A 58,163-nucleotide genomic window follows, 5' to 3' on the forward strand; every position below is an offset into this window, starting at 1 on the left:
GCTGCCACAGCCCTAGCGGTGGAATATGGAGTATACGTATTCTTTCCATCATTCGGCCATAGCCACAGTCCAAACTACAGCAGCAGAGGCAAATAAGCCCGACTGTTGCATATGCACTAAAAGCCCATGCTTTGCCAGAAATCAACTCTCCTAGGCATCAGTCCCACTGAATTCTCAGTGGTACAAGGATGGGCATCTACGTTACGAATTTTCCCTGAAGAAAGGAAGCATACCGCCCTTCTGCCAAGAAGGGTTTGTCGCTGGATCTGTTCCATAGATCTGTTCCTATGCCTAAAGGCTATTGGTATTCCCCCACAGATTCTTCCAAAACCTTACTATATACCACATCCAGTGAGTGTGGAAGGGAGATGCTGCAGAAGCCCTTACAGAAATCCTATTGCAATAAGCCATCACGCTGTAGAGTTCTTCCTGGAGGGAGTTTATCAGGCCCTGCAGACTCCGAGACAATGTGGATATTCGCAGACAGAGTAACTTGGTATTTGGCAGGAAGCCATAATGTTAAAAGTTTGGTTGTCGCTACAGGCCGATAGGCTCAGAGTCATCTACCCTGCGTCTGAACCTTACAGCATTACCTATCAACCAAATCCGGCACAGGCTAACCCTTTAACAGGAAATAATTTACATGATTCAGATTTATTTGAAGATTCTACTACCCTATTTGCACAACGACCAGGGCAATATTAGATAGGTGGAGAAAGGGCATTCGAGGATTTACCCTCAACCTGAGCTGAAAAGTGTATTCTAAGTGCATTAACACCCCTTGCACAGGTTAGAACCAGTATCTCTTCTGCCTCTGTAGCTCCTGGCTACTGCTATCTAGGGGAAAAAGTGTTACAGCCCTCTGATAGAATGTGGCACCGAGTTCCACCGATCTGTAACAGCTTTTATCCCACGGTTAGGGGGTGCAGAACTAGAAAGAGCTACTGCAAATGCATCAAGAGAATTAGAAAAAGCCACTAATGAAAGCGCAGGTAGTATTACAGCCCTACAGGAAGAAAGCAAATTATTATCACCAGTGGTAACATAGACTCGATTAGCCCTAGACCACCTTTTAGAAGTCCAGGACAGAGTATGTGCATTATTGCCTAACAGCTGCTGGAGTTTTATGTAAATCAAGACCAGAAAACGGAAACTGACAGAAACAAGATAAAGACTCATTTAAAAATATTACATGAAGTAAGGCAGGGATCTCCCCTAAATCTATTTGGGTGGCTAACCTCTTGGCTCCCAGGCTTAGGTGGAGGACTGTGAACTAAAAGGATTTGGGTTGTGTATCCACTCTCCTGTTTTGCTTTGTAATTATACATGTGTGTTTACACTGTTGTGTTACCTTATGAACTCGACTTACGACTTAATGAATAGTGTAGTGTGTCCCTGATGGTCAAAAGAAAAGGAGGGACTGTTAGGGAAATCTCATTGCCTAACTATTGTACAAAATAGTCTTTAGAGTATGAAATTGTATGACCTTTCTTAAGATGTATCTAGTCGACATTGTGTACTGCACAGCCATGGTTCCGTCAGCATGACTGAAGGACCCCAGCTCATTGCGTGGAGGAGAAGGAGAGCCCCCACCCTGAAGAAGAAAGGGTATCCCTGGACTGCCCAGATGACGCCAGCATCCCAGCCCCTCCGACACCTCTGGGAAACCCTCCCATGATGTGGCATCAGAGATAAGGAACTGCAGCGAGACCGACTTCAGGGATGTCTCGATTGAGGAAGAAGCAGGTGGATGATGATGCGATAGATTTAGAGTTGCTTTGCAAAACAACAGTATATGGGTGTGTTCAGTAGCCATTGGTCAAATCATGTTGTACCTGAATCCTTGAAATAGCATAAGAACCAGGTGTAAAACCACATTCGGGGTGCCCCAATTTGACTGGGACACCTCATGTGCCTGAACTGAGAATGCCTCTTGCAATTCTAAACTTTGTGTCCTAGCCTCTCTCCTCGGACGGCACGGGCCAGTTGCAAACTTTTCGTGACAACATCCCTCTCTCCATTCTGACAATTATCCTCCAAGGCCAAGAATTGCCCCTGGGGTTGGCCCAGAAGCCCACCGTTCAGCAGTGGACCCTTTACCTCCATCATCGCGCTGTCCTCCCAGGAAATGATTGTTCACAAAGGGCTCCCACTGAAACCATACCTCAAATAGGACTGCCGCAAGAATATCAGAGCGATGCACCATCCTCTCCTATGCAAGATGCTCCCTCTTTCGACCCCAGTCATACTTTCAGAGTGTGGTTTACAGACAGAAGTGCCCACTTGAAAAATGGTCTTTGGTTCGGTAAAGCCACAGCCATTTCTGCGGATGGAAAAGCAGAGTTAACTGAGGAAATAAAAGGTTCCGCCCAATGAGCTGAGTCCCCGGCCATCACCCGAGCCTTTGAAGCTGGAGCCAGCACAGGTTATACTGACTCCGACGCTGTATGGGCCGGAGCCACCCAGTGCCTTGGGAATGGGCAAGAGCTGCTGCACTCCCTTCAGAGAAGATGCAGGCAGGGATACATCTCTGCTTGTGCCTTGCCTGGGAGAACCAGGATAACAGCAGTGGCCTGGAGCCTAACCTGGTATTTGGGCCCTGCGTTGCTGCTGTCCAAGTACTTAAGAAAGGCGATTAACAATTGAACTTGTGACCGGTAACCCCTGCTCCTGACTCCTGGTAATATGGTTAGCATAACGAAGGCCATTTCATGAGGCAAACGGCCATGCTCTGTGACCGTGCTGGTCACCTAGCAGTCCCCCTTCCCCTCCTCAACAGGCCCTGAAGGTCCTGTGCACCAGGCAGACTTCTTCTCCCCCTCCCTATCTGCCTCAAGGTTCCTGGGCGCCAGGCTGACTTCTTCCTTCCTTACGGGCCTTGAAGGTCCCAGGCACCCGGCCAACCAGGTTGTGATGACCCCGTCACAACCCAGGGAGGCGCAGCAGCACACAGAGCACCATCTAGAAAATCAAGCAGCACTTCTTCCCTCTTCTCCTCCAAGGGCTAATTTGTGGAGGAAATGACAAATGCCCCCTTCCCCTCCTGTGGGGCAGAGGTTTTCTGCCTTGATACAACACATAAAATTCTACGGGAATGGCGTGAACCTCACCGAGTTGCCTGGCTCTTCCACCTGCCCTACACACCCAAAACTAACAGCGCTTAAATAACAATGCTTTAATAATGGGCAGGTACCCACCAGATGCCCAGTGGCATGAGCTCATTCTCCTGCTCTCTCCAACCCACAAACCCTTTAAAACCCCCAATGGCAGCCTGTCGTTTTTCCCACGCTGACATGAGAAAAGGGCCTATGGCAACCCATTTCTAAACGGGGAATCCCTTTCTCTATCACTGAGTCCCAGGCACCCAACCAACCAGCTTGTGATCATCCCGTGACAGAGAATTAAGAGGAGGACAAACAGGAGGAGGAGAAAAAGAAGGAAGACAAACAGGATGAAGCAGAGGACGGCAGAAGGAGGACGAACGGGATGAAGAGGGTGAGGAACATAGAAAGACAATGAGAACAAGGAGGAAGAAGAGAAAGAAAAGAAGGAAGAGGAAGCACATGAGGAGGAGGAAGAGGAGGGGAAAGAAGAGGTGGAGGAGGAACACAAGGAACACTCAGAAGAGGAACAGGTGGCACAACAGGTCACACAAGAGCAGGAGGAAGAATAGGAAGAGAAAAGGATGAGCCGGAGGAGGAACCAAAGACAGAAGAACATGCTATAGAAAAGGAGGAGGGGACAAACATGATAAGGAAGTTAAAAAAGGAGGAGAAAAAGGAGGAGGAGGAGGAGGAGGAGGAGGAGGAGGAGGTAGAGGGGCAGCAGGAGGAGAAGGAGGAGGGAAAAGGAGAAGGAGAATGAAGAGGAACGGGAATATGAGGAGGAGGAAGACGAAAAAAAAGAAGGGGAGGATGACATACGGGGTGAAAAGGAACAGAACAAAGAGGAGGCGGTGGAGGAGGAGGGGGAGAAAGACAAGAAGGAGGAGGAGAAACAAGAAGAGGATGAGCAAGAGGATGAATAGGAGAATAAAGACGACTAACAGGAGAAGAAGGATTAGGATGAAGTTGTGGAGGAGGAGTGGGAGGAAGGGGGAGGAAGGGGAGGAGGATGAGGACAACTACAGCAAGAACAAGCAGTAGGAGAGACAGAAGGAGGACAGGAAGGCTAAAAGAATGCCAATGAAGAGGAGTAGGAACAGGAGGTGGAGGAAGATGATCAGGAAGAGGAAGAGGGGGAGGAGAAGAGGAAGCATTGCGAGCTAAACGCTCCAAGGCGCACACACAGCAATGTACAAGGGCATGCAGTGAAAGGACAAGGGGTAATGGCTTTAAGCTGAAAGAGGGTAGATTTAGATTAGCTATTAGGAAGAAATTCTTTACCATGAGGGTGGTGAGACACTGAACCAGGTTTCCCAGAGAAGTTGTGGATGCCCCAACCCTCGACATGTTCAAGGCCAGGTTGGACGGGGCTTTGAGCAACCTGGTCTAGGGGAAGGTGTCTCTGCCCATGGCAGGGGGTTGGAGCTAGATGATCTCAAGGTCCCTTCCAACCTAAAGCATTCTATGATTCTCTGATTCTATGAAATGACAAATAAACATACCTGGGAACAAGTCCCCATGGTCACCTTTTTTCTCCTTTTTCCCTTCCAGGTGACGCTGGTCAAGCCCAGGCACCTGCAGCCACTCGCTCTACACAAGTCCCCTGATGCTGGATAGCCGATGCACGTTTAATAAAACAAGGTACCCCCCGAGGTTTTGTCTGTTCACCTTGAGCTGGGGAGAAGGTGTGTATGTGCGTGAGGACAATCTGCGTTATCCCTTTAATTTTTATACCTCAGCAAAAACACTGCAAGATTTGGACTGCAGGAGAGCACTGAAATCAAAGGGTGAGTGACCAAGAAGGCTCCAACCACACATTTCCACCCGACTGCCTTAAACAAAACAGAGCTTGGATCCTGATTGCTCACTGCGGCCTGGAATAGTCCCATGCCTCATGTGAAAACTCCTGCGTGCGTGGCTGAGGACAGACACAATCCACACAGAGAGCGATCGGAGCTCAACCCTGCACTTTCTTTGGTCCTATGGCTGGCAACAAAAAGGGGTTTTAGCTAGTGTGTATGTCTGCTGCCGTCTTTCGTGATCCAACACATGAACTGCAAGACAAGAAAAGTGCAAGCAAATCCATTCAGCCAAACCTCTGAATAGTTACGCTGACCTTTACTTAGCTATATATTTTCTCTTCCTTTGATATGTAACTAAACACATTCCCTCCTACCCACAGTCTTTCCTCCCAGCCTCACAGCTCTCCTACAGAAGAAACATGAGCTATAGAAGCTACAAAAGAAAAAAAAACCCTGATTTGGTGAACACCAAAACACCCGTGACTTCCTCAAACCCTTCATTGCCCCATCTGAGAGTCAAGGGACAGGATCTCCTGATAGCTCTTTCACAGGCACTGCCCTGAAACCCCTCCACACTGCTTCTCTACTAGTGCACAAGGAAGACTTTCATTTTTAAGTGTATGTTGACAGATTCTCAAATTACACAAGTACTTTTGAACAAGGACAAGCCCTGTGCCTCGCATCTGGCAACCAACAGGGATGGGGACCCAGCAGCACAGACCAGTGCCATGCACAAAGCACCACCCTACGCACAGGGAAAGCACGACAAGCCAGGTGCCCACGAATGCCGAAAAAGGGCTCCTCACATCACTCCTCTGTATGACCCGGTTAGTTCTTTTAGTCACACACAGAAATCGGAAGGGATTTCTTCTTCTTTTGCTGAGGTACCCTTTTAAGTAGATATTGCCAAAGAATGCAAAGAACACCCCAAGAAGTGAAAGTGGGTACTTACATCCTCACTAGATGCGTATCACTGAAATGTTTCTCACATTCTCTTCTCTACTCTAGAGGGTCCCCACTTAAGATGCATTCCAGTTAGGTTACCGTGAAGCATACACCACTGCCAGACCTTTCTCTAGGCTGAAGGCTGACAGCAGGGTACAAGGACAGTCCTTTCCGGACATCTCCCTCCTCGGTAGAATTACTAGAGACTTCCTGTAAGGACAGAAACACAAAGAGCTACAATAAGCTTTTTAAATCAAACACAACAAATAAAAAGCAAGCAAAAAAAAAAAAAAATTGACAGAAAAACCTCTGAGGCACTCATGAGGAATAAAAGGTCTCCTGTTAAGTCCACTTCCCCTCACTAAACAGACAAGTGGCTTAAAGAGATGCCTGCAAAGAAACTGGGGATGGGACATAACCATGATAACTCTAGTACAAGTGACTAACGTGGAAAAAGCAGCACTGACCCTTCTCCTGCTCCCCCTACGAGCTCCTCACCGGCCCCGTGAAGAAGAGGCCAAACCACGGATGATTGAACCAGACCTCAGAAGAAGTTGCCCCCCCCAAATTCAAAATGATCAAGAAATCCATTTGAAATACGGATTCACATCCGCTATCGTGGATGATGAACCTTGCCCTAAGCACACGTGGTGCCTTCAGAGGGGAGCTAAGGACTGCATGAAGTCACCGCCACGAGCAGATGTTCAAACCCAAAGCACCCAGAACATGCAGACAAACCTCCACCATCTTTTCAGCAACGTTTCAAGTCATGCGATACTCGGTCCAGGACTTCACAAAATGTCTCTAAACTTAACAATAGCAGCCTCTTTGCAGCTTTCTTACTCAAAAGCAAAAACCAAAGAGCCACGGACCCTTGGGGATACTCTTGTCCTTCCGTGTGGCTGGTGTCTTCCCATGGCTCTTCCTCACGGCAGGAGAAATGACCATGCATTTGGAAGTCCACATAAATTCAGAAGTACACGTAGCCCTCTGGCAGTCATTCCCTATGGGCCAGAAGTCCTCTCACCCCTCCCCAGAACTGCCTGTTAGTCGTCTGGCAGTCATTCTCCATGGACCGCAAGTCCTCCATACCTACCTACCTACCTGCCTACCTACCTACCTACCAACTCGCAAGAAATGAGTCAAACTGCACCAGAAGTGACACTGCCCGACCTGCAGTAGATATATTAGACCAGAAATGATGGTTTCAAGACAGAAAACACAGCACAATCCACCAGAACAGCAAAAACACAACCAGAAGAAACACGGTACACAAACCAAAGGCCCCTATCCAAACCCTACATGTCAAACAAGCTGAAAAAAGGACTCGCCGCAAAAAAAGACCGTGCAGAATAACCCAACCCCAGGAACCCAGGGCCAACAAACCCAGATTCTGTCCGTAATTATAACACGCTTTAATCCTAACTCACTTAAAATCTGGAACCGCATAATCCTGTCACCCCATAACCATGGCACATTGTAGCCAAAGCCACCAGGACATCCCCAGCGTCCATCTTCTCCCCCTGAAAAATGCTCCCGGGAAGAAAGGTTGAGGCACTCAGAAGCTTTGAACTGGCCAGCCATGGCCACAGCCACCAGGCAGATGACCCTGTCCTCCCTGTGAGACCCCTCAGGGCAGCTGTACCCAGCTCCAGGCGGCTGGATACGGCCTCTGCTCTATGGGGAGGCGCTTCCCAGGAGCAGGATCTCTCACGAGGGCACTGGGAAACCCTCCTCAGGCCTGGAAGCCTGCAAAACATCTCTGCGCTGCTCCATCTCTCACCAAAACCATGGGTGGAGAGAAGGCTGCTTTGCTGGCCTCCAAGAGAACCAGCTCACCTGGGCTGCTCGGCGGCCACCGGGCGACTTTGCTGTCAGGCGGGTCTCAGCGTTACTCTGCAGCTGGCTCTCACCTCCCTGCAGGACGCTCTCCAGCACACGGTACATCTCCACTTGCTCACCCTGGGGACAAAGATTCGAAGGGAGGGATGGGATAGGGGTTGCTTTGTCCCCATTCCCAGGGTGCCACAAGAGAGACCTGCCACGCTGAAATCAGCTGTGTGTCGTGGACACCACGTACGAGCTGCAGACGTGGGTCAGGACAGCTGTGGGGAGGGGGCAAGACATTCTGTGGTGCCCCCGGCAATAGCAGAAAGCAGAGCTGGAGACAATGGGGGGCAGCCCAGGGCAGCCGGCAGCCGGCGGTGGAGCCCGGCAGGGTGCAGCGCCCCCAGAAATGCCCAGCTCCTTGAGCTTTGGCACCGCACCGGGGCTGCAGCACGCGGCCGGCATCAGCTGGGGATTTGCTGGGGAAACGCAGGAAGGGCTGACCTTGACGCCCCACACACGTACTCGGCCCCAGGATTTGATCACCTGTCTCTCTGCCCACCGCCACCACAGGATCCAGAAAGCAGCACCGCTGGCCCTGCTGCCATCCTGGGCCATCTCTTGACGTTGACTCTTTAACCAGCAGGCCTAAGAAGAGGGAAAAGTGCCCAGAATTAAGCTGGTAGTGCTCGAGGTAGTGCAGGCAGGATGATTTTTGGAGCTGCCTGGTGCTGCCGTGCCAGTATTCTTCCTTCCTCCACTCCCTGCCCTCCTTGTCCCTCTGTCATTCTCCTCCCCTATGGCCATCTCCCATCCCTCTGTCTGTCTCCAGTTCCTCTCCTGCCACCCCACCGCCCTGCCCCACCCCTCTCCGCTGCTCTGTCCACCTCTTCTCCTCCTCTCGACTCCACCGGGGCTCAGGGGCCTGGGCCTGGGCCTGGGCCTGGGCTGGGGCAGCCCCGGGGCAGGCGGCCATGGGCCCTGCGGAGGGGCGGGGCTGGGCAAGGGGACGGTGTCCCTGAGAGGCAGCCAGCAGGAAGGGGTGCCCCGGGGCATGCTGGGAGCCGTAGTCCTGGAGCATGGGGTGGCCAGGCGGCCATGTTCCTTCCCAGCCCATGCTGGGAGCTGCCACTTCCCCACACTTGGCTTCCCCGCAGCCGTGTTCTCTCGGGAGGCACAGCCTCTGCTCCAGCTGTGGCCCGGCTGAGGTGAGGGCTGGGGGCGCCCAGGGCTGGTGGTGGGGAGCTTCAAACCGCCCGGTGCGATAGGGTCCCGGTCAGCTGGAGCCAGGCCCCGCAGGTCAGCCTCGGGAGTGACCGGAGAGCTGGGGAGGGGAAGGAGACGGAGACAGACCCCTCCGGCCACAGTCACCAGGCACCCTGACTCCCAGAACCCCCGGGAGTGGCCCCAGCATGTTTAGTGACTACAAGAATAGGAGCACTGTGGTCCTCTGTTAACTCTTACAGGGCTTTCACTGCAACTGCCCTCTTGCGGGACTGGGAATAGTCAGCTGCCTTGGAAAATTACCAGCCAGATTATTCTTGCTCGAGCCTTCTCTCCCCTGCTAGAAAAGACTTCATTTTGAAATACGTCCTTGCATCAGCAAGATCCAGGAAGTCGGGATCGTTTCCTGATGAATCCAGGCTGCTGCCGTTCAGTGGCAGAGCTGAACACTTCTCCCCACAAGCGCTCGGCCAGTGGTTTTGCAGGGGTGTGTGTTTCCGCGTGTGTTTCTGAGCAGGCATGTGCATGAAACATCAGTGTTTCTCTGTGCTGTAGCTGGGACTGGTGACAGCCGGGTGGGTGGGAACATGTGCCATCAGGGAAGACACTTCCTGCAGCTGCCCTGCCATGTACTGCAGGAGAAAAGAGCTCTTCTGGTCGTGTCCTGCCATCGAGAGCTGCTGAGTGCCTGGGAAGGTGTTGGGTTCCTCCTGCCTGCGGTCGGCACTGGTCCGTACTGGGTAGCCTCCCACAGCAGCCAGTGCTGTACGCCCCTACCAGTTGTCAGGCAAACATCTGCAGCTGGAATGTGTGGCACGTTCCTCTGATTCGTCCATTCTCCACCTCGCGCAGCAGCGCATTTAAGACACTGAACTGTGCTCTTTTTTTGCTGTTAACGTTCAAAAATCTTGCTTTGGGCTGGTCAGCAAGGGTTTTGGAAAACATCGCTGTTGCATTTTGAGAATAAAATAGGTTCCCATGCTTCCCCGTACCTCCCAAACTGTGTAGGATCCAGACCTTTTCCCCCTACCCCACCATGTGTAGCCTGGCTTTGTTCGTTTTGCTGCCTCATACCGAGAATATAGCAAACAGCTGAGAAGCGTGCTGTGTGCTCCAGGCCAAAGAAAGTTTGAAAGGGTCCCAGTTTATTTTATGCAGCCATGCAGCATGGTACATTTTGGCAGGAGCACTGGGATGATGTATCAGCAGTTAGTGAAAATGAGGTGAGACTGGTAGGGGTTTATTTTCAGTGCCCGGTTTGGGAAAGAATATACTCCAATATTCTGAGATACGGAACTATTAGAACAAAGTGAGTGCAAGGTAAGGAGCATTATGCCGCATTTATTCCTAAATGTATGTTTTCATTTCATTCGAACGAGAAAGTAAACCAAGCTTGTAGCTGCAAAAGAATTCAAATAGCTGTCTTTGTTTCCCAGAGTGAGTGTACAAGCGCTGGGGAGCAGTTTGCAGGATTAGAACTTCAGCCTGCTCTGGGTGATAAACCCTCAGGAAAGGAAAGAGAAACCCCACTTTTTTAAATACAGCTCTACTTATCCTAATCTTTCTTCTTGTTAGCTTGTGTTGGCGGTCAGACTCTAAGCACGCGATGGAACCGTTAAGAAATGAAGATATTTAAGGATTATTTCCCATAGGAAATCCTCTTACAAGCATGCACTCTATGGCCCTGTGGATAGTACCATGTCATGACTGGTAATTTTCCTTTTCTTTTCTGGTACAAGGATGTATTTATGAAGGCAAATCCAGGGTACAAGTGGTGCCCCCCCAGCAAACCAACCTGTGAAAACCCAGACATCCGCTGTTACAAAGAGGAAAAAGCTGTAGGCCTTTGCTTCAGATTCCGCAAAAGATTTACCAAGCCCGAGGAAAGTGACAAAAAGTGAAGAAAAGCCACAGCGTGCGTTTGAGATGGCAGGTGAGATTTCCATCCACATTCCTCAAACATAGCAGCCTCATTTTGTTTGAGGACGCAGCGTTGGAATCGAACTGCAAGAGCCCTTTTTTTTTTACTGCACATGGTATACTGTAGTGCAAATACCTTTCACGTCCCAAATTAAATTGCCAAGACTCAAATGAAACCTCTGCATAACAGCCCAGAATTTTCCTTAGTGCGTGATTGCTTTCAAGAGTCGAGTCCAGATAGGTGGCATTTCATAAGCCATATGCCACCTGGGGTCCAGGCTTATCTGCTGTTAGAGATTTTCATTTTCTAGTGAAAAAGGGAAATGCTGATTGTGTGCATGCTTTTTCTCTTTCCTAGATTGTTGTGCTATGTTTAGTAATGTGCTGTTTACAAAAATAATTTATGGGTGTCTATGAAGTTGGAGTTGTTAAGGTTCTTGTGGATGAATGTACCAGTGGAGCTAACTTTGTATTTAAATCAAGGGAAGCGTAATGTAAATTCACTTAAAATGTGCTCTTATACCTTGGAGGGGCAGATTCTGACCTTTTAAACATTAAAAAAAAAAAAATCAAATCGGGGAAGAAGTGGAGGTGGAACGTCTGAACTGGTGAAAGGCAAATAATCTCTCACTGATGTCCACAAATAGCAGAACTGATGCAGTCATGACCTTGAAATACAGAGACATTAATGTTAAATACCGGCAGCTTAAGAACCTAACAGTCAAGGTAGAAAATAATTTTTCCCCCACCACCCTTTTTCTTTTTTTTTTTTTCTTTTTTGCATTTTAAAGTTTCTACTTGTATAAATACTGATGTATTTGAAAGGTTGCCATATCCTATGTAGCTGATGAAGTGTGGCAGATAGGACTTTTCTGCATAGAGAGATGGTAAGCTGGAGAGTGGAAAATGGTTTTATGGAACAAGTGTAAAAGTATAAAATAGGATAAAAAGGCTTGTAAAGCTTTCTGACATTTTAGTGGTATAAAAATCCCTGAATTTACTAAAATCAGAAGAGTAGCTTGATTACAGATTTGAAATGGTAATACTATACTGGCTATCGAGTCCGCACGTTGATTCACAGACACACACGCACGGACACAAAGGTACAGCTGTATGTACAAAGGTACCTGTTAAAAATTCCCCTCAAGTTCCGTGAAATACTCACTTCATACGTCTCAGCATTTCTCAGCTGGTGAGGGTTGAGCCTCGAGGAGGAGAGGGTTTCAGGCCAGGTCCCATCGCCAGCTTTCAGCGGCGGTGCTCCGAACTTTGCAAGCTAGCGAGTGTGTGATTCCAACACTGTTTCCGATGCCATGAGTACCTTAGATGGGCTGTAGGAAATCACCATAGAAGTTGGCAGTCACCATCACTCGTGGTAATACTAGTGTCTCCCACTGTATGTTGAGGACGCGTTTTTCTGTGCAGCTCAGTGAGAAACCTGAAGAAATGCTGCTGCCAGCTTGTACTGTGTGATGGAGCACGGGAGAGAGAGGTGCAGGCTGACCAGGCGCAGCGCAGCTCCTGCTATGTCTTTTAGGCCAGTTTCAACAACTGTAGAGCTGCCTAGACTCGGGAGCAAGCTTTTGTGCATACGGTCTGCCTTTCTGCAGTCCCTTAATTGCCCCAGTAATGTTGCTTTCAATTGAGAGGGCAGACCGGGATGCTCTTCCCTGAGGAGTAACATGCTCCGGTGCCTCCCGTAAACATGTCCCGAGTCTCCTGTGTTGAGATGCACCTGAGAATTGCAGTGTTTCCTCAAGACATATTTGGAAGGAGTCAGGCCCTGTCTGTCTCAAGACCCGGTCCAATTTCTAATTGAAATTGTGTCAGTTGCTCCTGCTTGTGTCTGAAGTCAGTTAGTGAGTTTGGTCAGATTTGCATACTCAAACCTGCCCATGAGATCCTGAATTCCTAAGCTGCTGCTTTGAGGGCCATTAGTTAATGCAAATGGCCTGAAAGCTGTAGTCAGTAAGAATAAGACAATGTTGAGTTGTGCAAATTGCCTTCTAAAGGTGAGCAAATGGATGCCATTTTCTCCTGAAAGTGCTGAAGAAGGGCAGTTTTCACTTGGGGCTGCTCTGCTCCGCTCCGCTCCGCTCCGAAAAGTGACTGGATGGGAAGAGCTGCGCAAGTGCTGCAGCCCTGCTGCCTCTGTGTCTGTGTATATGTGTGTCTGTGTGTGTGTCTGTGTGTGTGTGTGTCTGTGTCTGTGTGTGTCTGTGTGTCTGTGTGTGTCTGTGTGTGTGTTCAGAACTGCCTTTCTCCACCTCGTTGCTTCTCAGTCTGTTGAGCTGCAACTCATCTGTGAATGAACGCGTGCTCTTTCATTCGAGCCCATGTTGCCACATGGCTGAACGGGGTTTCATCTTGTGTCTCTGTGCAGAGTAAAGCTGGGCAAGTGTTAAACCAGGGTGAACTGGAAGGACATGAAAATTCATGAGCAAGCGATGGAAGATGGAAGATGGAAGAAGCCTGGGATCTCTCCAGCCCATGCCAAGGGAATCACAGCACCTTCCGCTTCTTGAGGTATCTTTTCCTTCTTGGGATCTATATCCTGTAACAACAAGGCTGCCGCCTCCACATATTTAGCTTCTGGAATTAAAATCTCTATTTCACCTCCCTTAAATTTAATTTCTGCTTCTAGTTTTTCAAGTAAAACCCTCCCCAGTAACAGTTTTGGAGAATCTGGCAAGTATAAAAATGGGTGGGTGACCCATTGTTTTCCTAATTTCGTTTGTAGGGGTTTAAAGAGTGGCCGAGTTTCAGGAATCCCAGTTGCGCCAATAACATTTCTGGGTTTAATACTTAATTCTCTCTCTGGTGTATTTAAAACAGAGTAAGTAGCCCCCGTGTCCACCAAAAATTGAGTTTTCTCGTTCGCTAGCTTTGCTTTAACCCGAGGTTCCTCTGGGAGAGATTCCTGCGGTTCCCTTCAGTCTTCACTGATTGAGAATAGAGGGTTCGGAGGGGAATTTTGTTTCCGGAAAGGGCGCTCCCGTTTCCAATGCCCCTGCTTTTTTTCAGTTGGCACACTGATTCCTTCCCAAACGGGGTCTAGCCTGCAAAACGTCCCCGGGAGATTCTCCTCGTCCTTGTCCCCTTCTTTGGTATAATCCTTTTTCTTTACCCCGAGCATTTTCTTCTAACAGTGCTATTAATCTGCTGTTTGTTCTTTCCTTCTGACTATCCCTGTTTCTGTATGCAACCCAAGCCACGTCTAATAATTTTCCCAAATGACAGGCATCATTTCCTTGTCATTTTTGTAATTTTCTTCTTACGTCATCCGCGGACTGCCCTATAAACAGGGGAGCTAACTGATTTCTACCTTCCTCTGACTCAGGATCAATAGTAGTATATTTACGGGCGGCTTCCTTTAGTTTATGCATCAAATCAGTGGGGGATTCTTTCCGATCCTGTTTAATTTCGTATAATTTAGACCAACTGATAGCTTTTGGTGATGCCTTTTGAATACTAAACAAGATCCATTTCCGAGACTTTGTCAGAAGCTGTCTATGCCCATCCATGTTTGGATCCCAGTTCGGGTCTGTGGAGGGGAGGTGATTTTCCACCATTCCCTGCAGATTCCCGGAAGCAACTTGTGCTTCTACCTGGGCCCTATCCGCTTTGCGAATCATTTCCCTTTCAGTACTATCAAACAATACTTGCATAATGGCCTCAATATCTTTCCAATCAGGATCCTGTGTCTTAATCGTAATTTCAAAGGCGTTAGCCACCTTATCTGGATCGTCTCTGTAATTCCCAGCTGCCAGCTTCCAATTATTAAGGTCAGTGATCAAAAAGGGAACTCTTTTAAAAGACTTACCTCTTTTTAAAGACTTGGATTTTTTTTCTTGAGTCAAGGTGCTTAATAAATCACTCAGGACAATTACCCGTGGAGTGAATTAACTTTGGTTCTTCATGAACTTCTTTTATGAACACAAAACTGGGTTTGAATCATTGGGAGTAAAGGAGAAGAAGATATTGCAGAACTGCCAGGGGGATCTCTGACTTTAGAATCCCACCGGTAACCCTGGAAGGGAGAGCTGAATTTGCCTGCCTCTTTCCCATATGTCAATCAGACTAATATTTAAAAAGCCTATGAATTCATCGCTGTACTTGTGCACAGTTTCACAGCAATGTGTAGACATTTGAAAGTAGTGCAGCCTCACCTCTTCCCTCATTTATCCCATTCCTTTGCCTTGTGGAGTCCTTTGCAAAGAGGAAAGCATGGTCTGAAAATGAATGGGCTACCAGTTTTTTTTCAAGTGTAACTCAAAACATAGTTCTTAGCTGTTTTTCATCATGTCTCTTATGAATCAAAAAACCCCCCCACAAACTTCCTTTGTGTCGGAATAGTGGCATCAGCAATCTCATCACCCCAACATTCTCAGGTGGTCGTATTAAAAGCAAAATCTTCAGTCCTTTGCGGCTATCTTCCAGGCACGTAGGGGCTCTTAAAGAGAGGTAGTTGCCTTTTAGTGTCCGATGGCCTCCTGGTCAGCCAACTCCTTACCCACATCAGCTTCATCAGCAACAGCCTTCCTCTTCACTAAATGCCTGCAGAATTCATTTAAAAAGTCATCAGCGACCTTTACTCACAGTCCTGAAGAGTAAAGCTGATCCCCACAGGCAGCAGTGCCACGAACTGCATCGCACTGACCCACCAGCACTTCATTTGTTGCAGCTTTTTCAACGTCTGGGCTGATTTGGCTCTTTCTCCAAGGAAACTGCCAAAATGGAAGCTCAGTTAATGCCAGCTGTGGTTATTTTCTTCCCTAGGAGGCAGACACGCATTTTGAAAGTGGCTGGACAGACACCACCAGCCTCATGCTCAGAGCCCACCCACAGAGCCCGTCCTGCTGGAGGGCTGGATCTGCTGGTCGTGACTGCGTGGAGCTTGACTCCAGCAAGCTACCGATGGCTGAAAGCCTCCTTAACATATCTCTCAGGCTCCACCCTTCATGCTTTGATGCCATCAGATGTATGAAACAGCAAAGTTCATGGTCAGGTCTTTTAAATTTAGATTGCAGAAAACCATCATTCAAGATATGTAGGCTTCCTGCCTACTTCAGCTTGGGAAGGGAAAAAAATAAAGACACGTTCTCTGCTCTAGCCCGGGCAGACACTGTTCTTGTAGGCTCCCAAGACGATTGTGGTCTCTCACTTGCTCATAGTCCCGCGGCTGCCGGCACATGACAGGACACCAGGAGGAAAGGTTGTGGCCACGTGGCAGGAAACAGTGACCCACATGCTTCAGCAAAACCTGTGAGTGGCTGCTTGCAGTGGCACTGCATTCAGGAGCTGGCAGGTTGGGTCACTCCGGCCTCCATTCTGCAGGGCCGTTCCCCTCGGTAGCAAAACCTGCGAGTGGCTGGAGAAGCTGGGAGGGAGCAGCCGGGGCTGTGATGGAAGGTGGCTGTGGGGTCAGCAGGGATAGGGCTTTGGAGACAAAAGGACTGGCTACGACATTGCTAGACGGAGCCCACGGGATGGGGTGCAACCTGCAGCGGGTCCATGGGGACAGCATCGCTTGGGATGGGGACAGGGGTGCACGGGGCAGTGGGGCCACCAGAGATGGGAGCATGGGGAGTGCGGGAGACCGGGGCCGTGGGGCTACAGGGAGGGAGAAGGGCTCTGGCTGGGCAGCTGTGGTGTGAGAGGAGGGGTGTGGGGGCCATAGGGGCTGTGGGACACTAGAGTAGGCGGGCAGCTGTGGGGTCATGGGGATCTGCAGGGAGGAAGGGAGGGGGTTTGGGATGGGTCTAGGGGGCTGTGGGTGCTAAGATTTGCCGGCCTGCGTGTAAATGTATCCCCGGCTGCTGGAGCTGGAGTAGTTTCCGACACGCTTACAGGGGTTGGCCCGCACGTAGCTAAATGTTTGCCGAAAAGGTGGAGTAAAAAAACTACCATGGCCTGAGAAGACGGTGGTTCCAGCTGATTACACAGCATCATAAATACTGCGGGGACAGAGGGCGGGAGGGCAGGTGAGGCTGGCACGCAAGGCCCTGGCTTGCATCAGGCAGGCTGGCAGTGCCCAGTGCCTAGCAGATGAGACTGGGCCTGGCCTCCAGGGGCTGCAGGGACTGGCACGCAGGGCAAGCCCCTGTCCCTGCACCCCAACAAAGACGCCCGAGCACATGGAGGTGGAGATAGAAAAGGCTTTATTGGGGGGGGCTGTCAAAAGGGCAGCAGCCCCTCACTGACCGTGGGGAGGATCTTTGCCAGTACATATGCCAGGTGGGTGTAGGTCTCCTCACACAGCACACGCAACAACAGGTGGTAGAAGAGCTCAGGGTCATATGAGGAGATGCAGAACTGGCCCTTGACAGTTCTTCTGTCAAGCTGAAAGCCTGGAGAGGCATCAGCTCAGGTTTGGCCCTTTTGTCCTGGGCTTTCGCTGTACTGGTCAAGTCTGCAGGCAGCAGACGTCTGCCATGCTCCTGCAGAGGCTCACTGCTGAGGAGGGCTGCAGACTCCTCCAGGGCATCCGTGCCTGATAAGATCATGGAGCACATCCTCCTGGAAGACTTATGAAGACATATTGAAGACAGGGAGGTGCTTACAGACAGCCAACATGGCTTCACCAGGGGCAAATTGGGCAGACAGGAGCCAAAATGGACTGAGAGCAGCCGTGCGGAGAAAGACTTGGGAATCCTGGTGGACGAAACCTTGGACTTGAGCCGGCCATGTGCACTTGCAGCCCACAAAGCCAATCGTAACCTGGGCTGCATCCAAAGAAGCGTGGCCAGCAGGTGGAGGGAGGGGATTCTCCGACCTCCGCTCCACTCTCGTGAGACCCCACCTGCAGTACTGCATCCAGCTCTGGGGTCCCCAGTACAAGAAAGACATGGTCCTGTTAGAGCGGATCCAGAGGAGGGCCACAAAAATCATCCAAGGTCTGGAAGACCTCTGCTGTGAAGAAAGGCTGAGAGAGTTGGGGTTGTTCAGCCTGGAGAAGAGAAGGCTCTGGGCAGATTTTCCTGTGTCTTTTCAATATCTAAAGGGGGCTTGGAAGAAAGATGGAGGGAGACTTTTTACCAAGGCCTGTAGTGACAGGACAAGGGGCAATGGTTTTGAACTGAAAGAGCGTAGGTTTAGCTTGGACATAGGGAAGCAATGTTTTACGATGAGGGTGGTGAGAGACTGGAACAGGTTGCCCAGAGGAGTTTTGGCTGCCCCATCACTGGAAGTGTTCAAGGCCAGGTTGGATGGGGCTTTGAGCAACCTGATCTAGTGAAAGATGTCTCTGCCCATGTCAGGAGGGTTGGACTAGATGATCTTTAAAGGTCCCTTCCAAGGCAAACCATTCTATGGTTCGATGACCTGGAGCAGCCCCTACCCAGCTGCTTGCCAGGAGTAGCACACTCCCTTGGTGCCCAGACAGCCATGGGCTAAGGAACATCCCTGGGCAGCCAGGAAGGCAGAGGAGGTGGCGCAGGGCTCATCTGATAAAAGGTGATTGAAATATGGCTTGAGTTGGAAACGTCTGAGAAAGTTCTTACTGCCATGAGTACAATACCGCACTGTTCATCCCAAGTCATCAGTAATTCTTGATTTAAAAATTAGAGCTCTGAAGACAGATGGCATAGCTGACCTGGTTCCATTCACCTTCACTCACATCATGTGGAGCTAACTCACTCATGCCTCTGCGTGCAGTATTTTGTGAAGGCAGTTAGCGCTTGCCAATAAATCTCTCAAGCATGAAAGCAGAGGAGTTTCCTTTGAACCACAGAAGGGCGAGAAATGTATCCTCACCTTGTTGTAAATATTCTGATTCTTTTTAAATCAAAATATGATTATATAGAAAAGGTTAAATATAATTAATAGATAAATAAGATAGGATTGTTAAGTTAGAAACAATAACCATAGGAACCTCACCAGGGAGTCGCCGTTCCATACTGAGGAACTAACAGTAACGAGATGGAACGATGAAGAATTGAATAGAAAAGTTTTGTTTGAGTCTTGTAACAGTGTGACCTGATATGCACCAGTGATGCTGCTTGAAAAGTCCCCCTTTACCCTCCCATCTTGATATGAATATGAAGAATGCCAATCGATAGATACTAATAGAAATAAACATTGATTATTCATAGGCCTGGAAATTGACAGAAACTTATAAGCTAGAAAAGTGATTATTAAAAGATTAAGATTTTATATATATATATATATATTTTCTGTATAAGGGTAACTAGGTATGAGCTATCCCTGATTTAATCATAAACTAGCTATGAACAATGTAGCATTGTGAAGAGGTAGAATTTGCTTGTCAAGAGAATGATCAAGTTGTAGGCCTGGTCAGTAAACCGGGGAAAACTTAAGAAGATTCCAAGAATAGGATTTTGCAACCAACCTGAGCATGCGCAAAGATTGGGTTCAACTAAAGGACACCATGAGGAAGACTATGGACGACCACCAGAGGACCTTAGATGACCACCTGTGTACCTGAAGGCGCATGCGTCACGAGCATTTACATATATTAATGAGTTCTCGGAAATTGTATGAATATGTTAATTGTTTCTTAGAAAATATGATGAATATGTATATTTTGATTGTATATAACTTTGGTAGCGGAGAAGCTAGGCACGCACACTAGGTGGAGCGATCCCCTGTGCGTCCAGCGCTGCAATAAAGAAGTGCCTGCTCACCTACATACATTGTGTAGATGAGTTTTTATATTACAGATTTGTAACAACCTCAGCGTTTTGTTTTCGATTAGGTTTCAAATCCCTGAATTATAAATCAATGTGTTTTGACAGGTTTTAACTGTGATTTTTATCAGTGGCAGGAACAGAGGCGATCATCTCCCTATCTGCTTACAGGAACCTGCATGGGTAAATAACCGGAATACTTCACAGAGTAGCGATCTTCAAATGGTTAATTAAGCCATCATAACAGCTATCTCTATATGTTAGTTTAAATATATATAAATGGCATCCGAATGTCAGGTATACTAATTCTGTTTATTGATATTTCTAAGTACTTGAGTTTGGGGGTTTGCTATCCGAGGCAGTGGCAGGTTTTAAAGACTGCTGTTTTATTCCCTGTGAAACAAATATAACAGCCTTTCTCCTGAGTACTGTAGGGGCACTCCGTTCTTCACGAAGAATAGTTGTTGCCTAAGTAATGTATCTGTAGCTTCTTAGTCTTGGAAAGAACTAGGGAGTGCCCAGCAAGAGGGATCCAGGTCAGGTGAGATGATCCCCACCAGGACTTGGATGTGCCTCATTTTCATGTTAAGAATCATGAAATAATTGCATACACGAGAGTCATCAATGCTATATTTAGACAACGAAAGCCTTGATGCTTGTACATTGTTCAATGGTACTTTTACTCCGCTTTGAACTATGCTCTGTCCATTTGCCATTCTGCTCCTTGGCCCTCAGGAGTGACTCATGGTAGAGGTTTAAGCAAGTCAGGAGAATGCTCATGCCGTTAGAAGACGGAAGCATATGTGAATACGGTAATGCCTGCACCGTGTTTAGCATTTCATTTAAAAGCATGTAAACCAGGATATCCTTAGAGGAGAATTTCCCCCTTTTTTGTCCATTTCCTGTTTCTGTGGTCCTTCTGAAGCAGTGAATTACCAGGAACTAAATGTATGCTTCATGACATGTCCTTTACTTGTCCCTGTGGTGATACCTGCAGAAGGTCTTTACCCTGAGGAAGGAACAAAGAGCAGCATAGAAGCAGAACTATTCCCTGGAGGTTAAAAAGATGTCAAAATCCAATGGCTTGGTTTTAGAAAGGAAACCCACTAAAAGCATACGAAAGAAATGGCCGAGACCATGAAAGCCTCTGTATCTGCTGAGTCTCAGGGAAGGGAAGAAATTCTATTCCAGTATTCGTCAACTGAGCCATGACCCAGTCAGGAATAACCGCCTTTGCCCACTGATGCAGGTTAATGGGCTGAAAACCCCTCACAGCAAATAAAGCTGAGAGTTGATTTGCAACAATAGCTGTGTATTGGACCTGCATAGGTGTTTAAATGCAGGCTGGTTTTAAGTTAAATAGCAAAGTGAAAGTCCTGGCCGCCTCTGGGGCTTCCTGAGGAGCCCTGACATTGGCAAGCAGTACCTCTTAGCTGCCTTGCGAGACGGCACTGACTTTGTGGGTTTGGGGAGATCACTTCTGAGTAGACACCGCCGACCCCCTCAGTTGCCCTCAGACTCCCCCGACCCCCTCAGTTCCCAGCCAGGCACCACCGATTACCTCAGCTCTCCCACATACACCCTTGCTCCCCGCGGTTCCCCTCACCAACAGCCCTGACGCCCTCACTTCCCCCGCAGACACTCCCATCCCCTCCCTTCTCCCAGACTCCTCCGACCCCCTCAGGCACCCAGGTACCCGCTCCATTGCTGCCCCTCCAGAGACCCTGGCCCTGGCCTGCTCCCCGGCTCAGGGGAAGACAGCGATGACTCTTCTGGCAGTAATGCAGGAAATGAACCTTTCAGGAACGTGTAAAGACAATGAGGCCACTCAGAACTTTTGCAAGGTGTATTTGCTATCGGTGGCGGTGAGTTTGTGTTTCTTGATGGAAATACATGAAGTCTTGTAGCTTCTGGGATTGTGTGACTGTGTTGGGGCGGTGCTTAGGGCACTGTGGATGAATCCAAAGCCAATACTTAACAGCCTGGGTTTTTTTCAAGCAAATCATGATGCAAGCGACACTCTCCCATTCTGATAATTTTGATGTTAAAAGAAGTCTTTGACAGAAAGAATGAGCAAGCACAAGGCCCAGAAATTGCAGACTGACCGGGAAAAGGAATGCTTAAACCAGCCTTTGAAGAAGATGTTAAAGCAGGGTAATGTTCACCATTTTGTTACTAATAATGAAGCAAAATCCTCTGCCAGGGAGTGTCTTAACGGGATGCTCAAAACCAAGATGTGGAGCTATTTTACAGCCCAGAACACCTTTTGCTACATTGACGTGCTGTCAGAGTTTATAAAGAGCTTGTCATGCTTTAACCCCAGTGGGCAACTAAGCACCACACAGCCATTCACTCACTCCCCCCACAACGGGATGGGGGAAGAGAGTTGGAAGGGTAAAAGTGAGAAAACTCATGGGTTGAGATAAAAGCAGTTTAATAATGGAAATAAATAAATACAGAAGTTGTAATGAAAAGGAAAATAACAGAGAGAAACAGACCCCAGGAAAGCCAAGTGATGCAAATGAAAACAATTGCTCAGCACCAAAAGACCGATGCCCAGCCAGTCCCCGAGCAGTGGCCCCCCTGCCACCCTCCCCCCTGGTTTTATTGCTGAGCATTATGTCATGTGGTGTGGAATATCCCTTTGGTCAGTTGGGGTCAGCTTTCCTGGCTGTGTCCCTTCCCAATTTCTTGCGCACCCCCAGCCTACTCGCTGGTGGGGTGGTGTGAGAAACAGAAAAAGCCTTGACTCCGTGTAAGCACTGCTCAGTGCTTACTCAGGAAAACATCCCTGTGTTATCAACACTGTTTCCCGCACAAATCCAAAACATAGCCCCATACTAGCTACTACAAAGAAATTTAACTCTATCCCAGTCAAAGCCAGCACAGAGCTGTAACTAGAGTTACCCCAGAGCTGTCAGAGCCAGGCCTGTGGACGTGAACACTTCAGACTCGGCAAGGGTTTGGAAAACTGGAGATGGGGGTGTGTTTGAAATGAAAGGATCTGCGCCTCTGCTCCAAAAGGGAGGCCACGTCAGGGTGTCTAGAACCAACGAGAGATTTGACAAAGGTTATGAACACACGTTCGCAAGGGAAATTTTCATAGTAGCGGAAAATGAGAGAAGGGGACAGATGCCTGCGTATCGCTTAAGAGACGATGGTTGGGAAGCAAGGGGGGGGACATTTTTCTCTAAAGAACTTCAAAAAGTGGATCCTGACAAGGACAAGAGCTGCAAAATTGAGAAGACCATTAGAGCAAAAGGGAAAGGAGGAAAGAAACAGTTGCTGGTGAAGTGGCATGTCTGGCCCCAGAAATTTAGGGTAGGAGCTTCCCAGGTATAGGACATCTCGTGACTGGCAGTGGAGTGGGGGAAGAAGAAGGGTGGCAGACAGGATTTCTACATGATGCTCCCCAGCAATGCCAGAAGCTGCCTGCAAAACACCGGCTCACACTTTCCCCTACAGCTGGTGAGGCCCCGTGGAGCTCTGTGGGAAGTGGAAGGTGAGGCTGGTAGAAACACCATAGCCAAACAGCAGGACACCATCTTTGAAATAGCACCGCAGGGCAAGCTGGGAATGGGGAAGATTGCATAGATCCGAACAATACCCTTCTGTACCTGTGCTGCAAGATTGTAAAAGCTGCCAGTCAAACCTTGGAGCTGGTGAGGCTGTGGGTCTCATGAATTACCCACTGGCCTCTATTTTCAGCCAGCTGGATGTTATGCTGGGGGACAGACTGAGAAGCCAGAGCAAAAACTGCTGCCCCTCCTGCACCTTCATTGAGCTGCCTGTCAATCACAGCCCTGATGCGCTGTCCACGCACTTCTCCACAAAGACCCAGCTGGGCAGCAGGAAGATTAGGGGACTGAGGCATCGCTCAGCTCTGACAGCCCAGAGTAGGAGGACTGAAGTATTCGGACCTCTCCGCAGCCATCTGTTCTTTCAAGACAAGATTTTGGTGAATGGTGTGGATGTAAAAAACTTGGGCTGACGTGCAGCAAAGACAGCTTTTTTTTGATGAGCTCTCTGGCAGTTTGTCATAATTTATTCATTTATTCATAAATTAAATAATGCGATTGCTATTCCATCCCTGGGATAAGGACGTTCCCCATTATTGTAATTACTAGCTATAATCCAGTCTTTGCTTCTTTTTCTTTTTCAACTCTGCTATTCCCGGTTGCTCATGACATTTTATCTTTTTTCTTTCCAAAACCATTTGTTTCAACTCATTTTATTTCTCTTGCTCTCTTCTTCCTCGTTCCATCCTCTCACATACCAGTTTCACTACAACATAGTATCAGCTGAACATAACCACCAAAGTTCGTAATCCAAACAATCCCCCAACAAAATATACTTTAATGCTGTGTTAAGTTACATCCACCCCTATTTTCTGTTGCAATTTGACTTTCCCCTTCATTTCGCCCTTTTGTGAGTGGTTATGACTCACATCCATTCCTCACTGCAAGTTGTCAAATTCCTCAATATGCATGGGACCAAGGATCCCAGGAAGATAATCTGAGTTCCCAGTTGGCCATGTTGCAGTTAGGGTAGGTAACCTGAAAGAAAAGACAAATCCAGCTTCATTCCCTTTGGCTATTAGATATTTTGGATATCCACTGCTCGGAAACGAGATGTTCATTACCCTGGTGGTCAAAGCACCTTCCACATGGCACTTCGAAGGAGTGTTTGTAATAAGCAAGGAAAACTTCCTTTTTGCAGGTGGTTAACCTGGACAGTTTGTCCTACAGATAATTGATGATTATCTTTTTTGCCCAAAGTGAAAGTTACACAGGGGCTGCTATCAAAAGCTTTCCAGATCGGACTGCCAGTCATGGTCCGTCAATTGTTTCAGGCAGTGACTGCGTTGTTAAGGTGACGTGGCCACCCGTGAAATGAGGAGGTACTAGTCGAGGCTTTGGACTGACCGGTCCAAGTGCAAAGTGGTACTTGAGTCTTACGAAGTCCATTGCTGTGTTCAATAATACCATTAGACTGGGGATGGTATGGAATGTGGAAAATGCATCAAATTCCTTGGGCTTCAGACAACCTGTGTATATTTTTATTTTTGCAAGTCGGATGGGGGTGGTGCACACTGAATGGGTGAGGGCAGCATATCAGGGGGTGGCATGGCACCCCGTTGCCATTGGATATTGTACTCTGTCAAGCTCCCTGTAAGCCCCGTTCCCACCACGATCCAGGCCTGACATCACAGAATCACAGAATCGCAGAATCACTAAGGTTGGAAAAGACCTGTAAGACCATCAAGTCCAACCATCAACCCAAGACCACCATGCCCACTAAACCATGTCCCACAGTGCCTCATCCACACGTTCCTTGAACGTCTCCAGGGATGGTGACTCCACCATCTCCCTGGGCAGCCTGTTCCAGTGCTTCACCACTCTCAGTAAAGCAATTTTTCCTAATATCCAGCCTAAACCTCCCCTGGCGCAACTTGAGGCCATTTCCTCTTGTCCTGTCGCTGTCACTTGGGAGAAGAGACCAACACCCCCCTCACCACAACCCCCTTTCAGGTAACTGGAGAGAGCTATAAGGTCTCCCCTCAGCCTCCTCTTCTCCAGACTGAACAACTCCAGTTCCCTCAGCCACTCCTCATCAGGCTTGTGCTCCAGATCCCTCACCAGCTTCGCCGCCCTTCTCTGGACACGCTCCAGCACCTCAATGTCCTTCTTGTAGTGAGGGGCCCAAAACTGGACACAGCATTCGAGGTGCGGCCTCACCAGAGCCAAGTACAGGGGCACGATCACCTCCCTACTCCTGCTGGCCACACTATTTCTGATACAGGCCAGGATGCCGTTGGCCTTCTTGGCCACCTGGGCACACTGCCGGCTCATATTCAGCTGTGCCGGCTCATATTCACATTTTATGTACATTGTCATCTCCTGAATTGTACTGGAGTGTGCCATTCCCTGGGTAAGGGGAGCAGGCTCCCTCATTATTTTGAGGACAGGCAACGGGGTCTGAATTTCAAAGGTTGTGTCTGATGCCATGGGTTCAGTATCTAATAGGGCTGTGTAAGTAGCCAGTAGTGATTTTTCCAAGAGTATATACCATGACCGGGAACCTTGCCACCCCTTTGACCCAAACCCTGCGGGAGTTATTTGGGCATTAGTGGACCACAGTCTCCATTGGCTCAGCACTTGCCTAGCCACCGAAAGGTCCCAACACACTCTCGATCTCTCTCGCCAGAGTCCATCACCGAAATTCAAAATGTCCAGCGACTGCTCCAACACAGAAGGTGCCAGCTCTGCAAGCGGTTTCTGGCCTTCACCTTCCCTTGGCAGACCAGTCTGTCACCTAAATTGAAAATGTTTATAATGTTCCCAACATTCTCTCGCACTCTCTCCAGACCCCATCAACTTCAAACCCCAACAAATTCAAAAAGTCCAGCGACTGTCCTGTCACGGATGGTGCCAGGACAGAAAGCTGTTGCTGGCCCTCACCTTCCCTGGGTAGCCCTTTCACAGCCAACCAACACTGCGGTTCAGCGCTTGCTTTGCCTCCTAACAGTCACAAGGTGCTCTCTCTCTCTCTCTCTCTCAATCTTACAAGAGCCCAGCCCTGAAACTGAAAATGTCCAGCAACTGCTCCCACGTAGAAGGTGCCAGCACTGAAAGCTGTTGCTGGCCCTCACCTTCCTCTGGTAACCTCTTAAATGAACCACCAACTCTTGGGCTCTGTGCTTGCCTGGACTCTTAAAGGTCCCAATATCCTCTCGCTCTCCTGCTCACTCTCTCCAGAGCCCATCACTGAAATTGCAAAAGTCCAGCCATTGCTCCTACTCTAAAGGTGCCAGCACTGAAAGCTGTTGCTGGCCCTCAGCTTTGTTGCGTTTAAGGGAATGTACTTTCAAAATTTGTCTGTCAGAGTCCCAGGACTTTCACTGAGCAGATCCACAAATATTGAAATCAGTTACTTTATTGAGAGCGACAGAAACAGATTCAAAATTGCCGTTGACAAATTCACTAACTACAATAGTGCTCCTAGTTAAGGTTAATATTGCTAGAAAACTTGATAGTGATACAACAACCCGGGGATAACTTTCACCCAGAGGGTGAGAGGCGTAGCGTGTACCCAGAGAGGCGTCCCTGCCTGGGGTGGAGGAAGAGAATGCAGTCCGTCGACTGGTCCGTCAGGTATCGAGGTTCTTCTCTCCCACTTTAACAATCATTTTCTCTGTCTTTTGTCCCCAAAACTACAAGGTTCCCACCCCACCCCCCCCGCATATGTGACGTGTAGCATGATGTGGGTGGAGAGACGAGTGCTATAGTCATACATACGTTTAGCATGACCTCTATAATCTTCACTAGCATATGCAGGGGGGCGAGTTGTAATGTGCATTTCACCGGTAATGAGGCAAAAGTCAGTTATCGGACACGAAGCCTTTTGAAGAAACAAAGAACCATTCATGTTTTTGTTATCTTGCTATCTTTGCTGACCACAAGCAGGGCTGTCCTGGCTCCACAGGGCCCCCTCCTTATCTGCACCCTCTGTTAGCCAGGGTGCAACAACACACAAGGCTAAACAACAATTACTATGACCCATGCAGTTTTCTACAGCCCAGCTGCAGGTCACTTGAGCGTGTTTACAATCCTCCTCGCCAATCTTCCGTTATTTTCCCATGCTGCCCATGCTAACTTTTAGCAAATTGAGCTCAGGAAACCAGCTGGCATGGAGCTCTAGATGTTTTCTCTCAAAGCCATTTTTGTGACTGTGGTGTAAGCATGCCAAAAGGCCCACATCTTCATATCGTATTCTGCTGCTTGCAAAAATAGCCCTGTAGTTCTGTGTGTGCTACTGTCATGCAGAAAGCTAACCACGTAAATACCTGTTTGCAGGACTGCACAGTAGCTGCAGAACCTCATTTCATTTCTAGCCAGCGTTCTCCTGAAAATGAGCTGAGCGTTACCTGGGACAGCTCTTGAACACAGGACTGGGAGGAAACAGAAGGGATATGAAATGAATTAAAGGTATTATTAAAGACAAATGCAGGGAATTAAACTAGTTTAGCCCTGTCCCTTTGCACAGCAGAACCAAGGCCTGGTTTGGAGCATCCGTATGGCTATACCTTGTCAGTGGAAGCAATGGGGTGCTGTTCCTCTTGAAGGAGGTGCAGGAGGACCCCTATCAGCACCCAGCTGAGCTATATGGTTGTTGAAGCATGGACTCCGTTCTCCTCTGGAGTTCAGTGCAACGGGTCGCGTGGGTGAAGCCTTTGTATGATTTCCTCCAAGTTAGATTTTACGTCAGCTTCAATAATAACCCATAAAGAAGTCAATGAAAGGATTTCTCCTGCCAACGTCCGCTAAGACTGCTGGAGAAGAAAAAAGAAGCTCTTCCCTTCAACACCCACCCTCCACTCCCAACTCCCCCCTCCCCCCCCCAAAAAAAAAAAAGAAAATTCTCATTCACTCTTCACCCTTAATCCTTCCTTCTTCAAAGCTGTACGGCAGCCATGTTACGATGAAGTGATAAAGAGCTTACTTTGGAGCTAGAGGAGGAAAAAACCATAGAGGACTCTCAAGTCTCATTCCAAGGATTGAGAAACCTTAAAACATGGAGAGGGAACATCCTTGCTGCGCCCTGAGTTTGTCAGCCACCTTCTGCTCTTTCTTAGTCAAACACGCCAATATGCTATACTCCTGCAACTAAACTGTTGCATATTTTCGGAGGTTTATGTCTTGAATAACTATTGTTTCTTTTGATTTTTACCTTCCCAGCTTTTTTCTGATCTTTACCTTCTGGAGCTCTTTGATGCATTCAATACGAGAGAGAAAGCAAATGTAAAAGGGGGCTGTCTACTGTATTGACCAATCAAGTTCATTTCCAGTGACCTGACATGCCTTGTAATAGACAACACATCTAACTCAAAACATAACAAATCAGGTTTCTTTCTATTGTATGTTGTTTTATTGTTTGAAATCATGTCTGAGTATTTTTATTACATGTAAAAACCAAAGTGACTTGTATTACTAAGATTAAAGGCATTCTAAACTCAGTCAAACTAGAATTAAACGGCACTGTCAAAGTACTATCTAATACAGCAAATCCCCAGATGAGAATTAACAAATAGTGTTGGACTACAACTAAACCATTCCATTAATCCATAATCAACGCTTATGGATTCCCAAATAAGAAATCTGGAGAGAAAGCTGCCCTTTTAATTATACATGGTCTCAGTCAGCGCAGTAAGCTTATCTGAACATCTTGCTGTTAGCCCAGCTGAGCTACTTGAAAGTCACAGTTGCAGTCCTTGGTGCTTCTACTTAATTGGACTGTTACGGGGCAGATGTTTTTGTGTGATTTCTCTTGCTCTCTTTACAAAAAATAAGTTTTACAGCAGAGCGCTGCTCTGGAAAGGCTGGCAGCTCTAGCTAAACACTGAGAAAAACTAATTGATGCTGTGTGCTTTTTTCCAACATGAAGAGCATGCACAAGTTCAAAAATGTTTTGCAAGAGATAATATGAAGATGAATTAAGAACAGAAACGCATTAAGGTTGGCTGCTCCTCCTTCACTTTTTTCACAGCAGGTTCCATTGGAGGGGATTTGTCACCATCGGTGTTCACCTTCTCCTGGGAGGCTTTTGCTGGTTTTCTTATATTGTCTGTCTTAGGAGGAACAGCCACCTCTACTTTCCGCTTTGTCTTGTCAGTTTTTGCTTCTGGCCTATCATTCTCTTTTTTCTCCTTTTCAGGTGCTGCTTTGAAAGCCATAGAACCTGCTTCCATAGGCTCACCTCGCACAGGGGTGGTATCATCTCTGCTTGGGAGCATGAACAGAGAGTCCATTTTCACGTCTTCTGCTGTAAGTGGCTCTCTTGGTTTTCTCATTCCTTCTAACCACTCAGCATTGGGAAATCCTCCATTCTCATCCCCTTTTCTTCTCTTCCGGTGCTTTTTGTCTTTATTTCCTTTGTCACCTCCCAGTCGATGTTCCACCTCCTTCTCTTTTGATTTTGTAGGATCTTTGATGCCATGCCTCTCTCTTCCAGAAGTTTTTCCAGGGTAACTTCCAGCTGTATTACACTTTTGGTGGCTCTGCCCACCAGGATAATCCTGCCTCCGTCCCTGAGCATATGGTGAATTCTCTCGTCTGGTCCCAGGTGGACCAAACCTGTCTGGAGAAAAGTAGCCTCTTCTTGCATACGGCGGCGATCGTGAGTAGGAGCGAGAAGGGGAACGACTAAATGACCGAGAGTAGGAGCGAGAGCGGGAAGAACCGGATCTTGACTTGGAGTAGGTATACAAACTTGTAGAGGAAGATGAAGCACTACAGGGAGACTTGGGCCTTAAAAACACACACAGACAAAAAAGATAAGTTAATTCAAAACAGTCACTCTCCCCATTTTTTTTCCTCCCAAATTTGGTTTGTTTTCTTTTTTCCTCTCCACATGCTTACGTCAAAGGTTCTTTCAGCTGCTGGCATAACGCTACTGCAAATTGCAGAACTTGCAAAAGTTTCTGCTTACAAGACAGAGCAGCTGCTGCTTTGTTAATGTAAAATCATACAGGAAGGGTAAGTCTATTTCCACTCACTTCTATCACATGATCACTCTCCCACAGCTATTGATTGATTTACGGTGGTGTAGCCGGGCCTCTACTGGCACGTGAACGCGCACATTTTTCACTACTCCGCAGCTACATGCAGTGCAAATCATTTTTGTTGCAGTAAGATGCAACTTGACACTGCAATAATAGATACCACAGACTCCTCTCTCTCCAACTGAGAGAAAGCAGCTTGGCTATTTGAGATGACTAAATAGAAGAAATTCAAAATTGCCATAAAACGACAGCGTTGACTCTTCCAGTACTTTGCTCAATCAGTATCAACTAAGTTGTTAAAAAAAAGAATGTTGGAGGTTGACTTCTATTGGGAAATCAAGTTCTTCATCCCTGTTCAGCTAGTAATCAAAAGGCTGGCTTTCCACCTGACCCTTTAATTGTATTTCATTTTCATATGTAATTATGGTTTCCTCAAAAAGCGTTGATTTTTCAGAATCCTCTTTTCGGTCATGTACTGGAGTTCTATTTTCAATCATCTTACCGCAAGCACAGATCCCCTTTGTTAAAGCCAATTCAAATGAAGCCATTTAAAAATGAATTACCACTTGTACTCTCCACAACGACCTGTGCATACGTTTTGCATTATAAACCAGCTGTTGTGTAAGCTATGTTTTACGGCCTCATTTAACAGGTTACAAGTCGTAATATATTGAATTTCTGTGGAATACTTACAGTTCCCAGCCCGGTCTGCCACCTGCTGAGCGAATTGTACTGGCACTCATTGGGCGACCTTTTGGAGTGGGGAGAGGGAAAAGAAAAAAAATCCCACTCAGTTTCTCTGAAGATCATCTTTTTAAAGAAATTCTACAGTTATAGTTACTTACCGGTGGTGGGTATTGATTGTCCTTGGGGGCCCAGAAGGCTTGGTAATGCTGGTTGTCTTGGTACAGGAACCTGATAGCCCTTGTGAATCAATGCAAACAGTCGGAAAATAAGCTCTACTAAAATACAAGAATCACTGCATATCTTGAAATAAAACTCACGTTCTCTTCCAACAAACTGCTGGCTGACAGAGAGGAAGATTTAGAAAGTTCAGCGGCACTCACCAGAGCAGAAGGAGGTGTAACAGTCAGGAGCGGTGGTGGAGGTGGTGGCGGCTGCTGTGGCTCCTGAATCTGCTGACGGAGCCTCTTTGTGTAGCCAGTTCCATTTTTGAAGTTGTTCACAGCCTAGAGGCAGAAAAACATTGACAAAAAGGTAATAGGAAACTTCAGTAGAGGGACGAACAAAGGCCTGCACAGAGTAAAATTGCTTGTGTCTTCCTGTAAATGCTATCAAGCCTAAAAGAAATGGACGTACAGATATATGAACACATCACATTAAACCCTGATACTAATGATTGGTAACTCGGAGTATCTGTATTTAAAGTACTTCAGTGTTAGCTCCAAACTTGAAAGTGAGGCAATCATGTTAAACAAAAGTGGGACCTGAACTTGCCAGATTGTCTCTTCCCTTTCAGCTTTTAAGCTCTTTTTCTTCCCTTTCAGCTTTTTACAAGTAGCCTTTTCTTACAAACAGTTTCTGTGAAAGGCATCGTGTTACCTTGCGTAGGAACAGGTTGGCAATTAAAGTGTCAGGAGAAACATCGGTTTGATGACACGCTGGGCAGGTATGCTCCTCAGAGTCCAGTAATGCTGTTCTAATACCTGTGAATCATTAGAATCATCAGAATAGTTTTAGCCAAACTAAGGCAATTTGGGGGGTTCTAGCCAAGTATAAAAACACGTATATGATTAATGGGTGAATATGGTCTTGAATTGAGAGCATGAAGCTCTCCATGTTCAGTAATGTAAATAACTTCTAGTATGCAGCAAATCACTCCAGAGTTTTGAAATTTCACTGTTGTAACATTTGAAGTCGTAGAGTAGGCTGTGTCTTGATGTTTCGACTAGTCTTTGTTCCGCTACCTAGTACAATGAGAAGTCACCAACCTCAAGGCTCCTGAATAAAACACATCTCAAAAAAGCATTAGGAGGTTTGAGTTCTGAAGGTCTTAAGCAACTGTCCCGTGGAGAAGAATGTGGATTAAATGCCTAACTAAATGCCCTTTGTGGCAGACCACAGTGAGTCACCAGAGTTGGCTATCTAATTTTGTATGAGAGAAAGGGCTGTCGACAAACTAAATGCATTCGATATCTAATACTGTAACCACCTGCACAATTACGCACTCTTCTCATACTCGTCCTTCCACATGTAAAGAGGATTTACCTGGATATGTAAAAAGGGAAAAAAGGTTTCTGCCTTTTTTTTTCCCTTTATGCAAGAGGAGTCCTTTCCTATTCAGGGGATACTCAAGTATTAAGTAGAACTGGCAACAAAGTAATGGCGTTATCTCCTACTTCTGCTTTCAGAAGATCAGACGTGATGTTTTGAAATAACAAACATGGGAGTAACACTTACATTCGTCACAAAAACTGTTTCCACAGCAGGGAATAACAGCTGCATCAGTCATTAGCTCTTTACAAATGGGACATGACAACTCATCTGGAATGGGATCATCGGAGGAGGAGGAGGAGGGCTCCTCTGGTGAAAAGGGAGGCTTTTCCTTCTTTCCTCTAGCATAAGCTTCCCTAGAGGGCAGGTGGGGAAGGAAAAAGAAACCAGTCAGAGATGGGTAAAGGAAAACTCTTCCAAGCTTTTATCAAAGGGCAGATAATAGATGGAACTCTGCTCACTCCACATTTGGCTTCTAAAAAGTTGGCATTTAGTTTAAACTACTTTCCTATAGCCACAATACTGGAAGAGGGAGGGGGGAACACTTTTCCTTCTGCAGAACTCTCCCATTCATTGGGATCAACTAAGAGATGAGCTCAGACTAGAAAAATCATTTTTTGACAGCTAGAAATCAGGTGAAGTGAATCCCACCACTCCTTTGCCAGAGGCTACATGTAAATGGCAGGCTCAGGATGAAGTTAGTCTCCGAATAATTACGTTTTATAAATGGAAGAAGTCTACGGTGCAGCTTCTACAAAAGGAGATCCACGACAGAAAAGCAGAAGTGCGACCAAGTGCATTTTCAAACAGCCACTCTTGTCAGCACACAGTAGTATTTTCTTAGTTTAGAGCAACAGGAAAACCTCAGTCTGTTTCACACATGGCATTTGACAAGAGTCAGAGGGGGAGGAAATCTCAGTCCAGCAGCTCTGTGTTAAATTTTGCAAGAAGCCTTTGAAACATAAAAGAGAAGCAAAACGAGCTTTCCAAGAGAATGACTCCTCTGTGAACACGACTGAAATGTTTTGCAGAAATACAGATTCTTAGCACACCACAAGTTGAACCAACTTCCAGGGGCACGAACAGTAGGACCACCCTATGTGAGTACTAGAAAGTATCACCGATTTTAAGGTTAAGACACAATGACAATGCTTCCTCCCCCCTAACTACAGAGGCTGGCCAACTTGGTTGCATTGCCACTCAGGCATTTACGCATGGTTTCGCTCGTTCACTTTTTGGTCAGTCCAACTAATGCCATACTTACGCATTAATAGTTGGTATTGCGTATTTCCCAGTGCTTGTCAGCATAGCACCCTTTGTGTTGGGATCTTGCACCTCCATCATGAAACTCCTTGGAATTCCTGTGCTCTTTTTAAGTCTGGGAGCAGACTCAAAATTTTTGTTCTGTTAAGAAAAGCCATGCAGACATATCTCATCTGATGACCCGCACTTAAAATGACATTTCAGTGATTATTTTACGCAGCAAAGCCTTTCATCCTCTCCTTTTGCCTAGCGTAAGGGTTGCTCAGCTGAAATACTGATTTTCCTAAAGGAGTATCGTCAGCATGTTCCAAAGGCTGGAGCAGTGTTTTGAACTCAGTCGACATTCTTTGGCTTAACTTCAGGTTCCTTCAGGGTGAAATATCCCTCAGCTCAACCAGAGACTCATGCAGTTAACACACGCAAATATTCAATAGATGGGGTCAACAGAAACATCTTGGTTTTATACAAAATACAGAAAATGATGAACTGTCATTAAAACCACAGTTAAAACCACAAAAATTCCCTGTAATATTGAAATACATAAAAATATGCATGAAAGTTCACAGAGAAAGATCTATGGACATATTTAATGTCTATGACCTAGAAAAAAGAAAATTTCACATTTGTAATTCCAGGTCTCCCTTGAATTTTGAAGGGCTTTGCAACATTGCCATATAAAGTGCATTTCACCCCAAGAGAAACAACTCTTCATATGCGTGTTCATGTATTTGTTACCTAACTGCCAAGGTAAAAAAAAAAACAAAACTAAGACCAGAAGTCCCCCACAATCTTACCCCATTTGTCGGGCAGTCCTTTATATAGTGGCCAGGGTTTCCACAACGAAAGCAAGTATATGACGGTGGAGGTGGACCCAAGGGTTTCTTCATGTAACTAAACGTTTTTGGGGAGAAAAAGAAGAAGATATGCATGTGTCTCTTGTGTTAAAACAAACATCTCTACCATTTTCCCATCAGCTTCAAAGAACAGATTTGACATTATCAGCACTTACCTGGTTGGTTCATATCCACAGCAAGACTGCATCATCATAGCTTTTATTTTGTCTTCTTCGGAAGCATTGGCTTCAGCCAGATTGGTGGTCTGTTTAAGAGGTAATTATTGGATGCACACATTAGAACCACATTTAAGCCCACACAGCCAAAGACAGCACCACTCACCCAGTCCTGTAAAGAGCAGCACAACGCTCGCTGAGGTCGCATGAAAACAGCTGCTTAGGCTCTGTTTGGACCTTACCTAAAGACCTGTCTAATCGATCCCATTTTCTTCCAAGTGGACTGAAGCTATGTGTAGAAAAAATTAGACTATCCACTGCCTTTAAACTGATTTTTAAGCTCCAGACTATTTGAAGGAGAAGATGTCCACTGTACATTTAATTGAGAAAGATGTACGCAAATATCACTAGTTACATTTTGCAGCATTAAAAGGACACACAACTGAAGAGCCGGAGAGGTTGTTTCTCCTTGCTGAAAGCCAGCTTCAGACACAGAAGCCTTAGAAGGAATCAAACTTTTTATAACCCCTCAGCAAGACAAAAGATTCTTCTCTAACTTCTCTATGTTAAATGATTAAACTACAGTAAGCAGAACCTGCAGTTTTTTCCAGCTGACTGTGTCCTTTTAACGTACAAATTGTAATCCAAACCTTATGCAGAACTAGATCTTCCAATTATTGATGGCAGCTGATTGTTTTTAAGTAGTATTTGTTCAAATGTTTTTATCACACACTAGTCCAGGTACAAGCAGGCTCTAAGGGAGTGACTGTAAATGATGTGGACTTTCAAGCACCTATCATTCCGACCAACCACTCATGTTTTTCTTCTTCTATGCATGCATTCACAAAAGCAACCAACTACTTTCAACATTTTATTAAATGGGTGTTTCATACAGACAGTAACATTGACCAGATCGACATCTCTGAACGCGCTTCCATTAACGTTTATAAAAACTTTACAGATACTTGACTAGTTTGTGTGAACCCAAACGGTTTACAAAACACATCCAAACCCCACAAAACGTTCCCAGGAATAGAGCAAAAGTCAAAGATGGCATTTAATACATAGTAAGAGTCAAAAAGAAAAGTTTTTACAACACATTGCCTCCATGCTAAGCCAGTCTGCACAAAAGAGGTTAGAGGAAGTAACAGTCTGGAGCTGCTTTATGCTATGTCCCTGCATTTTTCTGATATACTTAAATTTTCTCGAAAGCTTACATGTGTACACCACTTGGACAGTTTTCCACATTTTAGAGTAAAACTTCACAGGAGTTTACGGAAACAAGGACACGTTTAGGGACAGCACTAATGGAGACCAATTTCTTTTGCTGGCTACCTTCCCAAGGAATTTTCTTGTTTGTGTTTGGTTTGTTGGTTTTTTTTGCCAAATGGACCCAACTTAATTTCTGCAGTGAGAGATGGAAGAAGGTAGCAGTGGGAAGAGCTTTCTCCTTCTCGGAAATGAACTCCAGCCTTTCTTTTCAGAACAAAGAACTAGCTCCTCTGCATTAGGCCCTGCCTTCTCTCATCTTTGTAACTTTAAAGACTAGTCATTTCATTGGCTAGCACTGTGCCTTTTCACAAAGTGCCACCACTAGTGCTTTCCCAGAGAAAGTTACACATTGTTGAGCAAAAAATGCAGGCAGTTCCATGGCAAAACATGGCATTACAACAGTTTCAGAAGGTCACATCTGCTAATATGCCACACGTACCCCTTGGTCTAGTCCTATAAACAGTTAGGTATATTTACACAATTGACACAGCCTGCGTTCAAAGTAAGTCTATTGTGTTGTCCACTCTCTAGCTACTCTGATTTATGAAATCGTGCAGCATTCAAAGAATGGATCTATAACTATAATGACTAGAAATTGAAAAATAGCCATGCAATTGTCCACGTTCCGGAAACGCCTCTAATTTGGCTGCTGCAAACCCCCTGAAATGTCCGTAACTCAGAGCCAACTAAACTCTTCTGTGAAAATTGGGTGAGTTTCCAGTGCAAAATTAACGAAAGGCATGAAAAATGGTAAACAGCTTCTGAAGTGCTGCTTCTTTGTGTCTTGAAGACGAGTAATACTGCAACATTACGTTGAGGCTGCTAAGGTACTCCCCTTCTATCTTCCCAAACTGGCGACTACTCTTCACAGGATAGTATCAAAATACACACACACTTTAAAGTTAAAAGAAATACTTTAAATTCTTAAAAACTACATTCAAGCTTTGCTCACATTACAACAGTTATCCAGCTACAGATCACAGTATAAGATTTAAAAAGACGAAGCAAACCCTTTTTTTTTTAAAGTATTTGACAAGACTCTCGAGATACCTTAATAAGCTGGGCCAGAGGAATCGGTGCGGAAGAGTCATCAATCTGTTCAGAAAAAATTAAACACACGTTCAAGTTCTACAATCAAAACATAGCAATAGTTAACCTCTACTGTAGCCTGAAAGTCTGCACTATATCCTCTGAGTGTCACGGAAAGAGGCATTTCCAACCTAGTGTAATTTGTATTTGTTCCAAACAAAGTCCAAACCTATGACAGCTTAAGAGTGCCTATGTGGTTAATGAGGAGAAACAACAATAACCAAACCTGCTGGAGATCAACTTACTGCTCCAGAGTATCTCAGAGAGGGACCCTTGTCAAATGCTTACAACTGCTGAGAAGTCAAAGGGCTAAGGAAGCTGCCAATTTTCAGCAAAAAAAAGGATTTGAAAAAAAATTTAAGTTTATTTGAGAAGGAAGCATCACTACAGGAAACTTATTTTCAGGGTAGTTTGTAAATTAATCAGTGAACGTCTCCTCATTTAGAAATGCACATGGTTATGCTTTTTATGAACACAGTCTAGTTGCCGGTGAAAATGAAGCACAGGCAGATCAGCCCTGAAACACGAACTCTGCCCCTCCTGTCAGTAAGTTTAGAAACGCCAAACTCACCATACCCCACAAAACCCCAATAAAAATGCCAACCCAAAACATCAGCCATAGCAGTAACCCACCACTTTGTCTAGAAAAAAAAGAAACTGCTCAAAGTATTGAAATAAAGGTGTTTACCATGACAGAGTAGCCTATAAAAACTGATTTCTTGTATTTTATTAGACCACAGGCCATACTCTCCAAATTGGTTATGGAACTGTAAGAATTTAATATTATTCTCCTTGCTACCAGTCCAAAAGCAATTTCTAAGGATGATGAAAACATGGACTCAGAGTACAATCCTCTAATTTTTTTCTCCATTGCAGCCACACTCCTCCCTCCCTGCTGCCTACTGGAACAGCTTGCAGGAATGAAGTCCTCAGGCCACGGGGTAGTAATGGACTGCAGTGTCTAGTGAGAACTAATACCAAAGGGCAGTTTTGCCACAAGTGAAAAGGGTAACTCTTCTCTTGTTCCTTTTCCAGCATATTGAATTACATTCTGCCACCAACAGCACTTCAGCTTACACTAGTAAAACATTATCAGAAAGACACGGGAATCACTGCTTACGATGTCTGAAGTTGTTCAAAAACATGGAAAAAATTTCACCATGTAAACTGAAGAGCTCCGCACGCCACTCTTCTTTACTTGTGGGAAAACAGGCCTATGTTCTCTCCTGGCAGGCACAACCACTGTCACGTGGTGCTTTTTCAGCAGCAAACAAGAAATGAGGAAAGCTCTCGACTGGAGTCTAGCATTAAACAGTCTAATATTGACCAGTAACTGAAACAGAGCAGTTAATAAACTATTAATTAGTTCTTCTGGTTTTTAGGAAGCGGTTATTATATGGCCTGCAGGCAACAGTCTCATTTCTTAACGGAGGTGATAGCACTCCTTTCTACTAAACAGCTATCAAAAGCAGCAAATAGATAATTAATGTACTATTTAGTACGTTTGCCCAACGGCCACCTTCCAATCAGCCGACATTCTTGTGTCTTTTTTTTTTCCCTTTAAATGTCTACTGGAGTATTTCCTGCCAGTCCCTCCAGTCAGTCAAGTAGAAACAACATCTCCATGAAACGTGTATACAGCCCTAAGGTAATACTGCAGAAGAACTGGGGGGGAAAAAACCCCAAACACCAAAAACTAAACCCAAAACCCCAGACTCGACAGTCAATGTATTAACTCCCATTTCAAACAGAAGACTAAACAGAAACTAACACAAAGCAAGTGGGAAAGGGGACAGAACAGAGGACAAAAAGGCTAATTTCACTGCTGGGGTGCTACATTTAAATTACAGTGGTTTCCTAAAACCCGACAGCTTGGCTAAACTAAAAATTCAGCCAGGAAGGATCCCAGTTGTGCTCAACAGCGCTAAAACGATGGGCACGACTCTCTGCATTTCTGCAGCCTCTAAGGACAAATACCAACTAGAGATCCTTGCAGCTACTGACATAGTAATGCTAAACCAAAAAGGATCCCCTTTCTTGCCTTGGCTGTAGTAACAGTAGGCCAGCAGCACAAATTTGGAAGTGTACAACAACAACAGCTAACAAAACAGCAAGACAATGAAGGAAGAGTTAAAGTATCAGCTTTTGTGCAGCCTTTTTAAAAATACCTTAACTAAACTTCATTTTGCTGCCTTACTGTTCAACAGTAATTGGCAAGCTTTCCAGTGATTTATTCCCACCACAGTAAGATCCAGGTTCTGCTTTGAAATACCTACAGAAATACGTGTATTAAAAAACCAACCAAACAAAACAAACCCCCCACCCTTCAGACCAAGACCTGAGCTAGCTTTAAGAATAAAGCTCATTGTGCCTCCAAGCCTAGAAGCACCTGAGGCTGCCGTGCTTTGACAGTGAGAGAGAGAGAGAGGACTTGTAAAGAGAGATGCAAGGCTTCCACCCTCCCTGTGGCTACCCACAACCCATGTCAGGTACAGTCAGAGCAAACAAGAAGGGAATGTTTTTGCCTGGTCTTTCATTTACTTTAATTAGTTCTAACAAACACTAAGTCTTCCCTCCCACTCCAGGAGTCTTCCTTTTTCTGTGGTTTTTTGGTGGTTTTTTTTTTTTTTTTTTTTTGAGACATCTATGTTAGCTTATGGTAAGATGCTACTTAGAAAGGTAACACAGACATGCCAGGGAGCACACGAGGCACCATGTTCAACTGTGCAAACCTTGAGCCTACACGATCTAAAAATTATCCTACGTTACCTGCACAGTACACAGTCATTCAGGAAATATTCTGGCATATTCAATGTGAAACACAATGCATTACTAGGCACAAAGACCAAGATTCACATTAGAACTGTGCAAACGATGGCATGACTCAGTTATTACTATGCTGAATCCAATACATGGTATTCACAACATATACTATGGTTTACTGGAAAATATATTAAGTTAATGTTTGGAAAATTAATACAAGGCTACATTGTTGAGAATTAAGTGCAGTGTGGAGAAAAAAGTCTGAGATGGTGTTTTTACATACTGCTTTTGGTGTTCCACTCACTGGCTCAGTTCGACTTCTAGAAGAAGAAATCAAGGAGATGAGAACTTAAAGCACTTGTACCCAACATCAAGCAGTGAAAACACGTTATAAAACCTGAACATCAAAACATTCTGTTCTGATAGGCTAGTGAATGGGGAAATTTCTTCCTATACATAAACTCGTCTCTCTCTTTTGATAACATTCAATGCATTAAACACCACCCCCCCACCCCCCAAATCCCACGTCTACTTTGTCTGAAATCACTCGAAGACTTAGAGATCGAGAACACAACAGTGCAAGAGGAAGTCTTCAGACATTTTGTCTCTGCTGCGTTAAGTTTTGTGTTCTTAAATGCTCAACCCTCAAGATAATGAAGGTAACTTTAGCCAATCCCTATATCCCGCCCTAGTCTTACAAATAGCTACCAGAGAGAGTACTTTAGTTTCTAAGAAAGAACAGCGGTAGTCGAGACCCTTTGAAGCGCTAGTTTACTTAAGAGAAAAAAATCAGTCATCTGACAAAGAAATAACAACAGTGTCAGCAGCACAGTCTTCAGAACAGTGTTTCTTTGTGGCAGCCCAAGCACTGTGTTCAGATATCTACCGTACTTAGCCATGAAAGTGCCAAAATACTACATGGGTTACATATGCTACATTGACTAAAAATAGTAGTAGAAATGTCACCTGAAAGCAGTTCCTAGGGTTTTGTGTGCTTTAGGAGCCCTGTGACAAAAAAAAAAAAAAGGTCTTAATTGCCAGAATTTGCTTTAAGAAAATCTTGAAAATGCTACAATATCTTAGGAAATACTTATTACATTTGAAACCTTGCTGAGCTTCCACATACTCCTTGATCTGTATCTGCATGCTGCTCATCAGGAATCAGACATGCAACCACTGATATCGTTAACAAACCATTCACACATCATCCAAAGTGTCCCATGAGCAGAGGCAATTCAAAGGCTGCTGTGGAACTGATGTCCAAATAGAAAGGCTCATGCTTCCTGCCACTGCTAGACCACCACCGGGCTCGCAGTTAGAGCCATGTACCTCCTGAAGATGAGCAAGTTCGAGGAGATACTTTAGATTGCCACACAAGGGTTTCTTCATCCACTGACCCTGAAGAACATACTCCAAGGCGAGTAACGCATTTTGAAGGCCTCGCCACCATTACAGCACACATTCATCATTCCCAAACGTTAACCACTCTACCAGTTGTTTCTGCAATGTTTCCAGCTGAAGGAATAGAAAGCTAATCTGCCTGGTTAATTTTCAACGTTAGAACAGCAGTGCCATTCCTTCCTTACCCCCACATCCAGCTACTTCTTTGATCTTTGAGGCTAGCAGCACCTATCCTCTCGTTTTAGGGCAGCGTTACAATAGCAGGAGAGGGTGACATCCAACCAGTAAGGGAGGATGCACTGACAAGACAGCACTAAGCATCCGTATTTCGATTAACCCCCCCCAAACAAGGCCACGTTTATAAGCACAACGCTGTGGCGTCCCGAATTACTAGGCAGTGCCTGAAAGCACTGCAGCAGCTACTGCAGTAATATGCCCAAAGTTTACATGCAGAGCCACATAAAATCAGGGGTTTTTGCTTGCAAATGCTTCATGGGCACCAGCACGCTGCTGCAGTGTTTCTTCAAGACACACTGTAACTCATCAGTCTACTTGATTTATGAGAACCAACGTTAGAAAGACATGGCAAAACCACAAGCTAATAATAGCTACTGATTGTGGTGGAGAGGCGTACCTTTAAGGCGGCTGGAAAACATGGCCATTCAAACAATGCTAATGTAGCTGATACAGAACGGGACTGTATGAATACATACATGACATGCATTTGAAGAGCTGTAATTTTAATCAGTACACCCGATTCTCTGTCCTCCGTAAATCTTAGGAACACAGAATTAAAACCTGGAGCACAGATACCAGCTTAGGGTAAAAACAGACAAAGAAAGACAACCAGTAACATTTAGGAACGTGCGGAACTGCTTACTGAGTTTCAAGTTTGGAAAGGATTAACTGTTCCTTCATCGTGCTCGCACAAAAGGCAATACACTTTAGGATATTGTTGTTCTTCTCTTGCCTGAAACAGGCACTGTCTTTAGGAAACGAATAGGAATCACTTGTGAACGGAAATTCTTGTTTGCCTGGCTGGCCAGCTGGCAACCCTTGGTCTTTCCTCTATAGCTAGTATGCAGAACCCCCAGATTTGGGGCGTAAGAATACCTGCCATATCCCGCCCCCCTCCCCCAAATGCAAGAAATAGTTAAACACTCAGAATCAGACTCTTCTGAGACGGGAACAAATTACAAGTTTACACTACAGTGCGTATCTCTCTTTACTATAAAAGCAATAAAAGCAAACACATATAATAAGGAATCTCTCCACCTAGAGGGAACAGGATCTACAACTTGGATCTCAGAACAGTCAACCCCAGGAACAAACCCCACAGAATCATCTTACAAGTTACCATTGTTGGAGTTCGAACCCCGTGCCCCAGCAGGCCAACAAATGTAAGTCTACTTTGGGACAGATGCGCTAAAATCTACCCCCTGACAACAAAACTTAACAGCAGCTTTAACAAGAAAGATACAAGCGGAATGCCTCTGTAAACTAGTATCTGTAAAAAAAGTCAACACACTGAAACCCCTAACAAAGAATACAATGCTTTATGGATACTTACAGAACAAAGGTTTTGCTGGTAGCTTTAACTCCTCCCACAGGGATTCTTCTAACAATTACCGATGAGTTCTTAGGAATCAGGGCATGATCATCTGTGTATTCTGAAAACAACATAAAGACAGACATAAACCAACATAAATTCAGGTTTGAGACTCAAACACAAGCAGCAAAATCTCCCTCATTTTTTAAAATAGTTTGAATGCCAACAGCAAAATGGTCTCAAAGGTCACTAAAGGAGAGTCTGCTAATGCACGAGGTTCTTTCCTCATCTAGCTTAGGTTGCTTGGGCTTCCGTTAGGCTACAAAACCAATAGACCTCTGGAGAAAAACAAACCACAGCAAAGTCTCACCTGCATAAACCAGATTCTAAAGCCTGCCTAGCTTGCCCTGCAGCAAACCAGGCACTTAGCTAAAGCACGAAAACTCTGCGCCGTCGCTTTCATAGCTCTTAACTGAAAACGCTTCACCTGTGCTGCTAGTGCTCCAGACTGACAGAACACAGAAGAGAGCCTGCCATGGCTGCCTATTTCTTGGGGCTTAATCCATCAACAACCACACTTCTCAGCTGCTCAGTGCTTTGCATTTCAATGGAAACAGCACTGACGCCCAGACAAACAATGGTAGATCACGCCAGCTGCAGTTCTGGAAGCAGAAAGCAGCTGTTTCTACCTGCTGAACGGAGTCATACGGAGTATTCCTTCTGGTCCAGACCACAAATCACCAGATTAAGACCAGTCCAGAGTCTCATGTTTGTTTTGTTTGGGTTTTAATTTTGCCTGATAAGCAGAATAGCAGAAAAGCAGAATAGCACATTCTCCAAGTGTTTGGAGTCAGAATGTTACAGGGCAGGCAAGAGTACTCAAGAAACCTGAGTTCTGGAGTTTGCAGTTCTTCCACTATAATGTGAGAACATCTATTGTAAAAGACAGGTCAAGAAATCCAGATCAAATTAAAAGGAGGCAAGTTTAAATGCATCATTCTTGAGTATAGGCTTTTTGAAGGGAATTCTGCCTTTATAGAACTTGCCTCTGCAGTAAGCATGGAAGAGGACACCCCCCCACACCCCCCCGCACCTTTTAAAATAGGTCCCAACCATCCATTTTGCCTCCCCAGCATCTTAAAGAGAGTCCATCACATCAGTTTTTTCCACTGGTATTTAAAATCCTGTTTCCTTTTAGCTTATATTAGCATTGCTTCTATTACTAGATTGCCATGATGAAAAGTAACAATTAGGGAACTGTAAAAGCTTAGAGTGCTCGGCAAAATCTGAACAAGTAGGCCACCTTCACTCAAGGTTCACTTTGTTCTTTCCATGATCATTTCAGCCTTTAGTCAGGACTCCTGCACAGGCAACGTTATAAAACCCCAATACTTTATGTCCACGTGCAAGAATGCCAAACATCCCATTTAGGCAGAATATCCGGGTCTAGTGTTTCCCTTTATCTTCTGAAGGTGAGTTTAAGCATCTACATCTGCTTAACAAAAACTGAAATTCACGGTCACGCAGAGAAACCAGAAATTGGGCATACATATACATGGCACTGAAATGTATTCTCTAGCTTTGCTCTGAAAACCACTGGGGGATTTTTGCCTTTTCACATGGAAAACACCCTTAGGAAAGCTTCAATAAGCATCAGTGTCACTCATATACGCAGTGTTAAGATTTTATACTCATTTTACAACGGCCAAAGGGCAACACAACCTGCCTAGAGGAGGATCTTGTCACTGTCAAACAAGAGGGATGCTCTTTAAAGCAGGGAAGATACTCCTGCTTTAACTTCACCTTTAGGCAACACCACATTTAACAGAACCTAGTGAGGCAGATACTTTTCCTTCAGTGGATTCGGATTACGTATGAAAACAAAGCAACAGACTTTGTAAAACTGGTATTATGGATATAGAGTAACACTTTGGGGGGGAACATACTTACGAGCATAAGTTTTTGTTCTAAAACTTTATAACAGAATGCTATATGACTTGGTAACAGTTTCTGCTATAACAGAATCCACATGTTTGGCCTATTTCGAAACATTTCTCCTTCTGGTGATAATAATTGGTCTCCATCACAGTTTATTACCATCCACCATTCTGGTTTTAAGGCTCTGTTTGACACAGACCCAGCTATTACAGGAGTGACGTCAGCCAGTTGGCCATTCAGCCCGCTAGCATTTGTGAAGCTGAAAGGACATCAGCATCTGAAGACAAAATTCAGAGACCCTCTGCAGCAAAGCCCTTCAAGCCAATTAAACACTGTTCAAAAGCTCTTGACAATTGTATTCAATGCTACTAGAGAAATTCAAGACTTCTGAAACATATCACTACCTACGCATGTCATGCAATCCAATGGCATCCCTAAGACCCCTAACATTGTGCTGTGAAGTCTCTTCGCAACCATTCTCCTGAAAATAGTTTTAATGTCTGTAGATACACAGCGAGCTTTCGGTCCAACCACTCTAAAGGGTAGGGCTGAAGTTACGGTCCCCACAGCATACATATTATCCTGTTTAAGCTTTAATACATCACACAGGAAGAGGAAAAAACCACCTGTACACATTTTAAAGAAAAGACGGTTGTAAGAGTGTCACAGAACCAGAGGAAAAAGACAAGAAATTTCATGTTTAAGGAATGAAAACACTTGACAAGTCTTTTTGTTTCCGAAAAGTCACAACCCAAGGTATTTAATCCCATTCAAACTCACCAAGATGGCAGACTACCAAACTGAAATGTCATACTAAGTAATACAAAACCATTATCACCTCCGAGAATCAAGCACCATTTACTAGATTTAAAAGAATATATGCCTTCTCTAAGAACATTTCTTATGTATATTGACCATAAATGTTCTGCCATAAAACTTCAGTACTGCCCTGATGTGGTTAACACGTAGTAGCAGGAGAAAAAGACACGGGTAGAAAGGGATGATGAAAATGATGCTCAGTAGCATCTGAATGGCAATGTCTTTGGCGTAGAAAAGAAGGTATATTAACAAGAAATTCCAAAGCATAATTTAGATACAGAGAACACTCATGGGCAAGTGTCCTCAAGGCTTTAAAGGCTCTGTATAGCTTATAACTCACAGATTCACTCTTGATCCAAAACGTGGCAGGGAGCAGTTTCTGTAACAGCCACAAAACCAGTTTTCCAATGTAGTGGAGTAAAACAAGTCGAAGACAAAATTAAGTCACCAAACCCACTTTTTGTCTTCCAATTAGCCATCTGTTCCATTTCTATCACTTTCAGCTTCCTCCACCAGATTTCAAAGAAATCTGGCAAGTTTGTTATTACAAGTTATCCTCCCACATTTCCTTATCATTCTACCTAGAAGAATTCCAGGAAACCAAAACGTTTGTAAGCACTACATGTCGCACATCAAGCACACATTCTTTGCCGCCTAGCTCCGCCTCTAAAACACAGATCTGAAGGTTGTTGTCAGAACAGCAACTACGAAAGAACAGCAACTATGAAAGAACAGCTCTGTGAGGCCCCCAACACAAGTCACAGCTACCGATCGTGGCCGAATCGCATTATGGCTTCCCGGCCCACTTAAACCCCGGTGCCGCTTGCCCTCCTGGTCCCCCTGCACGCCGGCGGGATGGGTCCCAGGCTGAGACACGCTACGTGGGGACGAGCCACAAAGTGTGGGTCCCGCAGGCCACAGCCGCCGTGGGGCCATCTGCGACGATGCCAGCCGCACGGTCCCCAAGGCCCCACGCCCGCTGCCTCCACGCACCTTCTTCGGTCTGGGCGTTGGTGATCTGCAGGTCGCAGTTGGCCGCCTTCAGCTTTTCACGGCCCATGATCCGGCGCTTGAGGTCGCACAGGGAGATGTGGAAGCCGCCAAAGGTGACTGTGTCATAGCTCAACTTGGAGAAGAACTTGTAGTGGACACAAGACATGGTCAGGGCCAGGCGGTGCCCGCTCCGCGACGGCGTCTACCACGGCAGATGGCGTTGCGACCTCTGCGCCCGTTAGGGCCCACGGCGGCTCGGGGAAGGGCCCACCGAGGGGGTCGGAGCAAGCAACACAGGCTGAGCTTGAGCTCCTCCTCGCAGCCCAGGCAGACAACAGGGAGAGGACCCTGCAGCCCCCGGCTTGTCCTCCGCTCCCTCCCTCGCACACAGCGCTTCCAGGCCTGACCGCTCGCTATGGCGACGCCGGAGCCCCTGCCTCAACATTCCGCAGAGGGGTTTCCCGGCCGACAACTGCACGGGGCGTGGCTAGCACATCACTGCGCATGCACAATGGCACACCGCGCCCACCCACACCCCCCTCCTCATGCGACCCAGCGCATTATGACTAAAGGCCCACCTAAGGTGACCGAGGCGGCCCCGCCATCTTCTTCCTAACGCCAAGCACCCCGAGGGGAGAGCTATCACCGGTCGGGGTCACCGCCTGTCAGCCCCGGGCCTGTCACTGCCCCAGCCCGCTGGTGTCCCTGCTGTCCCCCGGCCTGTCACCGCCTGGTGTCCTGTAACCCCCCAGGCCTGTCACCGCCTGGTCTCCCTCCTGTCACCCCCCAGGCTGTCACCACCCGCTGTCCCCTCCTCTCAGCAGCCAGCCAGGGCAAGACAGCCTGGGGGAGATGCAGCGGGCTTTGCTCAGTCATCACAGCTGCTGCTGCCACAGCCCTAGCGGTGGAATATGGAGTATACGTATTCTTTCCATCATTCGGCCATAGCCACAGTCCAAACTACAGCAGCAGAGGCAAATAAGCCCGACTGTTGCATATGCACTAAAAGCACATGCTTTACCAGAAATCAACTCTCCTGGGCATCAGTCCCACTGAATTCTCAGTGGTACAAGGATGGGCATCTACGTTACGAATTTTCCCTGAAGAAAGGAAGCATACCGCCCTTCCGCCAAGAAGGGTTTGTTGCTGGATCTGTTCCATAGATCTGTTCCTATGCCTAAAGGCTATTGGTATTCCCCCACAGATTCTTCCAAAACCTTACTATATTCCACATCCAGTGAGTGTGGAAGGGAGATGCTGCAGAAGCCCTTACAGAAATCCTATTGCAATAAGCCATCACGCTGTAGAGTTCTTCCTGGAGGGAGTTTATCAGGCCCTGCAGACTCCGAGACAATGTGGATATTCGCAGATAGAGTAACTTGGTATTCGGCAGGAAGCCATAATATTAAAAGTTTGGTTGTCGCTACAGGCCGATAGGCTCAGAGTCATCTACCCTGCATCTGAACCTTACAGCATTACCTATCAACCAAATCCGGCACAGGCTAACCCTTTAACAGGAAATAATTTACACGATTCAGATTTATTTGAAGATTCTACTACCCTATTTGCACAACGACCAGGGCAATATTAGATAGGTGGAGAAAGGGCATTCGAGGATTTACCCTCAACCTGAGCTGAAAAGTGTATTCTAAGTGCATTAACACCCCCCGCACAGGTTAGAACCAGTATCTCTTCTGCCTCTGTAGCTCCTGGCTACTGCTATCTAGGGGAAAAAGTGTTACAGCCCTCTGATAGAATGTGGCACCGAGTTCCACCCATCTGTAACAGCTTTTATCCCACGGTTAGGGGGTGCAGAACTAGAAAGAGCTACTGCAAATGCATCAAGAGAATTAGAAAAAGCCACTAATGAAAGCGCAGGTAGTATTACAGCCCTACAGGAAGAAAGCAAATTATTATCACCAGTGGTAACATAGACTCGATTAGCCCTAGACCACCTTTTAGAAGTCCAGGACAGAGTATGTGCATTATTGCCTAACAGCTGCTGGAGTTTTATGTAAATCAAGACCAGAAAAGGGAAACTGACAGAAACAAGATAAAGACTCATTTAAAAATATTACATGAAGTAAGGCAGGGATCTCCCCTAAATCTATTTGGGTGGCTAACCTCTTGGCTCCCAGGCTTAGGTGGAGGACTGTGAACTAAAAGGATTTGGGTTGTGTATCCACTCTCCTGTTTTGCTTTGTAATTATACATGTGTGTTTACACTGTTGTGTTACCTTATGAACTCGACTTACGACTTAATGAATAGTGTAGTGTGTCCCTGATGGTCAAAAGAAAAGGAGGGACTGTTAGGGAAATCTCATTGCCTAACTATTGTACAAAATAGTCTTTAGAGTATGAAATTGTATGACCTTTCTTAAGATGTATCTAGTCGACATTGTGTACTGCACAGCCATGGTTCCGTCAGCATGACTGAAGGACCCCAGCTCATTGCGTGGAGGAGAAGGAGAGCCCCCACCCTGAAGAAGAAAGGGTATCCCTGGACTGCCCAGATGACGCCAGCATCCCAGCCCCTCCGACACCTCTGGGAAACCCTCCCATGATGTGGCATCAGAGATAAGGAACTGCAGCGAGACCGACTTCAGGGATGTCTCGATTGAGGAAGAAGCAGGTGGATGATGATGCGATAGATTTAGAGTTGCTTTGCAAAACAACAGTATATGGGTGTGTTCAGTAGCCATTGGTCAAATCATGTTGTACCTGAATCCTTGAAATAGCATAAGAACCAGGTGTAAAACCACATTCGGGGTGCCCCAATTTGACTGGGACACCTCATGTGCATGAATTGAGAATGCCTCTTGCAATTCTAAACTTTGTGTCCTAGCCTCTCTCCTCGGACGGCACGGGCCAGTTGCAAACTTTTCGTGACAACATCCCTCTCTCCATTCTGACAATTATCCTCCAAGGCCAAGAATTGCCCCTGGGGTTGGCCCAGAAGCCCACCGTTCAGCAGTGGACCCTTTACCTCCATCATCGCGCTGTCCTCCCAGGAAATGATTGTTCACAAAGGGCTCCCACTGAAACCATACCTCAAATAGGACTGCCGCAAGAATATGAGAGCGATGCACCATCCTCTCCTATGCAAGACGCTCCCTCTTTCGACCCCAGTCATACTTTCAGAGTGTGGTTTACAGACAGAAGTGCCCACTTGAAAAATGGTCTTTGGTTCGGTAAAGCCACAGCCATTTCTGCGGATGGAAAAGCAGAGTTAACTGAGGAAATAAAAGGTTCCGCCCAATGAGCTGAGTCCCCGGCCATCACCCGAGCCTTTGAAGCTGGAGCCAGCACAGTTTATACTGACTCCGACGCTGTATGGGCTGGAGCCACCCAGTGCCTTGGGAATGGGCAAGAGCTGCTGCACTCCCTTCAGAGAAGATGCAGGCAGGGATACATCTCTGCTTGTGCCTTGCCTGGGAGAACCAGGATAACAGCAGTGGCCTGGAGCCTAACCTGGTATTTGGGCCCTGCGTTGCTGCTGTCCAAGTACTTAAGAAAGGTGATTAACAATTGAACTTGTGACCGGTAACCCCTGCTCCTGACTCCTGGTAATATGGTTAGCATAACGAAGGCCATTTCATGAGGCAAACGGCCATGCTCTGTGACCGTGCTGGTCACCTAGCAGTCCCCCTTCCCCTCCTCAACAGGCCCTGAAGGTCCTGTGCACCAGGCAGACTTCTTCTCCCCCTCCCTATCTGCCTCAAGGTTCCTGGGCGCCAGGCTGACTTCTTCCTTCCTTACGGGCCTTGAAGGTCCCAGGCACCCGGCCAACCAGGTTGTGATGACCCCGTCACAACCCAGGGAGGCGCAGCAGCACACAGAGCACCATCTAGAAAATCAAGCAGCACTTCTTCCCTCTTCTCCTCCAAGGGCTAATTTGTGGAGGAAATGACAAATGCCCCCTTCCCCTCCTGTGGGGCAGAGGTTTTCTGCCTTGATACAACACATAAAATTCTACGGGAATGGCGTGAACCTCACCGAGTTGCCTGGCTCTTCCACCTGCCCTACACACCCAAAACTAACAGCGCTTAAATAACAATGCTTTAATAATGGGCAGGTACCCACCAGATGCCCAGTGGCATGAGCTCATTCTCCTGCTCTCTCCAACCCACAAACCCTTTAAAACCCCCAATGGCAGCCTGTCGTTTTTCCCACGCTGACATGAGAAAAGGGCATATGGCAACCCATTTCTAAACGGGGAATCCCTTTCTCTATCACTGAGTCCCAGGCACCCAACCAACCAGCTTGTGATCATCCCGTGACAGAGAATTAAGAGGAGGACAAACAGGAGGAGGAGAAAAAGAAGGAAGACAAAACAGGATGAAGCAGAGGACGGCAGAAGGAGGACGAACGGGATGAAGAGGGTGAGGAACATAGAAAGACAATGAGAACAAGGAGGAAGAAGAGAAAGAAAAGAAGGAAGAGGAAGCACATGAGGAGGAGGAAGAGGAGGGGAAAGAAGAGGTGGAGGAGGAACACAAGGAACACTCAGAAGAGGAACAGGTGGCACAACAGGTGACACAAGAGCAGGAGGAAGAATAGGAAGAGAAAAGGATGAGCCGGAGGAGGAACCAAAGACAGAAGAACATGCTATAGAAAAGGAGGAGGGGACAAACATGATAAGGAAGTTAAAAAAGGAGGAGAAAAAGGAGGAGGAGGAGGAGGAGGAGGAGGAGGAGGTAGAGGGGCAGCAGGAGGAGAAGGAGGAGGGAAAAGGAGAAGGAGAATGAAGAGGAACGGGAATATGAGGAGGAGGAAGACGAAAAAAAAGAAGGGGAGGATGACATACGGGGTGAAAAGGAACAGAACAAAGAGGAGGCGGTGGAGGAGGAGGTGGGGAAAGACAAGAAGGAGGAGGAGAAACAAGAAGAGGATGAGCAACGTTTTAGGTTGGACTCGATGATCTTACAGGTCTTTTCCAACCGTACTGATTCTGTGATTCTGTGAAGAGGATGAATAGGAGAATAAAGACGACTAACAGGAGAAGAAGGATTAGGATGAAGTTGTGGAGGAGGAGTGGGAGGAAGGGGGAGGAAGGGGAGGAGGATGAGGACAACTACAGCAAGAACAAGCAGTAGGAGAGACAGAAGGAGGACAGGAAGGCTAAAAGAATGACAATGAAGAGGAGTAGGAACAGGAGGTGGAGGAAGATGATCAGGAAGAGGAAGAGGGGGAGGAGAAGAGGAAGCACTGCAAGCTAAACGCTCCAAGGCGCACAGACAGCAATGTACAAGGGCATGCAGTGAAAGGACAAGGGGTAATGGCTTTAAGCTGAAAGAAGGTAGATTTAGATTAGCTATTAGGAAGAAATTCTTTACCATGAGGGTGGTGAGACACTGAACCAGGTTTCCCAGAGAAGTTGTGGATGCCCCAACCTTCGACATGTTCAAGGCCAGGTTGGACGGGGCTTTGAGCAACCTGGTCTAGGGGAAGGTGTCTCTGCCCATGGCAGGGGGTTGGAGCTAGATGATCTCAAGGTCCCTTCCAACCTAAAGCATTCTATGATTCTCTGATTCTATGAAATGACAAATAAACATACCTGGGAACAAGTCCCCATGGTCACCTTTTTTCTCCTTTTTCCCTTCCAGGTGATGCTGGTCAAGCCCAGGCACCTGCAGCCACTCGCTCTACACAAGTCCCCTGATGCTGGATAGCCGATACACGTTTAATAAAACAAGGTACTGCCAGAGGTTTTGTCTGTTCACCTTGAGCTGGGGAGAAGGTGTGTAAGTGGGTGAGGACAATCTGCGTTATCCCTTTAATTTTTATACCTCAGCAAAAACACTGCAAGATTTGGACTGCAGGAGAACACTGAAATCAAAGGGTGAGTGACCAAGAAGGCTCCAACCACACATTTCCACCCGACTGCCCTAAACAAAACAGAGTTTGGATCCTGATTGCTCACTGCGGCCTGGAATAGTCCCATGCCTCATGTGAAAACTCCTGCGTGCGTGGCTGAGGACAGACACAATCCACACAGAGAGCGATCGGAGCTCAACCCTGCACTTTCTTTGGTCCTATGGCTGGCAACAAAAAGGGGTTTTAGCTAGTGTGTACGTCTGCTGCCGTCTTTCGTGATCCAACACATGAACTGCAAGACAAGAAAAGTGCAAGCAAATCCATTCAGCCAAACCTCTGAATAGTTACGCTGACCTTTACTTAGCTATATATTTTCTCTTCCTTTGATATATAACTAAACACATTCCCTCCTACCCACAGTCTTTCCTCCCAGCCTCACAGCTCTCCTACAGAAGAAACATGAGCTATAGAAGCTACAAAAGAAAAAAACCCCTGATTTGGTGAACACCAAAACACCCATGACTTCCTCAAACCCTTCATTGCCCCATCTGAGAGTCAAGGGACAGGATCTCCTAATAGCTCTTTCACAGGCACTGCCCTGAAACCCCTCCACACTGCTTCTCTATTAGTGCACAAGGAAGACTTTCATTTTTAAGTGTATGTTGACAGATTCTCAAATTACACAAGTACTTTTGAACAAGGACAAGCCCTGTGCCTCGCATCTGGCAACCAACAGGGATGGGGACCCAGCAGCACAGACCAGTGCCATGCACAAAGCACCACCCTACGCACAGGGAAAGCACGACAAGCCAGGTGCCCAAGAATGCCGAAAAAGGGCTCCTCACATCAGTCCTCTGTATGACCCGGTTAGTTCTTTTAGTCACACACAGAAATCGGAAGGGATTTCTTCTTCTTTTGCTGAGGTACCCTTTTAAGTAGATATTGCCAAAGAATGCAAAGAACACCCCAAGAAGTGAAAGTGGGTACTTACATCCTCACTAGATGCGTATCACTGAAATGTTTCTCACATTCTCTTCTCTACTCTAGAGGGTCCCCACTTAAGATGCATTCCAGTTAGGTTACCGTGAAGCATACACCACTGCCAGACCTTTCTCTAGGCTGAAGGCTGACAGCAGGGTACAAGGACAGTCCTTTCTGGACATCTCCCTCCTGGGTAGAAATACTAGAGACTTCCTGTAAGGACAGAAACACAAAGAGCTACAATAAGCTTTTTAAATCAAACACAGCAAATAAAAAGCAAGCAAAAAAAAAAAAAAATTGACAGAAAAACCTCTGAGGCACTCATGAGGAATAAAAGGTCTCCTGTTAATTCCACTACCCCTCACTAAACAGACAAGTGGCTTAAAGAGATGCCTGCAAAGAAACTGGGGATGGGAGATAACCATGATAACTCTAGTACAAGTGACCAACGTGGAAAAAGCAGCACTGACCCTTCTCCTGCTCCCCCTACGAGCTCCTCACTGGCCCCGTGAAGAAAAGGCCAAACCACGGATGATTGAACCAGACCTCAGAAGAAGCTGCCCCCCCCAAATTCAAAATGATCAAGAAATCCATTTGAAATACGGATTCACATCCACTATCATGGATGATGAACCTTGCCCTAAGCACACGTGGTGCCTTCAGAGGGGAGCTAAGGACTGCATGAAGTCACCGCCACGAGCAGATGTTCAAACCCAAAGCACCCAGAACATGCAGACAAACCTCCACCATCTTTTCAGCAACGTTTCAAGTCATGCGATACTCGGTCCAGGACTTCACAAAATGTCTCTAAACTTAACAATAGCAGCCTCTTTGCAGCTTTCTTACTCAAAAGCAAAAACCAAAGAGCCACGGACCCTTGGGGATACTCTTGTCCTTCCGTGTGGCTGGTGTCTTCCCATGGCTCTTCCTCACGGCAGGAGAAATGACCATGCATTTGGAAGTCCACATAAATTCAGAAGTACACGTAGCCCTCTGGCAGTCATTCCCTATGGGCCAGAAGTCCTCTCACCCCTCCCCAGAACTGCCTGTTAGTCGTCTGGCAGTCATTCTCCATGGACCGCAAGTCCTCCATACCTACCTACCTACCTGCCTACCTACCTACCTACCAACTCGCAAGAAATGAGTCGAACTGCACCAGAAGTGACACTGCCCGACCTGCAGTAGATATATTAGACCAGAAATGATGGTTTCAAGACAGAAAACACAGCACAATCCACCAGAACAACGAAAACACAACCAGAAGAAACATGGTACACAAACCAAAGGCCCCTATCCAAACCCTAAATGTCAAACAAACTGAAAAAAGGACTCGCCGCAAAAAAAGACCGTGCAGAATAACCTAACCCCAGGAACCCAGGGCCAACAAACCCAGATTCTGTCCGTAATTATAACACGCTTTAATCCTAACTCACTTAAAATCTGGAACCGCATAATCCTGTCACCCCATAACCATGGCACATTGTAGCCAAAGCCACCAGGACATCCCCAGCGTCCATCTTCTCCCCCTGAAAAATGCTCCCGGGAAGAAAGCTTGAGGCACTCAGAAGCTTTGAACTGGCCAGCCATGGCCACGGCGCTTCAGCTCATCATTTCTGTGCCACAGCCACCAGGCAGATGACCCTGTCCTCCCTGTGAGACCCCTCAGGGCAGCTGTACCCAGCTCCAGGCGGCTGGATACGGCCTCTGCTCTATGGGGAGGCGCTTCCCAGGAGCAGGATCTCTCACGAGGGCACTGGGAAACCCTCCTCAGGCCTGGAAGCCTGCAAAACATCTCTGCGCTGCTCCATCTCTCACCAAAACCATGGGTGGAGAGAAGGCTGCTTTGCTGGCCTCCAAGAGAACCAGCTCACCTGGGCTGCTCGGCGGCCACCGGGCGACTTTGCTGTCAGGCGGGTCTCAGCGTTACTCTGCAGCTGGCTCTCACCTCCCTGCAGGACGCTCTCCAGCACACGGTACATCTCCACTTGCTCACCCTGGGGACAAAGATTCGAAGGGAGGGATGGGATAGGGGTTGCTTTGTCCCCATTCCCAGGGTGCCACAAGAGAGACCTGCCACGCTGAAATCAGCTGTGTGTCGTGGACACCACGTACGAGCTGCAGACGTGGGTCAGGACAGCTGTGGGGAGGGGGCAAGACATTCTGTGGTGCCCCCGGCAATAGCAGAAAGCAGAGCTGGAGACAATGGGGGGCAGCCCAGGGCAGCCGGCAGCCGGCGGTGGAGCCCGGCAGGGTGCAGCGCCCCCAGAAATGCCCAGCTCCTTGAGCTTTGGCACCGCACCGGGGCTGCAGCACGCGGCCGGCATCAGCTGGGGATTTGCTGGGGAAACGCAGGAAGGGCTGACCTTGACGCCCCACACACGTACTCGGCCCCAGGATTTGATCACCTGTCTCTCTGCCCACCGCCACCACAGGATCCAGAAAGCAGCACCGCTGGCCCTGCTGCCATCCTGGGCCATCTCTTGACGTTGACTCTTTAACCAGCAGGCCTAAGAAGAGGGAAAAGTGCCCAGAATTAAGCTGGTAGTGCTCGAGGTAGTGCAGGCAGGATGATTTTTGGAGCTGCCTGGTGCTGCCGTGCCAGTATTCTTCCTTCCTCCACTCCCTGCCCTCCTTGTCCCTCTGTCATTCTCCTCCCCTATGGCCATCTCCCATCCCTCTGTCTGTCTCCAGTTCCTCTCCTGCCACCCCACCGCCCTGCCCCACCCCTCTCCGCTGCTCTGTCCACCTCTTCTCCTCCTCTCGACTCCACCGGGGCTCAGGGGCCTGGGCCTGGGCCTGGGCCTGGGCTGGGGCAGCCCCGGGGCAGGCGGCCATGGGCCCTGCGGAGGGGCGGGGCTGGGCAAGGGGACGGTGTCCCTGAGAGGCAGCCAGCAGGAAGGGGTGCCCCGGGGCATGCTGGGAGCCGTAGTCCTGGAGCATGGGGTGGCCAGGCGGCCATGTTCCTTCCCAGCCCATGCTGGGAGCTGCCACTTCCCCACACTTGGCTTCCCCGCAGCCGTGTTCTCTCGGGAGGCACAGCCTCTGCTCCAGCTGTGGCCCGGCTGAGGTGAGGGCTGGGGGCGCCCAGGGCTGGTGGTGGGGAGCTTCAAACCGCCCGGTGCGATAGGGTCCCGGTCAGCTGGAGCCAGGCCCCGCAGGTCAGCCTCGGGAGTGACCGGAGAGCTGGGGAGGGGAAGGAGACGGAGACAGACCCCTCCGGCCACAGTCACCAGGCACCCTGACTCCCAGAACCCCCGGGAGTGGCCCCAGCATGTTTAGTGACTACAAGAATAGGAGCAGTGTGGTCCTCTGTTAACTCTTACAGGGCTTTCACTGCAACTGCCCTCTTGAGGGACTGGGAATAGTCAGCTGCCTTGGAAAATTACCAGCCAGATTATTCTTGCTCGAGCCTTCTCTCCCCTGCTAGAAAAGACTTCATTTTGAAATACGTCCTTGCATCAGCAAGATCCAGGAAGTCGGGATCGTTTCCTGATGAATTCAGGCTGCTGCCGTTCAGTGGCAGAGCTGAACACTTCTCCCCACAAGCGCTCGGCCAGTGGTTTTGCAGGGGTGTGTGTTTCCGCGTGTGTTTCTGAGCAGGCATGTGCATGAAACATCAGTGTTTCTCTGTGCTGTAGCTGGGACTGGTGACAGCCGGGTGGGTGGGAACATGTACCATCAGGGAAGACACTTCCTGCAGCTGCCCTGCCATGTACTGCAGGAGAAAAGAGCTCTTCTGGTCGTGTCCTGCCATCGAGAGCTGCTGAGTGCCTGGGAAGGTGTTGGGTTCCTCCTGCCTGCGGTCGGCACTGGTCCGTACTGGGTAGCCTCCCACAGCAGCCAGTGCTGTACGCCCCTACCAGTTGTCAGGCAAACATCTGCAGCTGGAATGTGTGGCACGTTCCTCTGATTCGTCCATTCTCCACCTCGCGCAGCAGCGCATTTAAGACACTGAACTGTGCTCTTTTTTTGCTGTTAACGTTCAAAAATCTTGCTTTGGGCTGGTCAGCAAGGGTTTTGGAAAACATCGCTGTTGCATTTTGAGAATAAAATAGGTTCCCATGGGATTATTTCCCATAGGAAATCCTCTTACAAGCATGCACTCTATGGCCCTGTGGATAGTACCATGTCATGACTGGTAATTTTCCTTTTCTTTTCTGGTACAAGGATGTATTTATGAAGGCAAATCCAGGGTACAAGTGGTGCCCCCCCAGCAAACCAACCTGTGAAAACCCAGACATCCGCTGTTACAAAGAGGAAAAAGCTGTAGGCCTTTGCTTCAGACTCCGCAAAAGATTTACCAAGCCCGAGGAAAGTGACAAAAAGTGAAGAAAAGCCACAGCGTGCGTTTGAGATGGCAGGTGAGATTTCCATCCACATTCCTCAAACATAGCAGCCTCATTTTGTTTGAGGACGCAGCGTTGGAATCGAACTGCAAGAGCCCTTTTTTTTTTACTGCACATGGTATACTGTAGTGCAAATACCTTTCACGTCCCAAATTAAATTGCCAAGACTCTAGTGAAACCTCTGCATAACAGCCCAGAATTTTCCTTAGTGCGTGATTGCTTGCAAGAGTCGAGTCCAGATAGGTGGCATTTCATAAGCCATATGCCACCTGGGGTCCAGGCTTATCTGCTGTTAGAGATTTTCATTTTCTAGTGAAAAAGGGAAATGCTGATTGTGTGTATGCTTTTTCTCTTTCCTAGATTGTTGCGCTATGTTTAGTAATGTGCTGTTTACAAAAATAATTTATGGGTGTCTATGAAGTTGGAGTTGTTAAGGTTCTTGTGGATGAATGTACCAGTGGAGCTAACTTTGTATTTAAATCAAGGGAAGCGTAATGTAATTTCACTTAAAATGTGCTCTTATACCTTGGAGGGGCAGATTCTGACCTTTTAAACATTAAAAAAAAAAAAATCAAATCGGGGAAGAAGTGGAGGTGGAACGTCTGAACTGGTGAAAGGCAAATAATCTCTCACTGATGTCCACAAATAGCAGAACTG

The 58,163-nt window shown here is 46.9% G+C and overlaps 2 protein-coding genes across 2 annotated transcripts; both read right to left on the minus strand.

Annotated features, from left to right (window-relative positions):
• Nucleotides 1-5,941: 5,941 nt before the first annotated feature.
• Nucleotides 5,942-33,610, minus strand: LOC132320030 (E3 ubiquitin-protein ligase RBBP6-like). The gene is made up of 10 exons (XM_059832128.1): nucleotides 33,531-33,610; nucleotides 32,453-32,622; nucleotides 31,595-31,698; nucleotides 31,099-31,221; nucleotides 30,877-30,955; nucleotides 30,725-30,782; nucleotides 29,006-29,777; nucleotides 17,027-17,164; nucleotides 7,691-7,813; nucleotides 5,942-6,061 (listed from the first exon to the last, which is right to left on the minus strand). Exons 1-10 carry the CDS (start codon nucleotides 33,608-33,610, stop codon nucleotides 5,942-5,944), a joined length of 1,767 nt encoding a protein of 588 aa, XP_059688111.1.
• A 512-nt stretch (nucleotides 33,611-34,122) lies between these two features.
• Nucleotides 34,123-46,528, minus strand: LOC132320031 (E3 ubiquitin-protein ligase RBBP6-like). Its single transcript, XM_059832129.1, has 6 exons — nucleotides 46,363-46,528; nucleotides 42,634-42,733; nucleotides 39,946-39,982; nucleotides 36,861-36,905; nucleotides 34,539-34,627; nucleotides 34,123-34,129 (listed from the first exon to the last, which is right to left on the minus strand). Exons 1-6 carry the CDS (start codon nucleotides 46,526-46,528, stop codon nucleotides 34,123-34,125), a joined length of 444 nt encoding a protein of 147 aa, XP_059688112.1.
• Between the last annotated feature and the right edge of the window lie 11,635 nt (nucleotides 46,529-58,163).

This window comes from Gavia stellata, chromosome 33, assembly GCF_030936135.1.
Source record: "Gavia stellata isolate bGavSte3 chromosome 33, bGavSte3.hap2, whole genome shotgun sequence".
Lineage (NCBI taxonomy): Eukaryota > Metazoa > Chordata > Aves > Gaviiformes > Gaviidae > Gavia > Gavia stellata.

Coding starts and splice junctions, on each gene's coding strand:
- LOC132320030 (XM_059832128.1), bottom strand. CDS start 33,610: ATGATGGAGGTGCAAGATCCCAACACAAAGGGTGCTATGCTGACAAGC. Junction 32,623..33,530: donor GCAATACCAACTATTAATGC/GTAAGTATGGCA, acceptor CCTGCCCTCTAG/GGAAGCTTATGCTAGAGGAA. Junction 6,062..7,690: donor GTGGCCGCCGAGCAGCCCAG/GTGAGCTGGTTC, acceptor CTGTCCTTACAG/GAAGTCTCTAGTAATTCTAC.
- LOC132320031 (XM_059832129.1), bottom strand. CDS start 46,528: ATGTCTTGTGTCCACTACAAGTTCTTCTCCAAGTTGAGCTATGACACA. Junction 42,734..46,362: donor CAACGCCCAGACCGAAGAAG/GTGCGTGGAGGC, acceptor TGTTGTTTTCAG/AATACACAGATGATCATGCC. Junction 39,983..42,633: donor ACCAGCAAAACCTTTGTTCT/GTAAGTATCCAT, acceptor TTCTTCTTCTAG/AAGTCGAACTGAGCCAGTGA.